The sequence below is a fragment of the Lontra canadensis genome, unplaced genomic scaffold, assembly GCF_010015895.1.
Source record: "Lontra canadensis isolate GAN:19392208 unplaced genomic scaffold, GSC_riverotter_1.0 scaffold122, whole genome shotgun sequence".
Lineage (NCBI taxonomy): Eukaryota > Metazoa > Chordata > Mammalia > Carnivora > Mustelidae > Lontra > Lontra canadensis.
In genome coordinates this window covers 1,568,849-1,634,863 of record NW_022631116.1, presented here as the reverse complement: position 1 = coordinate 1,634,863, position 66,015 = coordinate 1,568,849, and the positions used below count along the sequence as shown (strand labels likewise).

The window sequence follows — 66,015 nt, the reverse complement described above, 5'->3', positions numbered from 1 at the left end:
GGCCTCTTGGGTGTAGGGGAGACATCCAAGGATGTTGGTGATGGGTCTCCCAAATCTGGGGAGGGAGAAACAGAAAAGACATAAAAATTCTTCCTGTGGTGGGAATGCAAGCTGGTGCAGCCACTCTGGAAAACAGCATGGAGTTTCCTCAAAAAGTTGAAAATAGAGTTACCCTACAACCCAGCAATCACACTACTGGGTGTTTACCCTAAAGATAAAAATGTAGTCATCTGAAGGGGCACATGCACCCAAATGTTTATAGCAGCAATGTCCACAATAGCCAAACTATGGAAAGAAGCCAGATATCCATCAACAGATGAGTAGATAAATAAGATGTGATATATATACACAATGGAATACTATGCAGCCTTCAAAAGAAATGAAATCTTGCCATTTGCAATGACATGGATGGAACTAAAGGGTGTTATTTTGAGCAAAGTAAGTCAATCAGAGAAAGACAATTATCATAGGATCTCCCTGATATGAGGAATTTGAGAGGCAAGGTGGGGGACTTAGAGGGAAGGGAAGGAAGAAATGAAACAAGATGGGATCAGGAGGGAGACAAGCCATAAGAGACTCCTAATCTTGCAAAACAAACTGAGGGTTGCTGGGGGGAGGGTGTATGAAGAGGGTGGTTGGGTTACGGACATTGGGGAGGGTATGTGATATGGTGAGTGCTGTGAAATGCATAAGCCTGATGATTCACCGATCTGTACCCTGGGGCAAATAATACATTATATGTTAATAAAAATAATAAAAAAATTCCTCCTAGATACTTAAGAAAAAAATCAAACTTACTTTGAATTAGAAATATAAGTAAATATTTTTAAAAATCCCATTCACAAGCAGGAAAAGCAATAACTTATTTACCATGTAGGTTAAGTTTAGAAATACCTATGTCAAACAAAGGAAATCAAAAGACAGAATGTGTTCTTTGCCTTTAAAAATCCCCTGATTATACCGTACACCCGAAACTAATAAAACACTATACGTTAGTTGTACTTCAATTAAAAAAGATCCCCAAGATTAAAATAAGGGTCATTTAAACAAAATTTTCTTATTGCTCAAATCCAGGCAAACTCCTTTGCAGTAAAGTTTGTATGGATTCCCAGACCCCACCCTAGATTTACTGAATCAGATCCTCTTGGGATGAGACCCTGAAATCTGCATTTTAAAAGCGCTCTGGGCAATTCTGATGTGTCATGCTCAGTACTTGGGAATGTTCTAGCAGAGGAAAGACATCTATGCATTGTGACTCAGATGAGCTAATTATCGGCTTATGATGAGTATTGGTATTTTTATGAGCACTCTAGAGAAGTGTGGGGTGGGGGAGGAGAGATGATGTTGATTCCAGGCAAGCTTGAATTCTGTTGGTTTGCATTTGGTTGCATCTGTAAAATTCTGGCCTTCCATTCTGACGTGAAAGGCTGTAGTGTAGGTACCACTCATCTCCATGTCCTACCTGGCCTGACACCTCAAAGGTCATTCAACTTCCATTTCTGAACAAAGATGTTTGCCCGGTTCATTTCCATGTCCTACCTGGCCTGACACCTCAAAGGTCATTCAACTTCCATTTCTGAACAAAGATGTCTCCCCTGTGCTCCTGTTTCTTTTCTGGGCCCTGGTGAGCTGGGATGGATCAGAAACTCCTTTCAAATCTAGTTATACAGCAAACATGGAGCAAGTCCCAGAGAACACACCTCAGTTTCCATTCTAGTCAGATCCCTTCATCACTGAACCAAAGGCATCCAAAGGCTCAAGAGTTGCCTCTAAACCAAAGGGCTCCACATTCATGGTTTATATGGTTCCCTCCACACTCCTCGTTGGTAGACTTTTGACTCTTTCTTTCCCCTCTCTGTCTCCTCCTGAGCTTAGGAACTTCATCTTGGCTGCTGCAAGGGACAGAAAGAGTTATGCAAGTCTGAAAGGGGTACAGATGCTTTTCTACCTCAAGCATGAGCGGTCGTCTGCCTCCTTTCGGCTTTTCAATATCTCAAACAGATTTCCTTCCAACTTCGTTATTCAACTTATTTGCATACTAATTTGGCTTGTTTCTATTCAAATCATCATAGCCTTCTAGATAATTCTCAGGAAACTTTCCCTGAAGAATTTGGCAGTGAGTGGCCAAAAAATTGGGGCCATCCATGAGGTGATTCCTAGCCTGTGTTTTAGGCTTTTTGGAAAACAGAGATATCCAATTAACTTGAATAATGAGGGCTATGGGAAGGAGAATGTACAAATAAGAAATCTCATGGAAATGGGAAAATATTTTCAAACTGGAGAGTCACTGAGGATGCAATAGGACCTCGATGACAAGGTCTTATTGCTCCCTGGCAGTCCAAATCTATGAATCTAGAATTTTGCACCATCAAATATGCTGACTCAGCTACTCTCAATATGACACAAAATCAAACATTCCAAGAGAGAGGATCTAGTTAGGTTGGCTTTTGTGCTAGGTCCCCTCAGTCTGCTGCCAGACTACAGATTGGCTACCTTTGAGCTAAGTGCCCACCTGTGGTCTAATCAGCTGTAGCTGGGGAGTGCTGGATGGGGGTGAATAAGATATCACAGGAAGTGTGGCCACCGTTATAGGATGGGTTCCCAAGAAACCACCCCTGAGGATTAGTGTGAAAATCATTGATCAGAAAGTGTTCCCCTGGAAAAACTAGTAGGGAAATGAGGAAATGAGATCTGGATATCTAGATGGGAAGTCAAGGGAAGCAGGAGTATCAAATATTGGTATCAAGCCAAATCCCAGGAGGGTAGGTTTGGTTTAACCCCAGAGGGGGAGCTATGGAGACAGGGTGGGTCACTTCTCAGAGTTGTCCCAATGAGGGCAAGGGAACTGGGGTATTTATAACCCTGAACTCATTTATCTTTGGGCAAGGGTTGGCTCAAGGCACAAATCCTAGACACTTCCAGCTTTTCTTAAGTTGGCAAAGTAGATGCTGTTAGCCAAAGGCAGTCCTTCTTCAAGGAGACGTAGAGTCCACTGTTATAGGGGAAAACACACTAACAGGCTGTGCTTAAGAAATGGTCAAAGCAGGAGTGCCTGGGTGACTCAGTCAGTTAAGCATCCACTTTCCACTCAGGTCATGATCTCAGGGTCCTGGGATCGAGTCCCACATTGGGCTCTCTGCTCAGGGGGGAGTCTGCTTCTCCCTCTGCCCCTCCCCACTGCTCATGCTTTCTTTCATGTGCTCTCTTTCTCAAATAAATAAATAAAATCTTAAAAAAAAAAGAAATGGTCAAAGCATGTGAGGGAATGTGGACTGTAGCACTAACAGCATCTGCTACAGCCAGCTCCATTTTTATTTTCACAACCTCTCCTCAGTTTAAAGAGCTACATGATATTCCATGTTATCTATACACTAACCTTTTAGGAATCTCTGGCTGGAAGTCCTCTTTTGGGGACTCTCACCACACTGGAGTCTTCCCCATGGGGCTTTCCCATGTCATAGACAGTAATTTCTTTAAAGATGGGAACAGGGACCCACTTACAGCCATACAAACATTTAACCACTTGCTCTCTAGGAAAAAGGTATTCATATATACATACACAACTTTATTATATGTTTTAATGATATAAAGGATGTAGAGCACACAATTTGTAAATAATAATAAGCTATACAATACTCTGTGTTGTAAGTTCCACATAGCCAACTGATTTTCACAGAGTGCTTTTGTTGATTTTTGCTAAACTCTTCTATCTCTGGCCAACCTATAGTTGCAGTTGATGAACAAGGGGAGTTCCAACCTGAGTGCTGGCTGATACATCCCTTTATGTTAACAGGTAAGACAAAAATGAAGATATGTGTTGGAACTTCACTTAACAGCATGAATGACTTCCAAAATGATTCTTGTGACTAAGGTTGGAGACACATTGTTCCTGTCCTCATAGGACTCATAGTCTCATGGGAGAGAAGACATATAAAGACCTATGACAATGGGATAATGACTCTGATGGAAACACAAGGAAAGGGAGCCCTGTGGGAGCCTATCATTTCCCACTTGATCAGGAGGGCACAGCAAAAATGTAATGCTGGGCATGTCATTTAACCTCTAGAATCACAGTTCTTCACCTGCTAAACAAGGGAGCTAGAAGATGGTATTTAAACTTGGCTGAGTCTATGTACCTTTGGATCTCTGGAGGTACTCCCAACAAGACATGCCCTACAATATCATGCTATGAGAAAGTCTATTCAGTTAAAAAAGCTGACGGTGATACACACCCTACAAATAGCTTACTAACAAAAGCAAAACATAACAGTGACAGCTGATATCACCTTACTAGGGTTGTAAATGATAAAATTCTCAACGGATGCATCACATGCTCAATCAAGTTTCCCAATCAGTCCTCTGTGAAGCACTCTTCTGTAAATATGAGTGTTGTATTCTGTACATTAAGTCAACATGGATCCCATTTCCAGTTCATAGGTTAACATTGCTGCTTCCAAAAGTACTGATAATCAGCACGGCACTCAAGGAAAATACAGCCATTGACATGGATGGCACGAATTTGAATGAAACGATGTGCATCTGTTTATAAGTAATTTCTGAGAACGAATGATAAGGAATACATTTTAAGAATTTACATTATTCTCTAATTTTAGACTGCAATTTAGAGCTTACATTATTCTATAATTTAGAGTCTCACATTTTTACAATGCAATATTTCCAGTTTCCCCATATAAATTGCCATAAAACAGAATTATGGAATTAAAAGGCCTTAGAAAGAGTGGGCAGATTAATCAAAAGAAATGAAATCTTGCCATTTGCGACAATGTGGATGGAACTAGAGGGTATCATGCTTAGCGAAATAAGTCAATCAGAGAAAGACAACTATCATATGATCTCCCTGATATGAGGGAGAGGAGATGCAACATGGGGGGTTAATGTGGTAGGAGAAGAGTAAATGAAACAAGTTGGGATTGGGAGGGAGACAAACCATAAGTGACTCTTAATCTCACAAAACAAACTGAGGGTTGCTGGGCAGAGGGGGGTTGGGAGGGGGGGGTTATGGACATTGGGTAGGGTATGTGCTATGGTGAGTGCTGTGAAGTTTGTAAACGTGGAGATTCACAGACCTGTACCCCTGGGGGGGGGAAATATATATATATGTTTATAAAAAATAAAATTAAAAAAAAAAGAGTGGGCAGATTAGAGACAGCTGACTATAAAGGCAATGCTTTCTATTTTATTTTCCTAAACATTTTCCCTCTACTCCCCCTACACTCATACTCCCGTATCCCTATTTTACCTCTCCTCCTCCGTCCTTCTTTCATCAGTTTTCCAAGAGCTACCCTTTGACTCCTCCTTCCCATTCCCCACACTCCTAGCAGGATACTTAGATGGGGAGCTGTCATTCTCCCTTCTAGGTGGTATCAAAATTATTTTGCCAGCCTTATTAAAGGTGTGATCCTAGAAAAGCTGACTTTAATGCCTCCCAACAGGGATCCTGTGCCCCAGGTAATCCTTCAAAGCTACTTCTTGGTGGTTGGTCTTGTGTTTCTGATACATGACTTACTTTAAGCTTATTTGTTTATCATATAGAGGCGAAGAGCATAGAAATTAAAACCCGACAGACACGGATTCCGAGTGTGGCTCTTCCTCTTGCTGTCTGTGTGGCCTCGGGCAAGCCACCCAACATCTCCAAACCTACATTGCTCCCTCTAGAAAACAGAAATGAAAATAATCTATTCCTTACTGCTAGGAAGAGAAATGAATGAGTTTATGCATGTAAAGCCCTACCTAGCATAAGATAAGGTATATGGCACAGAGTGAGAGGTCATTAAATATTAACTATGATTATTACTGCAGCCTAATAGTGGTGTGTGTGTGTGTGTGTGCAGATACAAGGCATACTGTCCAGGGAGTGAGGCCAAAACATTAGTAAATGAATATAGCATCAAGTGGATTCTACCATACTTGCCACACAAACTAACAAGATAGAGAAGAAAAGATCAGTTCTGATGAGCAAAATGTATAATGTTTTGGAGGTAGCGTTTTCCCTTAGCATCAAACAATGAGTGGCACTTATATAGGCAAAGATGGGAAGAAGGGACCTCTGGATTGAGGGGACAGTCCGAGCACATCATGGATGCAGAAAAATTACAGGCTGTTCTTGGAGGCCCACTTGGAGAAGGGGAAGCTGGGGCAGAGGTTGTGTGCTCACCTGTGTTCGGGGTCATGGAGGGGAGAGGGAGGGTTGGAGAGCTCCCCCATATTCCTTCTTTCCCAACTTGGTGCTGCTTTAGGGCAGAGATCTTGTGTTATTTGTTCCCTGCTATTCAGTGCCTGGCACATGGTAGCAGGCACTTACTAAGTAATGGTTGAATGAATGAATGAGAGATTTCTAGGCTGTGCTGTTATCACAGCTGGAAATGGGGAAGTAGAGGGACAAAGGGGCATCAATATTTTACTTTAAACATTGGGTCCCTGCTTCACATAAAGATATTTTGCTGAAGATTATGGAACATAATTTGGACAGGCAAGGTGCTTGTCAAGTCCAAGAATGTCACCCTGGAAGGTGGTAGCAGCAGGCTGTTCTGCACAGAGCATGTCAAACCAGGCTGGAACACTGGGTCAGAGATGTAGACATGGGAGCTAACAACACAGATATGGAACTTGACTCCTTGGACTTGGCACAAGAAAAATCTATGCAGAAGTCATGGTCATATCCCAGTTATTAGGGACTTGACAGGATAAGGAAGAGAGGTAGAGGTCAATGACTTGACAATGCAGGAAAGCTTAGTGCCTTAATTCAGTAACAACAATGGACAAAGTATGTGGGGAGATGGAGGGGGAAGTTCTCTAGGGAGTAAGAGAAGTGAAAGATGCTGGAGAGTAAAGGAAATATTTTAGTTATCTGAATGGTGGGATGCAATGTGGTTCTGAGTGACCATTAATGGGAAAATCCCCTTTGTCTAAGGATGAAGACATGAGTGAGAGAAGAGATGGGAGGTAGTCAGGTGTGGAGGAGAGACAGTATAGTGAGGGGTAGACGGGGTGGTCAGGTGTGGAGGGGGGATGGGATGGTCAGGTTTGAAGGAGGAGACAAGGTAGTCAGCTATGGAAGGTGATGACTTGGTCTTCATATAGCTGGAGGCTAAGTTTTCCACACACCGCGAGTCTTGGGCATTTAGGTTGAAATGGGAGTCTTAGGAGGGATGGTCTTTTGTGAACTAAGAAGATGCATAGAGCTCAGCAAAGAGATTTCTGAGGAGTATCATCAAAGCTTAGACTTGGTTGCTGAAAGGTTAGACTTAGAATGTGAATGGCATTGCTGTGTCGTGAGCAGCATGGGCTAACCTGCTGATACCACTTATAGTCTGGGAGGAGGCACGGAGGAGGCAGACTGTGTGCATGAGTCCACCCTGTGGATGGAGCTGGAGGGTGGGGGTTGGGGGCCAAAGATGGATAGGGCTACGCTGGTTTCTCATGAGGAAGACAAAGTGGGAAGGGGCTGATAGCATCCTGAATAAGGACTGATGGAAGCCCCAAAGAGATTGGAGAGGAGGTTTGGTGAAATAGGGCAGGGAAGTGAAAATATAGCACATACAAATTATAAAAGAGGCAAACTCTGTTTTTTGGCTTCTGTACTTCCATACACTTGATGATCTTCTATCCCATCAATCATCACAGATTCTCTCCTTTATTTAACAAACATCGATCGTGCCCCTGTCTTGCAGCAGATACAGAGATGGACAGAAACAGACTCATCCCTGAACTCATGAAGCTACTGACAACTGTGAGGTTGATTAGCAGAGTGTACACTGTTTTGCTATATTCTCTTTAGAAAGAGGGACAAATAAGAATTATAGGAGCTCTCCATTGTAAAATAAAGCTGACGGGGGTGGGGGACAACTAACCTCTTCATTCTGTCAAAGACTCGATGATCACATAACAATTTTAGGGGGAGGGCATCTGGATTATTTTTTTAAATCATGAAATTCTTTCTGTGGAGACCAGAGCTGACCAATGTAACCAGAAATTTTGATCAGAAGGTTTTAAAATTTCACTGGCTCTATGGGTCATTCAAAGGACCAAATTGTGCTATAATTTCATCTATTTATTTGTAGATAGGACATTGAATGAATTTGATATTCAGTAAGCAGTGATATTGGGCATTTTGACATGTGCCAAGCACAAAGACACACAAAGTATGTCATCTCTAACAGGCAGTTAAATTTGTTCTAGGACTGTTGAAGACCTTTTGGCTGGTAGCATTTTCAGGTAGGGCTCCCTCCCACCCCAGTCAAAGCATAGCTGACATACAGTATTATGTTAGTTTTAGGTGTATAACATGGCAAATGGACAATTCTATATATTATGCAATGCTCACCATGTGAAGCGTAGATACCATCTGTCATCTCTACCAAGTTACTACGATACAAAGCATATATATTGTCTATGCCGTACTTTACACTCCTGTGACTCATTTATTTTGGATCTGGAAGATTGTACCTCTGAATCCCTTCACATATTTTACCCATTTCCCTACCCCCTCTCCTCTGGTAACCACCAGTCTGTTCTCTGCATTTACGAGTCTGTTTCTGTTTTTGTTGGTTTGGAAATAAGTCAGACGGAGAAAGACAAATGCCATATGATTTCACTTACATGTGAAATCTAAAAACCAAAACAAATGAACCAGTACCATTTTAGACTCATGGTAGCATTTACCAAGTCTACAGCCTACAGCCCCATCCAGAATTCTGAGAATTAATACAAAATATACACTGTGCATGAGAAGAAGGAATTTTAAAAAAGGTATTTGAAGGTAAAATGTTTGCAAGGCCAGAAATAGAGTGCTGGTAAGGAGCATAGGAGAACAGAAGGACAGGGTTGGGGAGCCCTGCTGCCCTGGTGGGGTCTGCGAGCCTAAACTTGGCCTGTTTAGTCCTGTGGCCAGGCTAATGAGCAGCTTCTGATCATCGGATATTGTCTGCGGTTTTCCAGCGTGGGGAAAATATTCTGGGCTTGTCTCCATTGCTGAGGTGCCATGTTGCTTAAAATAAACTCTTGTGGTGGCGCCCCGTCCCTGCTTTTCTAGTTCAGGTTCCTGTGAGTTCAGTTAATGTGAGTTAGCCTCTAATAAAATTGGAAAGGAGACGGAAACACTTTTCTGCATTGACAAAGCTGAGGTCCCTAACCTTTAGTCACATCACTAAGGTCTTCTAGGGGCCAATCTGATGGTGCTTTATCCTGCTATCACCCTTTATCCTGCTATCATCCTTTGGTCTCCCAGACCACCCAAGACTGATCAACTGAGGGCTGTATTTTCTTTAGCACTAAGAGTAACTCCATGGTCTCCCTGTTCACCCATTAAGACTGTTGCCTTGTGGAAAGAGTGCCTTGAAGCAGGACAGATCTAAATTTTAGTAGTGGTTCTGCCACTTACTGTTTGGGTGACCTTGCCTATGACAGTTAACTTATCCAAACTTGCATTTTTTTTCCGTGTAAATAATAAATTCCTACCACACGGTTGTGAGGAAATTGCAAGGGTGAACAGTGATGTATGGGAGACAGGTGACCCAGTCCTCGGATGAACTAGTGGAGGCCTCTGTTTACGGAAATATTTGCCAAAGAAAGAGAGTGAGGGAAACCCCAAATCTTTTCTTTAGAGTGAGGAAGGAGGGGAGGGTCACTAGACAATGCCACCATGGGAGAAGTCCAGCTGGGCAGAAGACAGGTGTAGATGTGGAGGCTTGCCTGCTGTCCTGCACCTAGAATGGGCCACCAAGCCCTCTGCCACTGAAGTTCCCATTCAGGTGCCGCAGGAGAGGCGGGGTATCACCGCGGCCCCTCCCTTGGGTTGCACCCCCACCCCCCACCCGCTCACCTCCGCGACCAAGCAGGTGTCCCCCGGAGCCGTGGTTACTAGACGCGAGGGCGTCCATGGCAACCGCCTGCCGCTGGGTTTCCCTCCGTTCCTCCCACTCCCGCCTCCCGCCTCCCACCGGCCAATGGGCTCCCGGCGAGCCGGCAGGGGCGGTCGTTGAGTGGTCCACGGGCGCTGACGTCACAGGTGGGGAAGGCGGGGCCAGGACCGGACGGGTTGGCGTCCCAGCCACCAAGGGCGGTAGGTGGGGGACTGCCACCCTTCCCGCTCACCGCCCCTTCCCCGCCCCTCGCCCGCAGCCGCTGACAGGTGAGTGGTCTGGTCGGCTCCTGCCTGCCGCTGGGACGACCCCTACAGCGTCCCCTTCCCCAGTGAAGCCCCAACGTCTGACCTCAGAATTCGGGGTGAAGTCGTGGTAACCTGGAATTCCTCTCCCCAATCTCACTTCCCTGCCCCCACCCTTCAAAATAGGAACCACACAGACCCACGGGCACCAGCTACCCCCCCCCCCCCCAATGCCTGATGCTTGTTGTCAAGGACTGAGAAGTTATTTCCAAATGCGGAACCAGGAAAGGGGCGTCCGACCCCTCGACCCGGTGCTCACTCGTGTAATATCTTATACCGGTGAGCGGTGCTGTGCTTTGCCACCGCAGCGCTGGGTCCGGCCTCCTCCGCTGGGTTTTCAAGGGCCGCCCAGGGGAGGGCCGTCCAACCGCCTGGCTGTTCCCGGAGAGTTCCTGAGATTCTGATCAGGGCAGGTGCTCCCTCTTGGCCTGCGGCCAATTCTGTTCTGCTCTGACCCTGAAGCTCTTAACTTGTGTTTGGACCTTTTAGATCAAACCGCTTTATGTTTCCTCCCTGGTTGCTTATGATGGTGTAGATAAATATTTCAGAAATGCATAATATTACTTGTTTGGCCACCGTGAAAACAAGCAAGCAAATTGTTTCACTAATAGACGAAGTGTTCCGAGGTTTCTGATAAAATATTCTACTTTTTTTTTAAATTAAGATTTTATTTACTTATTTGACAGAGCTCACAAGTAGGCAGAGAGGCAGGCAGAGAGACAGGGGGAAGCAGGCTCCCCGCTGAGCCGAGAGCCTGATGTGGGGCTCGATCTCAGGACCCTGAGATCATGACCTGAGCCAAGGTAGAGGCTTAACCCACTGAGCCACCCAGGCTCCCCCCCTCCCCGACTCTTTTCTTTTTAAAGTGAAATATTTTCCGCAATAAATAGTGTTCAAGCATCCATGCCTCACTTAAATAAACAAGCTAACAACTTTACAGTCGTGGATGAGACCTCCCTCCTATGCATCCCTTGGGAATCCCATTTCCCTTCTTTCCCAGCAATACCCACCTACCAGAACTTGCTGTTGACTTACATTCTGTATATTCATAGACCATTTCTACTAACGTATTTGTTGAAAAACGAATATACAGTGTTGTTTTCAAAGTTTATATAATGGTATCGTGCTGTAGGTCATTCATTTTAACTGCTGTGTGATAATGATTGTATGAACTTAATACAAATGATATATGCCTACTCCTCTTGATAGACTTTTAGACTGTTTCCTTTTAAAAACTGTTAGAAACATTCTTGTACATTCTTCTACATTCTTCGGTACGTACTTGAGTTTCTCTAGGTATATCAAAAGGTTGCATTGCTGAGTCATAGGGAATGTGCTTTTTCAGCTTTTTTTGTTAGATGCTGCCACATAGATCTCCAATGTATGTTAATTTATATTTCCAGTATCAGTGAAGACGGTTCTGTATTATACATTTTTTTTGGAAGAAAGGGATTAACTTAATGACCCAAAATATAAGATGTTGCCATGCTATTGTCTTCTAATCAGTCTTTCTGAATGACTTATAAGATGGCTGGCTGGAGCTTCTTATTTATTTATTTACTTATTTATTCATATTTAGTATATGCATAAAGATAAATTGCTTAAATGTTGAAATCTGATATAATTTTTTAAAAAGTCAGCTGCTCGTTAATGTAGTGGGGGCAGTGTTTCATTTTTGCCCCAGTTTGGAACTGTGAGTAATTAGATGGATACAACCAAAGCAGCTAAGGGGGTTTGTATGTGATCTGTTAAGCCTATCCTGGTCACTTATCTGAGGCAGAATGTGGAGAAATTCATGGAAATCTGTTCTTGTCATGTCTTCTGTACAAAATAATCCACAGGTTTTTATGCCTTAAAATATTTATGATTTTAAAGTCTTGACTAAATATGCTAATAAAATATGTTTATCCTACTTGAGGTCATCTTCTGGATTATAAGTGAGGCTTCCCAGTACCTATAGTCTTTGTGTTATTGATTATATTTTTAGCATGTTAATATTTATAGAAGACAATTATAGCATTTTTTTTCCAGTAGGTAAGTAACTATTGACTCCACATTAAATAAATACACTGTATTTGACTTCATTTCTTAAAATGTTTTTTGGTTCATGCCAAAAGCATAATAGAAAAACAATTGCATAATTTAGGGTATGAATTTTTCCACAGCTATTTTCAGTCATTTTCCAAAGAATTTGTTCAGTTTGCTTGCAAATAGGAGACATTTATAGCATCAGTTAATGATCTTAGTATGTGCTTCATGAGCCCTGTTAAGATGTGACTGAGTTAGAATTTAGAGAATGATTTAAATGTTGTAAAAGTCACATCATCAAAGTAAGCCATAGGCTTTTAAAAAAACTCCTCCTTAAAACTTTGGTAGAATTCGTGAACAAACCCATTTAGGCCTGAAGTTTTCTTTGAGGGAAGATTTTAAGCTAGAGACTCAGCTCCTTTAAGTACTACAGGGTTATTCAAGTGATCAATTTCTTCTTTAGTCAGTTTTGGGTGTTTGTCATTTTAAAGCATTTTGTACATTTCATCTCTGTTGTCAAATTTCTTGGAGTAAAGTTGTTAGTAACATTGTTTTATTAACTGTTTAATGTTTGCCGGGGTTCTGTGTCAATATCTCTTTTTCTTTCCTGATATTAGTAATTTATCTCCTCTCTTTTTATCTTGATCAATCTGGCAAGAGGTCTATCAATTTTATTGTTAGAGTCTCACTGCTTTTTTCCCCCGTTTGTCCATTTTCTATTTCATTGACTTTTCTCTTTTTATTATTTATTTCCTTCTACTTCGGCCTTACTTTGCTGCCCCCACCCCCCGCCCCACACCTTGCCATCAAGAATAAAGTGGAGGACATTGATTTTATTTTATTTTAAAAAATTTTATTTATTTATTTGAGAGAGAGAGAGTAGAATGACACAGAGAGCATGAGCAGAGTTGGAAGGGCAGAGAGAGATGGAGAATCGGGCTCCTTGCTGAGCAATGATGTGGGACTAGATCCCAGGACTCTGGGATCATGACCTTAGCTGAAGGCAGATGCTTAACCAACTGAGCCTCCCAGGTGTCCCAAGATCATTGATTTTAGCTAACTTTCTAGTGTAAGCATTGAAAGCTATACACTTCTGCCTAAACACTATTTTAGCTGCATCTCACAATTTTGATATGCTCTGTTTTTATTCTCATTCAGTTCCAAATGTTTTCTAATTTTTCTTCATTGACCTAGAGGATATTTAGAAGTGTGTTGTTTAGGGGTGCATGGGTGGCTCAGTCAGTTGAGCATTCTACTTTTTTTTTTTTTTTTAAGATTTTACTTATTTATTTGACAGCGAGAGAGAGAGAGAACACAAACAGGTGGAATGAGAGAGGGAGAAGCAGGCTTCCCATTGAGCAGGGAGCTCCATCCCAGGACCCTGAGATCATGACCTGAGCTGAAGGCAGATGCTTACCGCTGAACCACCCCGGCACCCCTAGCATTCTACTGATGTCGGCTCAGATTTTGATCTCAGGATTATGAGTTCAAGCCCCGCATTGGGATCCATGCTGGGTGTGGAGCCTACTTAGAAAAAAGTGTGTTGTTTAATTTCTTGCTATTTGAGAGTTTTCCAAATATCTTTCTATTTTTGATTTCTAATTTAGTTTGATATAGTCAGTGAACATATTCTGTATCATTTCAGTATTTTATGTTTGTTGAGAACTTGTTTAAGAGTCAGTATATGGTTTACCTTGTTAAATATTCTCTGTGTAGTTGGAAATTGTATGTAATTGCTGTTTAAAAATATTTTTCTTTCAGTTTTATTGAGATAAATTGACATATAACGTGTATGAGTTTAAGATGTACAGCATATCTTACATATATTGTGAAATGGCTACCGCAATCAGTTTAGTTAACATCTGTCATCTCAAATAGGTACAAAAGAATCTGCTGTTTTGAGTGGTGTGTAGATATAAATTAGGTCCAGTTAGTTGTATTTTTCAAATAGCCTATTTATTACCAATTTTGTATTTGTTCTAACAATCACTGACAGAGGTGTGTTGAAATATCTGCTGCAGCTGTGGGTCTATTTCTCATTTTAGTTCTCCCAGTTTTTGCTTTATGTGTTTAATATTCTATTGGTGATTCCCTAGGCATTGAATATCGTTAAAGCTCCTTGATTAAACCTTTTATCCCTATTTCCCTCTTTATTTGTGATGGTATTTATTGTCCTGAAATCTGTTTGGTTTGTTATTAATATAGCCACTTCAATATTCTTTTGATTTGTATTTACATGGTGTGCCTTTTTCCATTCTTTTATTTTTAACTTATCTATGTTTTACATTATAAAATGGATTTTTTGAGATGGCATATTGTTCAATATTGCTTTTTAAAAACCAGCTTAAAAATCTGTGCCTTTTAATTTGACTGTTTAAACCATTTATTATAAATATAATTATCAGTGTGATTTGGTTTGTGTCTACCATCTTGCTACTTGATTCTGTCTTACTTTTGTCTCTTTTCTCTTGGATTATGTATCTTTGTCAGTCTTCTATTTTTCCCTTCCCCTCTTAGCTGATTAGCTTTAATTCTGTTTTGAATCTTTTTGGTCTCAGGACCCCTTTGTACTCAAACAACCTCATGTTGAGTATCTCAAAGAACTTTATGTGGATTGCATCCACTGATATTTATTATATTAGAAATTAAAATCGAACAGTTAGAATACCAATTCTTTTAAAAATAAGCATTACAACCCATTATATAGTAACATAAAATGTTTTATGAAAAGCTATGTTTTTGAAAAAAAGAATATCTAGTGTATTTTTGCTCTGACTTTAAGTTTTTCTCTTTATTGCTGATTTTCAGCAATTTGATTATGATGATCCTTGAGGTGATGGTGGTGATGGTGATGATAGTGGTAGTAGTGTGAGCACACATGTGTGTTTGGGTGTGTGTTTATCTTCTTGGAGTGTTTGGAGCTTCTAAGACCTAGAGATTTGTAGTTTTCATCAAATTTGGAAACTATGCAGCCATTATTTCTTCAAATATTTTTGTCTCCCTCCCCTTTCTATATGACTGATACCCCAAAGAGTTGATATTAGTTTATTTGATATTGTGCCTATATTACTGAGGATTTTCTCTCTCTCTCTCTCTCTCTCTTTTTCATTTGGAGAAAGTCTATACTTTGGTTTAGTTAGATTTAAACTCACTAATCTTTATTTCTCTGGTGTCTATCCTGCAGTTAATCTCATATAGTAAAATTGTTCTAGTATATACTGTATAAGTATATGTTGTATGTTTTATTCCTAAAGTTACATTGGTTCTTTTTAAAAGATCTTCATTATGTTCTTGTTTTCCTTTAAATACTTGTACATTGTTTGCTTGTTCTATCAAATCTTTGTTCTATCAAATCTTTCCTGTTGCAGTCAACAATTTTTCCTAATTATGTGTCAGAATTTTTTCTGCTACTTGGCATGTCTGGTGATATTGATTGAATGCTGGACATTGTGATATTACATATTTGAATGTCTTGATGTTGTCAGGCAATTAAATTACTTGTGGATTAATTTGATCTCTTTGAGGCCTCTTTTTAAGCTTTGATGGGATGAATCTTTAGTACTTTCACTCTGGAGATAGGTCAGCCTTATCTCTAATGTGTGACTCCTCTGGGGTCTCCATGGGATGCTCTAGGTAATCACCAACAACTTTCCACTCTGACTGGTCTGAGTTCAAAATGTCTCTCCACCAACTCTAGAAATAGAACCCTGCCATCATTCTTTGCCAAAGTTCACGTAGTGTCCCTTGATCTACGTGCAGCCTATTGCACAGCAAAGATGCAAGTGGACCCCTATATGGATTTAGGGAGCTATTTTTCTACATAGTTTGCTTTATTCTGGAATCCTGCTTCACAACTTCCAACTGTCCCAGCTTCCTAAAATTCTGATCTCCTCCTCAACTCACAAAGTTGCCATGATCTGTTCAGTTTTCACCTGTTTTTCCCATAATCTGGAAATTGCCTCCAGACAGAATGCCAGGACAATCAGACGGCTTGCCTAATTTGTTTCTCTTTTCTCAGAGATCAGAGTCTTGTCCTGCTTATTGTCCAAGACAGGTGTTTCATATATATTTTCTAGTGTTTTAGATGTAAGAGGCTAAGTCTAGTTTTTACTACTGTATCATGGTTGGAGTCAGAAGTCTATTTTGATTTTTTAAGTATTTCTTAGGCCATGATACCCTCGGTTTCCTTGAACAATAATGACCCAAAATATAAGATGTTGCTGTGCTATTGTCTTCTAATCAGCCTTCCTGAATGACTTATAAGATGGCTGGCTGCAGCTAGAACTTCCATTGTGCAACCATATAGAACATTGTGTCTTGTGTAGAATATTGTCTCCATGTGAAACTTATGGCCACACACCAGGAGCTCTACATCTGAGAGATGTATCTGGAGTTTTATGCTTCAGATTCCAGATTTTAAATTATATCCCATCCCTAATTAAAAGATATATCACTGGAAACTTTTCTAAGCTATATTGAATTTCTCAATCCATCTGTCTCCTCTGGCTTATGAACTTCTGCGTTTCATAAATCACCCCTCATAGTAGATGACTCATGATTTGATAAACATGGGTTTAGATGCCTCAAGACTTCAACATAATAGGTGTTGGGTAAACATATGTGGTAACTCTACACTTAGAATTCCTTGGTTGAAGGACCAAATGATTCGCTAGCTTTTACTGTCAAGAATTAAGAAAATCCAAGTAAGAGTGGCCCAAAGCCCACTTGAAGTTTCTTGCCGAAAGAAAACTGACAAGATTATTTCCAGATTTGACTGGAGAAGTAGTTAGAACTGAAAGTAGCCATGAAGATCCTAAGGTCTCAAGTTGCTTTGAATTTACTTTTTCGAAAAACAGTGTTTAACTTTCAAACTGAGGGGAAGAACTGCAAGTGATTATTAAGGTTTCTCTTTTACCACCATACTCCTAAGCTTGGCCAGTACAAGGTATCTGGGGACTGAGGTAGGGAAGAATTAGGAAGAGGTGAGGAGCTAGGGTTGTGTGGGCCACCACCAAGGCGTGGGCAGCTGTCCCACCGCATGTGAAATGAGTGTGTTTCAATCTAACCACAGTTCTACAAATAGATTATTTTGTGGTTTGGGGACCAAAGGCCTCAAGACATAGCTATTTAAATAATCATCAAATGATTTTTTTTCCTGAGGTGGTTATAGAATTGGATCTGATTTATTTTTCCTTTTCAGTAAATGGATCCATAGACATTAACAACCAAACAGAATGATGTTTACATGCTGAAAAGTATGTCATAGGCTGTGGCATCTTGACTTTCTGGGCTAATAATAACCAAAAGTTCCAGACAATAGAATACCTTTCAACTGGTAAAAAAGATGAAGTGGATCTGTATGTTCTAACAGGGGGAGAGATCAGAAATATATATTTAAAAAATGCATGTTCTAAATAATACCTATAATATTAAGATAATTCAATATTTGTATTTAAAAATCTCTGTTCATACATATAAATGGTATATAAGTAGCATTTTTAAGATAGCCTTAAAAATGATACATATGTTGGTATATAATAGGAAATATCTGGACAGAAACAACTACTAATGAATAGTTCAGTGTTCAAAGGGCTCACTTTTTGGGAGATGAATATTTATCTTTTATTTTGTATATGCTTTTGGCCTAGTAATTTATTTATTATTACTTTTTAAAGATTTTATTTATTTGACAGAGAGAGATCAGGCAGAGAGAGAGGGGGAAGAGAGAGAGAGGGGGAAGCAGGCTTCCCACTGAGCAGAGAGCCCAACCAGGACCCTGGGATCATGACCTGGGTGGAAGTCAGAGGTTTAACCCACTGAGCCACCCAGGGGCCCCTGGCTTAGTAGTTTAAAAAGCTCACATTTATTGAACATTTATTTTGAGCCCAAAACTATGATAAGCATTCCAAATATGTAGCATTGTCTTACTTAGCCCTCCTAACTACCCTAGAGTGTCTGTACTGGAGGTGCCTAGAGGTGGCAAGTTGCCAAGAGAAGGGAGCCAAGTATTTGCCTTGAGGTATGTTTGCATACCAAGCACACTGTTGTTATACCAGTTTTGTGCTCATTTAGGATGACTTGGTAGGGGAAATGCTGCCAAGTAACATCTTGCTATTACTACCTCTCATAATAATCCAGAGAAGTAAGTACTGCTATTATTCCCAATTTAGAGATGAGAAAATTGAGGCACAAATAGGTTAAGTAATTTGCCCAATGCCTCACAGCTAGTAAATAGCAGAGGCAAGATTTGTATCCCTGTTAAAATGCATACTTGAGGCTCTTAATTTAGATTTGTTACAAGATAATAATAACTTGAATTTAAGTAATGATTTTTAAAAAATTCAGAAATTCAAGTGGCCAATTTTAAAAAAATGTAATTTTTAGTATATTCTGGAAACAGAGATGGGAAAAAATATTTTTGGAACATATTATCACTGGTAAAGGTGGATATCAAATTAGAACAAATTCCTAATATGTTAGGGAGTACTGTTACTAGAAGTCAAATGTGGCTTTCATTTGTACATTTTTACCAAAGATTAATTTATGTGACTGTTTGTTTTTATACACCCCCCCCAACAGGAGAGATTTACAAATAGTGTTTGAGCATCATGGAGCCTTTAGGTTCTACATTAACGGCAACTTATGCCCACCCTAGACCAACACCAACCAACTTTCTACCAGCCATCAGTACTATGGCATCAAGCTATAGGGACCGCTTCCCCCACTACAATTTAACCCATACCTTGAGCCTTCCTTGGAGACCAAGCACATACTACAAAGTAGCCTCCAACTTGCCGACCTTGGGTCCGTACTGCACCAGATCTCAGAAGGTGTGCGAGAGTGCCATGCTTCCCTTTGTTTCCAATAGAACCACTCTCTTCACAAGGTATACTCCTGATGATTGGTACAGGTCCAACTTGACCAACTATCTAGAATCCAACACTTCCCGACATAATTCAGAGAGACTAAGGGTAGATACATCTCGCCTGATTCAAGACAAATATCAGCAAACAAGAAAAACTCAAGCAGACTCCACCCAAAATTTGGGAGAACGAGTCAATGACATAGGATTTTGGAAATCTGAAATCACTCATGAGTTGGATGCAATGATTGGAGAGACAAATGAACTCACTGATGTTAAGAAAAAATTGGAGAGGGCTTTGATGGAGACAGAAGCCCCTCTTCAGGTAAATATAAGACCTTATGATAAAAGACACTGGATATTTATATGATTATAATCCACTGGCTGAATTACTGTGGTTATTATCTGTCGAATTATGTTTCACTTCACCTATAGAAGCCAACCTCCTATCAGTATATCTGTAACTACTTCCAGGAGTTGGTAAAACCATGACGAGCTTTATACATCCTACAGAACAACCATTTAAGTAGAATGAATTCTGAGTGCAAAGCAAAAAAGGTTGAACAGAGAGACACCCTTATAGTGAGAATGGCATCATTCCATTTATTTAAAAGGCTGCTTGGGCATTGCTGTTCCTGGATTATTGTATATAGTATTTGAGGGGAAAAAAGTGTTAGTTGTTTAATCTTTTAATCTGTGTCATGAAATGCCTCCTGTGTATATGTTATGATATCTTTTTAGAGCACAGTGAAATGATCAAGGAGACTACCTTAGGAGGAGGGGTGAGTTTGATTGAATAGAGTAATGGGCCTGAGGTTAAGCCAGATGTTGCAGTCATGGAGGTAGCATGTTAGTTTGTTGCTGGCCTCTGGCCACCTCTCACCCCACTGAGTGTGTGATGCCTGGGGGGAGCTCCAACACCACTCTACCCACCACCATTGAAAGAAGACATTCTGTAGTTGAAGATACACAAATTACAGAAATTATTTCAGAAGGTATATATATATTGATGAGGCAAACGCCATTTTTCTTCATGTTTGTATGATATTTTCCATGTGATAAGCATTTGCAGTAGGTCCTCATTATGACATCTGTAGCAGAAGAGTTTAGAGAATTAAGCAGCTAGAAGTCTAGCGGGTTGAAGAGTTTGTTGGAGACCCTGCACATTGTTACTTCTTATTGTGCACACCCACCCCTTCCCCCCACAAAACACAAGCACACACACAACCACCAGAAATTCCAAGAAAGGACTTCTCAAATGATGTCCTTTTAAATTAACTCATCATGAGATGTTTTTCAGGATCAGAAACCCTTCCATACTTTCTTCATGCTCTGGCTTATTTTGAGGAATCCTGGGCTGATCTGCACCCACCTTACCCAGCCCACTTTAGCGTATCCTAAAATGATACCCACTTACCCTCTGAATTTTGGGGGAACATCCTGTTTCTTCCTTTCATTATTCCTTTCAGTGAGACGGGTCTAATTTGTATTTTTTTCTGCAATTTTTGTCCAAATATTCTTCTGTGTTCAAATATTTACTATCAACACAGTGTAGGAAGGTCCTGATTAAAATTAGAATTAGTCACATAAACAGATATATCTCAAGAGGGAAAATCCAGGTGATCAACTAATATAAGAAAAAAAGTGTTAAAATTCCCTAATAAAAATGAGAAATCAATGAAATATCCATCTTTGGCCTATCATATTTGCAACGGTGGAAACTGATGACATCTAGAGTGGCCAAAGTGAAGAAGATGGATGCCTTTCTATGTTGCTGGTAAGATGAGTAGAATCTTACTAGACCTTGGGTTAGTAGGAATTTGCAAAAAGCAGTTTAGGAATATACATGAAAATAATCAGAGTTCCTGTCAACCTATTAATTCATTTTCTTGTAAATGTGAATTTTTACTATTAAAAAATATACATTCATTCAAAAAATATACATTTGTTCAATAATATGATGTCCAGATTACAGTGTATGTACTATTACATTTTAGGCTGAAAACATTAACATTATCTGGTCACTCCAAGTCATGAAATAGTCTTTGAAAAAAGTATTTTAACTTTTGCATCATGTTCTTTCATAATCGATTGTTAGCCATCCAAGCTGTTTTCCACTTGAGTCATTAGCATATTTTGTCTCAGGGAATATTTTACGACTGGAGCCTACTATTTAATGTCAATCCTAAAAAACATAATATAAAATTGTAAAGGACATTATAACCTCTGTTTTGTTATAAACGACAAACAAAACAGTGATAGGACTATGGTTAAATCATTTTCTACTTTTCTATGTTTTTTTTCTTTTTAATGGATAAAGCACATTATTTTTGTAATTAGGAAAATAATAAATGGTACTTAAAAGTAATCACTCGGATTTTTGGCTACACTAATATTTTGGCTTCTTTAAGGATAATAATTTGTTTCTTCCTCACTCTTCTCAGTAGAAAATGTTTGAAAATAATATCCTGGAGACTGTGTTTCAGGATATTATTTCTGTAGCAGAAATTAATGCTAAGTAATTTTCTCAGAAGTTAATTTGTAGGAATTAAGTCGTTGCCAAATGCCTGATTTTGTCATCTTTCCAAATTAGATTTTTTCCCAAACCACTTTGAAGGGTGAACTCTACCTCTTAACTAGCAATTAGGATTTACTTAGTTGTTATGGTGGATCTCATGCTGGATTTTGGACAAAATGGCTTGAAAAGTTGGTAAGTTGGTATTGGGACTATCTATTGACTTGTTTTAGGAACAGATCCTTAGAACTGCTCATCACTGATTTTAGTTACTTTGTATTAGTGCTTTCCATTATTTGTGTATCTGTAGGTAGCCCGAGAATGTCTATTTCATCGAGAGAAGAGAATGGGGATCGATCTAGTTCACGATGAAGTAGAAACTGAATTGTTGACGGTAAGTACGCTCAGCAACAAGACATGTAGTTTGCAAACATGTGCTTAATGTATAGAAACAAACGAAATTTGTGTTAGATGAAGCCATTTATAAGTAAGAAGTTTCAGTATAGTATCAATATGTTTATATTCATACAATATAGTATCAAATGTTTATAGCATTTAGAAAAGATTTTTTTTTGGGTTATAAAAGTAATAGATGTTCATTGAGAGAATTCAAAAGATACAGACTAGGATGAAGAAAGATAAAAATCACCTGAATTTCGGTTGGACAGAAATCACTGTTAACTTTGGAGAATTTCAGTTTATTCAGAGAATTTCAGAGAATTTCTTTTTATTAATCATACTTAGACACCACCCAACTTAAAGACACACAAATATGTCTTCAAGATTAGAATTATACTGTATACATAATTTGAGTGGTGCTTTTTTTGATGGGTAAATGCTCAATGAGGTTTATTCTTAAATACAGTTGTAGGGAAGACAGCCCCATCCCTTTTTAAAGAATTAATTTTTTTAGAGCAGTTTTAGAATCACAACAAAATTGAGGGTAAGGCATAGAGATTTCCCATATAGCCCCTACTATAGGGGAACATATAGCCTCCCCCATGACCAACACCCCCCATCATTGATGAATCTACGTTGGTACGTCATTGTCATCAAATCTGGAATGGGGATTAGGTATTGGTATTAAAAATATTCCCCAGATAATTTTAGTGAACAACTGGAGTTCAGAACCACTATAAAATATTGTTGGTAGGTATTAATGAAGACATAAATGAAAGGACAAATCATGTGTGTATATTTGAAGGCTTACATAGTGTTATGGTAGCAGTACTTCTCAACATGGACCATATATTCAACAGAATCCTTGTCAAACTCCCAGCTGACTTCTTTGTAAAAATTGACAAGCTGATCCTGAAATTGGTGTGGAAATACAAGGGGTTCAGAATAGCCAAAATAATACTGAAAAAGAAGAAATTCAGAGGACCCACACTTCTTGATTTAAAAACTTACTACAAAGCTACAATACATGAGACAGTAGTACTGGCAATAAAGATAGGCATATAGATCAATGGAATAGAATTTGAGAATCCAGAAATAAACCCTCCCTTTTACAATCAATTCGTCTTCAACAAGGGTGCCGAGATGAGTCAATGGGAAAGAAATGCTTTCATGAACAAACGGTGATGGGACAGTTGCATGTCTGTGTGCAAGAGATTGAAGTTGGACTCCGACATCCCACCATATCTAAAAAATTGAATAAAAGTGGATCAAGGATTTAAATGTAAGAGCTACAATTGTAAGACTCTTAGAAGAAAACATAGGCATAAATACTGGTGACATTGGAGTCGGCAATCATTTCTTAAATCTGACACCAAAACACACAACGTAAGAAAAAAGAGATCAATTGATCATCATCAAAAGGACAAACTTTGATGCTTTAAAGAATGTCATCAACAAAGTGAAAAGACAGTCCATAGAATAGAAGAAAAATCTCAAATTATATATCTGATAAGGTTATCTATAATATATAAATAACTCTAAAAATTAAAGATAAAAAACCCCAAATAACCCAACAAAAACTAGGCAAAGGATCTGAACAGAGAGTTCTCCAAAGTGAATATGCACATGGCTGATAAACACATTAAAAACTGCTCATCATTAGTTCATCAGGGAGATGCAAATAAAACCACAATGGAATACTACCTCACACCCCCCCCCCCACCCAGGATGTCTATACTCAGAAACACAAATAATAACAGGTGTTGGTGAGGATGTGCTGGTGTAGAGGTAAAATGATACACCTGTTTTGGAAAATCGTTAAAGATAGAGTGGCGATATGATTCAGTAGTTCTACTCCTATGTATCTGCCCAAGAGAAAAAAAAAAAAGGACATGCCTGCACAAAAACTTATACATGAATGTCCATAGCATTATCCATAACAGCCATTTAGAAACAACGCAAATGTCTGTCAGCTGCTGAGTGATACATAAAATGTGGTATAGCCATACAATAGAATGTTATTTAACCATAAAAAGATGCTAAAACATTCTACTACATGGATGATCCTTGAAAATTTATGCTAAGTGAAGAAGTCAGCCACAAAGGACTGCACATTGCAGGATTCCATGTCTATGAAATGTCTGTATTGGGGAAGTCTATAGAGACTGAGAATAGATTCGTGGTAGCCTAGGAGAAACAGGCTCCGGAGATTGGAAACTGGTTAACAGTGTAGGGGTATGTTGTTTCTTTGGGGTGTAATGAGGATGTTCTACCATTGGTTCTGGTGATGGTTTTATATACTAAAAAACCATTGAATTGTACAGTCAAATACATGAGCTCTATCATATATGAATTATATCTTAATAAATCTATTTTTTTTTATTTTTTTATTTATTTATTTTTTTTTTTTAAAGATTTTATTTATTTATTTGTCAGAGACAGAGGGAGAGAGAGCGAGCGAGCACAGGCAGACAGAGAGGCAGGCAGAGGCAGAGGGAGAAGCAGGCTCCCTGCCGAGCAAGGAGCCCGATGTGGGACTCGATCCCAGGACGCCGGGATCATGACCTGAGCCGAAGGCAGCCGCTTAACCAACTGAGCCACCCAGGCGTCCCAGTAAATCTATTTTTTAAACAACCACCACCACCACTGCTTTAGAGGTTTAATATTTTTCTAGACCAGTAGCAGAGGTTACTTTATCTCAAAATAACTAAATCTACAGTTAAAGTAATAGTTTGTCAATTGGAAGGTACCTTGATCATTGCCAATTAATTCAAGTAATAAGTGTATCATTAGCTTACTCAAAGTAGTGATATTAGCATATCTTTTTATTTAAACAATACTTGTCTAATTTTTTGGAATAACTAAATAAACATTGGCAAAGAAAGGAAGTAGCCTTAAAAGGCCTATTGTTGAAGAAGGTGGCCGCATTGAAATATTTTCTCACGAATTCTGTTGGCTTTCACATTCAATCAGTGATATTCCACCAAATTCTCACAGAATGGCTTCTCTTGGGGAATTGATCAGGGTACCCTCTCTTTCGGTCCTCCTAGACCAGGCTAACTCCTTGAACTTTTTAAAGCCAAATGAATCTTGCATACAGATTAATAGATAAATTATTGCTAGAGAAAATTCCAAAGGTCTTTGGTTGTAGGCATTCCCTATTTCCATGAACCCTTCCGCCCCCAACCATCTGACATTTATTCCATGGCATCATTTAAATTCAAATAGAGTAATCATTGGTCAATATTTTTAATCAGTATTTTTTATAGCAAGAGTTTCATTAAATGCATTTTTCCCCCTTAAAGTCCCAGAAATTCCCACTACATGCATCGTGTATATGTAGTATAAAAGCTCACTAGGATTTTGGGTGTTAAGTAGTTTCCAAGCAGCATTCCACTCATCCTTTGGCAACACCTTAGTGAACTAGGTACACACACACCCCCCAAGCCGTAAAGAAAGATGAAGACTGAACAACACTAAAACAAAGACTGATTGCACAGCTCACTATGAAAATGTGCAAAAAACCTTTGCTACCTGTAAGGACAGGTGGAGCCTTGATGACAACACGAGGTGGGAATGTGGTTTTTCACTTCATTAATTCAGAAGATCAAAGAATGAGTCAGTAGAGTTATCACTGAAATGAATTCCATTTAATATTTTTATGTGAAGCAATAAAAGAATAAGAAGACTATATAGTTGAGCAGTAATTGATATTGGAGTGGAGAAGACCTTTATAATCAAATTAGCAAAAGTGGAGACCAAAAGGGGATACTTAGTAAAGTTGACAGCATAGAGATTTTGGCTGTCTAAATATCAAACTCATGATGCAAAAATATAAAGGCAAGGTAGAAACTGGTTGAAAATGTACATATATTTTTATATTGTATATATTTATATCTACATTGATGACATCCATGATGGAAAAGATTGAATTTTAAATATAAGAATCCTTATAAAGTAGTAAGAAAAAAACAACAGAAAAAGCGAAGCAGGTAATTCACAAAAGAAGAAAGTCAAATGAGGAGCCAATACACAGTTAAAATATTAACCTGCAAATTTCAGGAGGTTTGTTGTTTGGGGAGGGGTTCTATCACACTGGCAAAAATGGAGAGGATTTGGTAGTGATCACTTAGTAGGTGAGGAGAGGAAGTGTACTCTTATTTATTGTTGTAAATGGGTACAACTTCTCTGAAGGACATTTGGCCGTATTTGTCAAAACCTTGAAAAAAAACCATGCCTTTGGGTGGCATCTAAACATTTACTGAGGTGGTTCATCATGGTGTGTTTTAATGTCATGGGAAAATGTTCAGGTTTAAAATGAAAAGGCGGGGGCCCCTGGACACCTCAGTTGGTTAAACATCCCACTCTTGATCTCAGCTCCGGTCATGATCTCAGGGTCGGGAGATGGAGCCCGGATGGCCTTGCACTCAGCAGGGAGTCTGCTTGAGGTTCTCTTTCTCCCTTTCCTTTGGCCCCTTCCCCTGCACTCTCTAAATAAATAAATAAATAAATAAATAAATAAATAAAATCTTAAAATAAATAAAAATAAACAAGATGAAAAGGCAGGCCACAGAACAGTATGCATAGTGTGATCGCTCTGTGTTTGAAAAGTGAAAACAGTGACCATGTGCACTTTCTAAACATCAGAGGGAAGTGAAGAGTGTTTACTTAAAACATCTCTGACACAACACATGCTATGTAATAGTATATATCCTGGAGGCATCAGAATGCCCCGTGTGTGGTCGAGTAGAGGAGTACACAGCGGGGTTTGTGAGGGTAGGAGCTGAGCTGTCAGGCACAGGCGACAGAGGGAGGGCTGGCCTCCCAGTGCGGAAGTCAAGTTTCCATTTGGACCAGTCCCTTTTTGGCAGCCCTCTTTCCTCCCCAGGGAAACTTTGTCTTGGAAGAATCGTTATTATAAAAGAAGCTTGCATCAAGTTCAGCCTTGCACATCACCAGAATTTATTTATTACCTTATTGTTATACTGTTTTTGTTAAGGGTCAGAGATCAAAACAAATCCTACAGTTTTACTCCTGCCCCAACTTGTTCCATAATATAATTTTCCTATAGCCCTAGAAAGGGGTGAACCTCAGTCTAATGTTTAGATTGCAGGACCATGAGGCATAGAGGTAAGTAAGTGGGTGTAAAAATTGTTTTATTGTCTTACTTGACTTTTTTTCCAGAAACAGTTTTCCTTTGCTGATGTTTTGTTACATTGTTGGCTTTGGATGTTATACCCAATGATGAAAACATTAATGTGTGTGTGTGTGTTGTTTTTTTTTTTTCAATCGAGTAGGAGGTTGATATTATTCTGTGTTGTCAAGAAAGGATGAAGCTGCATTTGGATAAGGCCATTGCTCAACTTGCGTAAGACCTTTCAATGTTTATACAACTTAAAATCTGTCTCAAAATTGTGTTTTTGTGCCTCCCACTCAAATTTCTCTTAGCTTCCTAGGTAAGGATTTCTTATATATAGATACATATACACACTCACACACACACACGTGCACATACACATTTTTATTTGGAGGTTAAGATGAGTACTTGGAGTGCTTGCTTTAACTTTTTAGCTAGAGAAGTAGTTTTGAGGGGTGCCTGGGTGGCTCAGTCGGTTAAGCATCAGACTCTTGGTTTCAGCTCAGGTCGCAATCTCAGTGTCGTAAGATCGAGCCCCAACGGAGGCTTCGTGCTCAGCATGGAGTCTGCTTGTGATTCCCTTGCCCTCTGCCTCGCCCCTGAATTGCGTGTGCACACATGTGTGCACACACTCTTTCTCAAATCAATCAGTAAATAAAATTTTAAAAAATAATTTTGAGCTGCTACAGAATTTCTGCCCTAACTTGCAGTACAGCTAAGATTAATTTCTTTTCTTTCTTTTTTTTTTTAAAGATTTTAATTTGAGAACAAGAGTGAGAGGGAGAGAGAGAGTGAGCATGCATGGGGGGAAGGAGTAGAGGGAGCGGGGGAGAGACATACTCTCTGCTGAGCAAGGAGCCCAACACAGGACTCCATCCCAAGACCCTGGGATCATGACCCAAGCCGAAGGCAGATGCTTAACCAAATGAACCACCCAGGTGCCCTGGCTAAGATTTCTTTTAAACTCAAAAGACTTTCATTCTTTGAGGAGAGATTGACTTGTGTATATTCAGCCCAATAGCTGGAAAAGTAATGAGTTGTGGCTCACTTTTATGATTATTTCCATAACTCCTTAAAGACTCAGCCTTCTCTGATTTCCTAGGGACCCTGGTACCAGCTCCCTGGTGCTTTAGTTACACCAGTGCAGTACTGTAACTCTTCACCCATCCTACTCTCTCCCAGAATACAGATCCTTCTTTCCTTGGCAATAGTAGATAGTAGGTACTTAATATTTATGGTGGGGATTGGGGTGGGGAAGAATAATAATCAAAGGAAGGTCTTAGGCAATGATAACAGCTGTCAGCATCAAAAACACATTGGTCGACCCTCTTTCCCAACATGACTGGAAAGGTGAATGTTCATCTGGTTATGGCCATGGGAAGCAGCATGAAAATGTCACTGGAAGGAAAGGATGCTTGTGCTCATACTGACGCTGTCAAGGATAAGTTGTGAGAGAGACCCTGAAAGGAATAAATGTTACAGAGGTATCAGTTCTGCTTGCTTTGCCCACTGTGCCCATTGGATTGATGCTCTGCAAGTTGGTGAGGTTTAGCTGGCTGGGACCTCTCCCTTACTGTGATTAGAAGGGCTCTTTACTCTAGAAATGTTGAGGATAGGTAGAAGATTAGTTAAGGAAGACCAACTACACATGGTTTGGTTAACTACGATTTACCTGAACTATAAATACAAGGCAGTGTTGTTCTGGTATTACTTTTTGGCTTCTGCTCCCTAGAAATCACAGAACCACAGTTTAGCGTGGTTCACAGAATGGTGTCTGTTCTATTTTCTTTGGGTCCAGTTCCCAATCTTACTTTCTTGTGTAACTTAAAATCTGCAGCTCATCCTCCACGTTCTTCACTCTTCTTGCCCAGATTGTTCCACTGTGGAATAGCCACATCCTCATATCAGTCTCTGCTACAAACTGCCTCATTTTCTGCCCTATTTAGGTCTTTGCAGAAAGTTCTCACTCCACGTATGCACTTGTGTGGAACCTTTGTTGGTGAGCCTTTAAAGACCTGGGTTTTCATTTAATACACAGTGGATAAAATGCCTACCTCATTTCCTGGGGTGGTTTCTCCAGAATTTATGGGATCCTTAACATGGTCATTGAGCTTGGTCCAATGAAGGTGATGGGAGGAGGTTGTTCAATGCTATTTGCTTTGGAACACACAACGAAGGCCTCAGTTTGGACCTCAGCTGAAAATAGAATGTCATTAGGCACCAACATGGTAGCCAAGATTTTTCCCATTTTGGGCTTTAAGACAGGCAGGTGGGGTACTGCCTCAAGCACCTTCTTTAAGGAAGTTCTGAGGTTAGGTCAGAGGACGTCTTGTGTCAGCCCAAGAGAGGAAGGGTAGGGGGCATCTTGGTCCTAGACCAGAAGTGAGAAAGGCCTTTAATCCCAGAGTTTCAACACAATAACCTGAGATGGGAGACTGAACACAGAATGGCAAGGGGAGGCAGCTTTCTCATCTTTCATCTCTTGCATGTGTTTTAGAATTCACAAAAATTGTTTTTCAGGATTCACAAAACACAGGCTACTGGCATGCTGCTACCCTCATTTCTATTTCACACAAAAAGATGAGCTCTGATAGGTCAAGTACTTACCTAAATGTATGAGCTAAGCTAAGGGGAAGCTGCAGCTAGAATTAATCTATTCAATTCAACACAGGCTTTACCAAGTGGCTCCTGTATGCCAAGACCATTTTGGGTGCCAGGAACACTGAAATGATGATCATCTGGTTGTTCTGATTTTTCAAATACTATCTATATGCTAATGATCCCCCAGTTTTTATTTCCATCCCAGACCTGTCTCCCAAATTCCAGCAACCTCCTTGGTATCTGCACTTGGATGTTTAATGAATGCTCAAGCTCAGTGTGTTGGCTGCACTTCTGTCTTCTCCCCGGCCTACTTGCTCACCTCTGTTGATGGAATTCTGTTATTTCAATTACTCAGCTTCACCTCTCCTCCACCCATTCATGTTTAATCTCCTAGAGATGCCTCTTGGATCTCTTAAAACTTACTGGATCTGAACACTTGCTACCTCCTTCATTGTTACCCTCTCCGTCCAAGCCACTATTATCTCTCACCTGGGTAACTGTACCCATCTGCTAATGGGTCTCCCTGTCCCCTGCAATCTGTTCTAAACCCAGCACCAAATGATCTTTTAAAACTGTAAATCAGTGGTCTCTCACTTCACTCGGAGGAAAACTTGACTCCTTCCAATGTCCTCCAATGAGGCCCAGCATGATCTGCTACTTCCTCCTGCAAGTCTTGGCTCAAACATTTCCTCCTTAAGGAGTCCTATTCTGACCATCTCATTTAAATCATCACTCACAGTCTTGCTTCCTTTTCTGCTTTGTTTTTGCATTGTTCTGCTAACCACACAATTTGCTTATTTGTTAGGGGTATTGCCTGTCTCCTCCCTCTAGAATGTAAACTTCTTTAGAGAAGAGATTCTTGCTTTGTCCATTGATGCATTGGGGTTGAACAGTGCCCGACAGGTAGTAGATACTCAGTAATTATTTGTTGAATCAACCACCACATGAGGAAAGATATGGGTCACCTGTCACCCATGCCCACCCCATGGGCCTATCTTTTTGGTAGTGAGGTGCCAGGTCTCCTCTCTGTTTGGCAGGGGAGGGAACACCATGCATCTCAGAGCCCCTTCCTTCCCAGGAGAGTGGTTACTGGAGGAGATGAGCCCGGGGGCCCCAATTCCTCATGTCCTTTCAGGCACTCTGTCTCTGGCCCCAGAGCTCAATATTGACACTTGGTTTCTATCTCCCAGAAAACTTCTTAGGCCTCACCTGACCACAAACTGAGGTCAGCTATGGAAGGAAGGAGTCTGGATATAAATGTCTCAGAACTTCTTGGGGGAACTGCACTCAAAGAATGGAGGAATTAGGGTACAGAAGTAGAAAAAGAAAAAGGAAAGAGAGGCACCGATGTGGATAGATCACTTTAAACCAGGGTCCAGCATGGAACAGTACTTGTGTTAGGAAGACAGATCTCAGCCTTGGGGCTCCAGATACCTGTCCTCTGTTTATCTACACCTCTTCTCCCCCAAATCCCACTACACACGATGGGAGGCGCAGTGTGGACAGGGTTCTAATTAATCACATATATGGACATCTCCAGGGAAGGCTCCTTTTAATTAGGAAGCTGGACATTGTGTGAAAAGAGGAGAGACCCAGACAGCAGTAGTAGGTTGGTCCCAGCACAGAAGGGCCAATTACTCTTCCTCATATCAAATTATTTCCTAAACCTGAAGTTCCATTTCCCCATTCTCTGTTACAGAGCTAACAGAGCTTCCCAGCACGAGCTGGAGAAGGACCTGAGTGATAAGCAGGCAGCTTTCAGAATCGATGATAAATGCCACCATCTGCGAAACACATCGGATGGTGTCAGCTACTTTCGCGGTGTGGAGAGGGTTGATGCGACGTAAGTTGGGCTCCAACTACCTCTATGATTTCGATGTCATTTAATTCATTCTCTCTCCCTTCAAAATGACACAGCTTACATGTTAAAATGGAAAATATGGGAAGATGTGGGGAAGATGAAAGACATACCCTACTTTGGATCAGTCTTCAGTAAGCATGTGTATTCCTCAGCCAGGCCTTGGCACTTGCCTTATCTATTGTTTTGTAGAAGAATATTTGCTGTTTACACTTATTGTGGGGAGCACTGAGTAATGTATAGAATTGTGGGATCATTGTGTACAAAGTAATAGGACGTTGTAAGTCAAACTTACCCCCAAAATAAATATTTTAAAAAGCTCAAAAAAAAAAAAGGTGAAAATTTGTTGTTTGTATTTCTAACTATGAAGATAACAGCTACTTGAAACAGAAAAGCCTAGAAAACACAAATAAATGTAAAGAAAAGAACGCGTTGCCAATGGGCTGGATGCCCTGGATTCCATGGGGTAAAAGTTGAAAAACAACTTCATGTTTTATTACCACTGCTTGTTAAACCAGTGGTTTCTTTGCTAGGCTCCTGGATGCAGTCTTGAGTTAATGGTCTTTTTCCAGCCATTCCCTTAAAAAAGTCAACTTGCTTGATGGAGGTGAAATTCACATACACACTAAAATGCATTTGGTCCAAACATACATTTTGGTGAGTTTTGACAAATTTCTGTGCCCACATAACCATGACCAGGTCAAGATAAAGAATACTTTTGTCACCTCAAAGAGTTCCCTTGTTCTCCTTCCCAAGCTGACACCCCCTCCCCCTTTTCAAGTGACCCCCACATGGATTCCCCGTTGTGGGGCTGGTCACCCCCAAAGCAGCCCCATCTCTTAGTGCTCCTGTACTAGGAGCAGCATGTGTCAACTTTGATTTTTAGATTCTTCAAGTGTGAATCAGATTCAAACCCTATGTCCTAAGCGGTCTGCTTGAAATGCCCCTTTCTTGGGTTGAGGTGAGCAGGAATCATCTTCTTCTCCTTCTGGGGAAGGAGATGTGCTGAAATCAAACCAGACACTCTGAGCACCTTGCCCTCCATCAAGGGCCTTCTCTATTTCCAGCATGAATTTTTAGCCATTCTTCATGGAATGTCAAGGTATGGAGCATGTAGTGTGTTATTTTGGATCATTGTAACCTGAACTAACACCTTTAGTCAACAGTAAGATTCTTCTTCGATATTCCATCATGTCAACAAAGAAATGCCACCTGTAAACCCATGCCCAATGTTAACTATTAGTCCTTCCAATATGGTTCTACACACATAGAGATTTTTATTTTTATTTATTTTTATTTTTTAAAGATTTTATTTATTTATTTGACAGAGATCATAAGTAGGCAGAGAGGCAGGCAGAGAGGGAGGAGGAAGCAAGTTCTTTGCTGAGCAGAGAGCCTGACGTGGGGCTTGATCCCAGGACCCTGGGATCATGCCCTGAGCTGAAGGAAGAGGCCTTAACCCACTGAGCCACCCAGGTGCCTGAGATTTGTATTTTTAAAGAGTGGCATTACAGACATACTGTTTGTATAGTCTGTGTGGCTTTTCGTTTCCTGTATATTCCTATATCAAAAACACTGTGAAAATACTCTACAACACAAGTTTGCATGCTATATGAATTACCTTCACTTCTCAGTCTTTTGGCTAAGATCAAGTGACATGTACCATAATCTACTCAACTTTTTCTTTACTATTGGACACTTAGACTGTTTTAAGTTTTTTAATGATAGTCCTAAATATTGCTGAAAATTAATATCCTCATGTATACATTTTTGGCAGCATTAATTCCTTATGATAAATTTCTATATTACTTGCTTTGGCAGCTCCATATACTAACATCAAAATGATGCAGAGAAGATGAGCATGGGTCTTGGGCAAGGATGTCACACAAATTCACAAAGCACTCCTTATTTTTAGTCCTAGAGATGTAGAGTAGAACTTCGTGACAATAGTTAACGATACCATGTTGTAAATTCAAAAGTTATTAAGAGAGTAGAACGTAACAGTTTTCATCTGAAGAAAAAATAACTAACTCTGTATGGTGATGGATATTAATGAAATTTATTGTGATAATCAATTCGCAATGTAGACACGTATCAAATTATTACATTGTGCACCTACCTGAAATTAATGCAATGTTATATGTCAATTACATTTCAGTAAACAATTTCCGTAAATGGAATTTCTGGGTTATACACATGTATTAGCGTCTTGGTGTATGTTGTCCTCCAGCATGGTTCTACCAGTCCCACATTCCTGCCTGCAGGAGAGAAACCTTTTAAAAATATGCTCACCAGAAAATGATCATTCTCGACAGTCTTTGCTATTCCGATGAAGGGTCCTTAGTATGTTGCTGTTTTTGTCAGTACTCCTTTGATTACTCCTGAGTTTGGATATTTTCTCATATGCTTCTCAGGCCAGTGAGACACATTTCTTATGAGCCACAATACCCATATCCTTCACCCATTGTCCCCCACCCTTGCTTCCCTCCCTACCAATTGAGCAGGGGACTTAGTGTGTGCCCTGGATTTACAGAAACTAAGCAGAAATATAAGGAACAATTAAGAAAAGTTTTAAATAAGCTTTCCTCTGATGTTTACATTTTATTCAATAAACTAGGATTCAGTGATAGGGGGTTTCCCCTTTCACAAAATGAATGATCACCTGGAGACTGTCTAGGCTGATTCATCATTGTCACCATTGTATGGTTCTACTTTTTCTTCTCAGGGTCTCAGTGCCCGAGTCCTGGGCCAGATTTACAGATGACAATATTCTCCGTTCCCAAAGTGAACGAGCAGCCTCTGCCAAGCTAAGAGACGACATTCAAAACCTCTTGGTTGTGACTGCCAATGAGATGTGGAATCAATTCAACAAAGTGAACTTGTCTTTCACCAATCGCATTGCTGAGACCGCAGATGCTAAAAATAAGATTCAGATTCACTTAGCGAAGGTAAACCAAGTGCCGGTGGTACCCCTTAGCTGACCCAGAGAGATAGAGCAGGGGGCTCTGGGACCACAAATCTCTCACCACTCCCAGAGAGACGCCATAAGATGTATGGCCTCCTGACCATACAGACTAAGAAAAATTAAAAAAAGTACAAAGCACACCATTTATTTTAGCCAGGTAGCCAGGTGTCAAAATGAAATTGGAATCCACTGGTTTTTGGAATACAAAGAATGCACTATGCACTGAAAGGTTCCTAGAATTTAATAGAAACAAAAATATTATGATTAAAGTTTAATGAACCACTGTATGTAGCTAGGAAGTGAATTTATTATTAGAACATATGGTAGGAATGTTTTCTGTTAAATTATGTCAGGCCCTTTCTCTGGAATACAAAACCAAATACAGGAAACTATTAGGTGGTTCAAAGGGTTTCTGATATTGAACTTTTTAAAGTCCTCTATGCATAAACATTTTACAATGACAATAAAATGAAGGATTTAAGCAGGATTTGAGTGTTTCAAGATAAACAAGGAGCTCTTTCTTTATTGAGCACTGGTCTTAGAGCTTTTATTATTTCTGTGGATTTATGTACCTATAGGTTTTCACTTCTTATTTTAAGAACCTGACACAGTCGGCCATGTGTGCTGGAAGGCACCATTATTATCCAATTGAGGGAAACCTTATTTTCTCAGACTGCAGCAATTTAAGTTCCCTTCTCATGGTGTCTTCTTTGGGCAGCAAATATTTATTGGGCCAGACAGTGTGCCACCCTCTGTGAAGGGCAGAGAGAAGTATAATATGAAGTTTGGGTCCCAGGAAGCTTATATTCGTGATCTGCATATATAGGAAAAGCTCATGAACAATTAATAACAATAGAAAATTACAAATTGCGATTGCCAGATAACAGATGCAGAAAGTGTTGTTGGGGTTTGGAGAAAGAGGGGAACATTCAGGTGGGGTGATATCTCGAACAAAGCCTTGGGAGGTAGCCAGTCAGAGGCTGAGTTGGGATCTGTTGTGTGGCTTGGCAGAGAAGCTTGTGAGGGGAGCCTGGAGCCACACTGTACAGGACATTGGTGGGAAGGTAATCATTGGGCAGTATGAGGCAATTTTGAAGGCCTCTAGAAGGATAACCTGATGGAGTCCCTTTGTTCAACAAATTTTTATTTAATTCTGCATCAGTTCCCTGGGGCTATCCCAACAAAGCACTGCAGACTGGGTGGCATAAACAATAAAATTCATAAAAAACAGAATTCTGGAGGCTAGAATTCCCAAGATCAAGGTGTCAGCAGGGTTGGTCTCTTCTGAGGTCTATCTCCTTGACTTGAGATGGCCATCTTCTCCTGTTGTCTTCACTTGTTCTTCCCTCCATGCATGTCTGTGTCCTAATCTCCCCTTCTTATAAGGACAACCGTCCTTTTGCACTAGGACCTACTCCAATGACCTCATTTTAGCATAATTACCTCTTTCAAAGGCTCCACCTCCAAATGCAATCACATCCTAAGATACTGGGGGTTAGGACTTCAACACAGGAACTTACTTGGGGGTGGGGAAGAAGATAGCATTCAGGCCAGAACTGCTACATTTGAAGTACGGTGCTGGGTGGCTCTGGGGTAAGCACACGGAACAACACACTGGCCTTGCCATCTTGCATCTTAGAGCCAGACGGGACATGAAAGTAGAAAAGACCAGAAAGGTGCAGAAAGAACTCCACAGATAAAACATTAAATGTAGCAGAAGGAAGCGTTATGTCCACTGATGAGAGACAGGGATGGCTTCACGGGACAGGAAACCCTGAGGGCAGCTTTGGTGAAAGGAACAGTGCAATGATCTTCAACAGGCTGTTGAACACTTGGGAGGGAGGTCAAAGTTTAAGCGACAGATTTCAGGGCTCCTGGATTGCACAAGTGCCGAATCTGTGAGGTTCCATGAGAGCTCTGCAGGGGAGAAAGGACAGAGCAAAGAAGTGGCTCAAGACAGAGCCTTGCACTGGGAAGTGATGAGGGGCAGCTATAGGGAGATGCAAGGAATTAGGACAGTGGTTGGCCAGAGAAGACAAACAGGGCAAGGGTTTCAAGGAGAGGGAGACATTGGGAGGGTTATTGGCAACTTAGTACAGTTTCACGAGGGCCACTGGGTCTTGGAGTACAGGGGTCACCTCAAGGTGAGCTGGTCAAAGTGGAGGGAGTGAGCAGGACCACTGTGCAATGTACATAGCTGGGCCTGTGAGCCGGGGGTAGGAGGGTACCAAGGTCGTAGAAGAAACAAGAGTTGTCCGAGCATAGGCAAGGAGACCAGGGAGGGATCCGGGTTTATGCAGTTTGGGGGACCCTCCTTTAAGAAAAAAGAACATAAAAGGAGGACTCCAAATCTGCCTGTGGTCTTTCCTTGAAAGTGAGACCCTCAGAAACTTGAGCTTGATTTGCTTCAAGGCAAGTCCTCCACTAGCAGGAAAACATCTCTGTGACACTTGTAAGAAGATGAAGAGGCAGGACATACCGACGTGAGGAGGGATGCAAGGGCCACTCGAATCTCAGGGCCTCCCCCTTTTTCAGAGTTACGCACACATGTGTGCTGGTAAATATTTAATAATCAGCGATCTGGGGGTTGTGGGTGGGAAGAAGACTCCAATTTGTTGAATTTGCTCATTTCTGTGGTGTGACTACTCTCTGCCTGGCAGATTTCACCTGGAGTTAGGAAGAGACACACACAGTCAGCTCTCCAGAGATTCCCGGGGACAGGGCTGGGAGGGAGCAAGGCCCTCAGAGAATCCACCTCCCCCCAGGAGAGGGCAAGGCAGGCCTCAGTCCTCAAATTGCAAGAGGCCTCAAGCATTTGCTTCTCTTCCTACAGACCCTGCAGGAGATCTTCCAGACTGAAATGACCATAGAATCCATCAAGAAGGCCATCAAGGACAAGTCTGCCTTCCTGAAGGTGGCTCAGACCAGATTGGACGAGCGCACAAGGAGACCCAACATAGAGCTCTGCCGGGACATGGCTCAGCTACGGTGAGACGGCAGTGGGCCCTGGGCAGGAGGGGCAAGCTTGGGGCACTCCTTGGGGCCACCCACCAGCCCCATGGTGGCTCCATGCTCTTTATGAAGGTCCTTCTTTCTGCTTTCACAACGGTCAATGGAAGAACCCAGTAACAGTCATTGTGTAGGATCTTTCTTCGAAGTGTTTATTAATAACGGGCATGGACTTTCGACTGGGGAGGACAGTTAAGTTCTGGAGATGGATGCTGGTGATAGGTGCACCACACTTCGAAGGTTCTTAATGTCACTGAACTGCACACTTAAAAACAGTTGAGGTGGTAAATTTTTTGTGTTATGTACATTTTACCACAATGAAAAAAAAAGGAAATGATATCAATACTAGATACAAAAAAAAGTGATAATGAACGTGAAGCTTCACTCAGGGGGGCCACTCACAATCTGTGCTTCCTTGGGGTCTGGAGTTTCCAGAATGTCTCTTAAAAGCAGCAGCGTGCATTGCTTGCTCTGTGGTTTTCAAGGCCTGGGACTCAGTCTCAGAAAAGGGACTCCTGGTACTAGTTCCACAGGCCCCTTTCTATTTGTTCTCACCCATTGGTTCCCATTGGCCTTTTTTGGCATTTAGTATTACTCTCCCCATTAAGACCACCCTCGTGGTTCTCTAGTCACTTCAGTTTGTCCTGTTCTCAGTATAAGTAGAAAAGAACTGGGCTTCATCAAGCACATCCCCCATATACAAGGCTGGCAAAACTCTCATGCCACCATTTATCTACCCAACACTAGGCGTCTTTTCTTATGATAATGATTTAAACTTTGAGCATTCCTTTTAGGATGGGCTTATCAGGAACCGGGCAAAGCTCTTTTCCCCCTCCTACGTTCTGGTTTCATTTCCAATTTCCCAATACCTACCAGCTTGCCTTTTCCTTGTGGAGTTCTCCCTGGCTTTTCTCAGGTCATGAAATGGTCTCTGCAGAATCAAATCAAATTTATAGCAACTGGAGGAACAAAGGGGCCGCAATCGAACTCCAAATTCTTTTCTGGTGCTGTGGGGAGATGCCACTAGTCTCATCTCCTGCCTGGTTCCTTGATGGGACTCTATAATCACAAGGCGTTGATCCTGGGGATTAAATGGCTTTGAGCCCTGCCAAGGAAGCAAGTGTGGATTTCTTGGAGGGTAAGGAAGAGGTTGTGAGGCCAACAATGATGAAGACAAGAAAGGCAGTGAAATGGCAAAAGAAGACTAGGTGATTATGTATGGCTCTCATTCTGGGCTGAGCCCTGTCCTCAGCCCCTTACACTACCTCATTCAGTATCTGCATTTCACAAATAAGGAAATGGAGGCAGAAGCGGGTTGCATGATGTGGTAAGTAAAGGCACCATTTGAGCCCTTGCCTGCCTCACTGCAGAGCCCTATTCAACCAATCAGCTTCTGTGTGGGAAGTTTCTGCTTCCCCATCTTTATACACATATGGTCCTTTTATCATCCCCCCCCCATCGGGCGGCCAATCTCATCCCACTTCCTCAATGCCCTAACGGAGCGAGTTAGCAAAGCAGGTACTGTATCCCCAATCTCTCTCTCATAGAGGATGAAACTGAGGGTCACAGAGGTGATCTTTACAGCAAACCCCCCCACCTGTACCCATGCATGTTCTCTGTGTTGCATGCTAAGAAGCATGTTTGAGCATATATGCCAATGGATTAGCTGCCTTTCTCCTGGTAGATCTGCTGTCTGGGCCATAGCCATATGCGTGTGCACCCAGGCTGGCCACACATTTCCCCAAGTGGGTTCCACAGCAGTCCTCTTCCTACCCAGTCCGTTCATTATTTAGGATTACCTCTCCTCCCCTCCAGAGGACACCGCAGATGGGGTGTCCACGTGCTTCTGAAGATTGTGGCAGTGAGTACCCGGCCATCTGGCCAGTTAGGATTAGATCACAAATTGTGGCTTTCTGCAAATCTTACGAGGGGTAGCTGAGCAAAGCTGCATTCTCTGAAAGTTTCCAAGGAATCACCAGAAGTAGGGACGGAAATCTATCAATTGTTCAGCCTGGCATCAGACAAGCCCAGGGCTGCTTTTTAAAAGGGTTTTGAAAGTGGTCTAATTTGACGTTGGAGTTATCAGACAACGAGGCATTGAAGGTTGCTGCACAGAAACTGAATGATTTTTACTTTTCTCCCCCCTTCAGAGCTACACAGAATTTACTTTCCCTTTGCTTCCCATAGAATCCATACTATGTCCATTTCCTCTGCTCCTTTATTGACTTTAGCACAAAAACCTCCTTTTGTTTCCGTAAGGATTTCTCATCCAAGTATCGTTGCCAAAAAGACCATAGACTCAGGGGAGCGAGGACAGAGAAAAATGGCAGTTTTCATTTTGAGACTTTTATTTTCATTTACAGTGTTCTGAACGGGTTCTTTCAAAAGTAACTCTAAACTTTTTTGGCTCTTGGTGGCAGGCCAGACCAGGTTCTGCTTTGCTTCAATAATCTTGGTGCATTTAGAAAAACAAAAAAATGACGGTAGCTTTATTTGTATTTGAATGCAAAATGTTTTTTCAGTTCTGTAATTTCCCCCCAAAATGAGCGGTTTCAGCAGAACTGCTCTCTGTGATCTGCCAAGAACAAGGAAGCCGAGGCAGAGGGGTGGCCTTAAAAGATGGGTGAGAGTGTGTTTCTAAAGGCACAAACGGAGGGAAGTCCAGGACCTCCCAGGCCTATTCACGCAGCAACGGGAGGCAAGGGAACTAGCTGCCTGAATTTTCTGGATCTTGAATTCCCTTTCCAAAAAAAAAAAAAAAAAACACCAAAAAAAATTAAATTAAATTAAAAATAATCATTGATCTTTCAACATCTGTATTTTCAGAAGTTCCCTCCCAGATAAATTTTCCACTAGGCTAGTGTTTGTCAGCTAGGAGTAAGGACTCATAGATCATTGTGCTCTGTTTCCTGTCTCTGGATTTGGGGCTCCTTCTGAAGCCTTCTGACCAATGCAGGGGAAAGTGAGAGGGGGGCGGGGTGCGATAATACACCCCCTCCCCCTACCCTTGGTCAACACTATCCCCCACACGGTTGCCACAACCTCCCCACTATTTTATACCCTGGGATCTTTCCAAGAGACTTTTCTTTTTCATCCACCTTGAAGGAAGCAACAACAGAATGGAGCTTTTAGATCGGTTCTCAGATTTTGTGTTTACCCATCAGAGACCAAAGGGAGCTTCGGGCACAGTAGGTTTTAGTTCCTTCCCCCACCCCATGGAAAGCCTTTGTATTTTCCTCGCAGTACAGGTTCTAAGATGAAGGGAGATGCGCTGTGTGTTGCTGCTTCTGTGAGTCTTTTGTGAGCACCTTGCCCCTTGGGGGCTGCGTGCCGGTGTCTTGAGCGAGGACCCCTCCAGCAGGTGTATCTCCTGAGGAGGGCACTCCCAGAGGTGGGGTCCGTAGAGCAGTCCACGGGCATTTCTAGACCATCGTAGTCTGATCTCTGCGTTGTCCAAGCCAGATACTTTGGCCCTGTTGCCCAGTTACGGTGTTGGTCACTAAAGGTCAAAGGGAGCTTAAGTCCCTCCGAACTGTGTTTCCTTTTTGTAAAATATTTACCTCATTCTCCCTGATTTTAAAAGTAGCATCTGTTCATGATAGGAAAAAACAAAGCAAAACAAAACAGGAAAAATAAAAAAATAAAACCCATCTTCGATTTGTTGTGCCATGGAGGGATAACGGAGGTTAGCATTTTGTTGTACTTGACACCAGGCATGTTAACAAAATTGTGATCACACTGCCTTTGGGATTTTCTAACCTCACTTTGCCTTCCTGTCTTCCTTCCCCACCTTCTCCTTCCCTCCCGCCTTTCCTTCCTTCCTTTCTCTCTCTCTTCCTTCCTCTCCTTCTCTATTTCTTTCTTTTTAAAAAATTATTTATTTATTTGAGAAAGAGAGAGTGAGAGAGCATGGGCGCATGAGCAGGGGAGGGGAGTGGTGGGGAGGACAGGGGAGGTGTAGTGGGACAAGCAGATCCCTGTTGAGCAGGAAGCCCTACTGGGGCTCACTCCCAGGACCCTGAGATCATGAGCTGAGATGAAGTCAGACACTCAGCTGGCTGAGGTACACAGGCGCCCCTATCTTGACGTTTTCAGTCAACATCATATTGTGAGTTTCTTCCCCCACCTCAAGTACAAATTCTCTTTTTTCCAAAGTGTTGCTTGCCTGGTTTCCATCATGTGGCTAGAGCATACATTATCATTGGGTATGAATGCTGTTTCCTCTTGTTTTCTCATACTATGACTCAACACAAGGTAACACTGTGAAGAAATTATTCCTTTATTCTTTGGTGTCAAACTTTTCACCGTATTTTCCCCTGCAAGTTGTCTTGTTCAGTTTCACAAGATCGAGATGCAGTCTGATGTTAAAATGAATTCAAGGAATATATAGATCTCTATGGAGTCCAAAATGAGAACCCCCTTCTCTACCCTCTAGTCTCCACTCCACTCAGCCTAAACTGCAGCTTGTGAATTGGTGCATCTCCTTAAAATTGTGTCTTTAGGGGGCGCCTGGGTGGCTCAGCGGTTAGATCCTCTGCCTTCAGCTCAGGTCATGATCTCGGGGTCCTGGGATCGAGTCCCGCATCGGGCTCTCTGCTCAGCGGGGAGCCTGCCTCCGCCTCCTCTCTCTCTCTGACTGCCTCTCTGCCTACTTGTGATCTGTCTGTCTGTCAAAAAAAAAAAAAATCTTTAAAAAAAAATTGTGTCTTTAGGAAGAAGAAAGCACGGAGGGTTTGGGGTAGAAAAATTTCTCTTTGGTGCCACTTTAATATTGCGTGAGAGCCCACTTTGTGCTGGGCACTACACGGGCCTTGTGGTGGGGTTGCCCGATTTTGCAACCCGGGGATGTCCAGTAAAATTTGAGTTTCAGGTAAACAGTGAATGGTTTTCAATACAGATATATCCCAAATATCCAGAGAGACGGAGAGTAGAATGGTTATTGCCGGGGGCAATGGGGTATTAGTTTTTCATGAGGACTGAGTTTCAGTTTTGCAGGATAAGTTTTGTGGATGGATGGTGGTGGTGATCGCACAACAGTGTGAACGGAGGGAAGGCTGTGGGGACTGTTTGCCCAAAAATGTTTAAGACAGTAAATTCTCTGTTGTCTGTCTTTGATCACAATTAAAAAATACTTATACTAAAACAATTGCACATGGATCTGAAATTCAAATTTAACTGGGCTTCCTGTGTATTAATCTGGCCTCCTTACACGGTGGGGATTACAATTAGAAATGGTCTTACCCAAGGGGGTCCTGGATGCTGACGCCGACATGCCAGGTCTCTGCTTCTACCCTTTGCTTGCAGGGAGCTGACATGGTAGGGGCAGGAAATGGGACCCAGATCCTTATTACGGCCAGTGAGACTCCTTATTTCCTTCTTAGCTTCCTGGATAACCATGCGAAGCTTATAAACACATGTGGGCTGCGTGCCTGTGGAGAGGGCAGGCAGCTCATGGGTCTCTTGGCTCAGTTTCCTTGTCTGTGAAACAAGGAAGCTGGGCCTGATGACCTCTCACATTTATTTTCCAGCTGCAGAGTTCTGTGAAGCCAGACAGTTGCCTGGGTATAATAATGATTTTAACATGACTTGGAAATTTTTCTATAATGGTGAAATCCCTTTCTATCCTTAGGGACCCACATATCTTTATGTGGTCATCGTTGCTATTCTCTTTACATTACTGTATGCTTTATTTATTTATTTTTATTTTAATTTTTTTTTAAGTAGGCTCCACGCCCAATGTGGGGCTTGAACTCATGACCCTCAGATTCAGAGTTTCATGCTCTACTGAATGAGCTGGCTTTCTAGATATAAACACAATGGAAGAAATCACAAAGAAAAAGAAAGATTTGGCTTACTGTAAAAAATTGAAATCTTACATATAATAAAAACATGATAATTATAATTAAAAAGGCAAAAAACAAATTAGGGAAAACATTTGCCAGAAGCAAAACAGAGGCCCCCCCAATCAATATGCCTAATATGGAAAGAGCTCTTTGCAAATGAGTCAGATAAATAGTAATAAATCGGTAGAAAGGGAGCAAAGGAGAGAAGCAGTTCACAGAAGAAATGACGCAAGCAACAAGACCAATAGACACTTAGGAAAGGTTTGCTAATAATCAGAGAAATGAAAATTGAAACCATATTGACTAATATAATTGGAGGAGATGCTATACGTTTTTTCATGAAATGAATTTTTTCTTTTGTCTTCATGAAAAAATGTGCCATTTTTTTAAAAAAAATCATCACAAGGTAATTAGAACTACAACCCGTTACACCCTCTATGGAGCTGATTTCAAGCCTTATCCTGTTTTATTACATTTTCGACAATTACAAATATATTCAGTCTGGGAACTTGAGGCATTGCCTTAGGAGGTTCCTGGGGGATAGGGGCATTAAAATTTCAGGAATGCCCCATTCGATAACCCTTCCCACTGCCATTGTGCTGAATTCTAGCCCCTGAGTAAACTTGGGTGTCCCCTTCTTCCTAACAATGAAAACAGTTTTGATGATAAAAAAATGTAAGGAAATCCAGCAAAACTTTGATTTTTCTGATTTGTACTATTTTTTAAAAAGTCACATTCATAAGTTTTTCCTTTTTATTTTTATTTTTTAATTATTTTTATTTTTTTTAAAGATTTTATTTATTTATTTGACAGAAAGAGGTCACAAGTAGGCAGAGAGGCAGGCAGAGAGAGAGGAGGAAGCAGGCTCCCCGCTGAGCAGAGAGCCCGATGCGGGGCTCAATCCCAGGGCCCTGGGATCATGACCTGAGCCAAAAGCAGAGGCTTTAACCCACTGAGCCACCCAGGCGCCCAAGTTTTCCCTTTTAAAAAAAAAAAATATAATAATTTAAGTGTGTGTGTGTGTGTGTGTGTGTGTGTGTATGACAACTTGGTGGTAAATTTGATGGTGTCCCTAAAACATGCTTAATTTGCCTTTTGGATTCTGGGTGTTGTCATTGGGAGTGGAGCTGGCCTGAGTCTAGAACACCAAGGAAGCCCAAGTATTGCTTCCTCTGCTCATTTGTTCTGACACTGGGATGACCCCTGTGCCGCTGGGGGCTCCCTGTGCGCTCAGCCCAGCAGCCACCTTCAGGCAGGAATTCAGTAACCCTGCAGGCCCTTAATTCAGCCCATAACCAGCCTCCAAGTGTGATTTCCACTAACCTAACCTGGTGCTTCTTTCCCCACGCAGCCTTGTTAATGAGGTTTACGAGGTAGACGACACCATCCAGACCTTGCAGCAGCGTCTGAGGGACGCGGAGGACACCCTGCAGTCGCTGGTCCACACCAAGGCCACCCTGGAGCATGACCTGGCGGTCAAAGCCAACTCCCTCTACATTGACCAGGAAAAATGCATGAGCATGCGCAAGACCTTCCCCAACACCCTCCGGCTGGTGGGCTTCTGTTAGGGGCCCCGCCAGGAGCCAGCAATGTGGAGCCACAGCCCTGTTGCAGTTAATTTAAACAGAGTGCTAATATAGTCACTTATTAAAGGATCGTGTTGATAGAAATGTACCGGTGTGCTGTCTCAGAGAATCTGTTGTTTACATCCAAACCTTCATTTTCTACTATGTACTAGACTTCTGAGCTGTGGGAAGAATATAAAGAAATATAATCAATCTAATAGAGAAGGTAAAAAAAAAAGATTATTTGTATTATTCTTGTTGTCGCCTGTGTAACATGAATGGGCTGGAAAGGAGAAATGTATTTCCTCTAGGTAGGTGGTGGGGGCAGGCATCACGAATAAGGTGGATTTTTAGCTCTGTCTGTAAGGAAACCCAGAGGAAAGGAGAAAGGCCCTTGGGTATGTGGTGGTTGGGGTAGTCTGAGCAAAAACAAGGGTGGAAAAGTGCACAGGGGATTTGGAACGATAGTAAGGAGACCGGTTTGACTGGGATTCATAATTCCAAGGGTATAATGTGGGGAGGTCTTTATCTCCAGGTCAAGGAGTTGAGGGGAGCTGACAGACCTTTCTGAGCATGGAAATGGCTGTATGAAATTGTGATCGAGCAATGATATTAGAGTGATAGCAGTAGAAACAAAGAAAGGAGAAATGCAAAACATATTCTAACCGATCAACAGGGCTTGGTAACTCTTTCCAAGGGAACCGAGTGCAAAGGGGTCCAGGATGGCAGAGGCGTTGACCCTAGATGAGTTGCAAAATGGGGCATTGCTTAAATTCCAGGAGGTCCTGTGGTATCCCAGGCGTTTTTGTTTAAAATAACTTTTTCTTTATTATAAATGAAAAACATTTGCATGACATATTTTGGAAATGAAAACACACACACACCAACTCCTAAGATGCACATGTTATCACAACACCCAGAAATGATCACTGAGGTCTGTCAACATTTTCTTTTCTGTGCTCTCAATTCCTTTGCTTTGACTCTCTGTGTATACGTATAATATTTATCTACACATGTGGGTAATAGGTAATGTTTATGGTTCTTTCCATATATAAATATGTCACTGGCTGTTTATCCACAGCATCATTTTTGAAAATCTTTCCTTTCCACCTCCAAAACCCAGTATGTTTTGCTTGTGGGAGCTTGAGAAAATACAGACCAAAAAAAAAAAAAAAAAAGAAGAAAATAAATGTCTTCTATTTTTCTAAACTAGGTACTTTGATATGTATAGATTTTTATTTCTGTACTTATACACTGGTGTTCCTCTCAAAAATCGGAATCATTCCAAATAAAGTAGCTAATACTTATAAAACACCTACTATGTGTCTGATACTGTTTTCAGTACCTTATTCATCTCAGCCCATTTATGCTTCTGTGCTGTATCCTCTTTACACTTTTCATGTCATTAAATATCTTTTCACAACTTCATTTTAATGGCTTTTTGATGTACCATTGTAAGGAAGTTCTAGAATGTTCTATAACATTCCCAATTTTTTTGGGAAAAAAGCCTTTATGGAGTGTTGTCATTTTGCCCTCTTGAGAGTTGTGTTACTCTGCACTCCTACCAATAGTCTATGAGAGGGTGAGTCTTTCTGCATTTTTGATAACTTGTGGGGTTTTTTTTTTAACCATTTAATAGTATAAAAATGGTCTTAATTGCTTTAACATCTTGTTCTTTGGACACCAGTGATGTAGAGCACTGTTCCCTGGGTCCTTGAATTTTTTCTGCTAATTGCTTGTTTTTGTTATTTTCCTATTTTCCCCAAACAGGAAGGGGAATTTTCTTTTTTTTTTTAATCTTTTTTTTTCCATTTATTTGTGAGAGTTCTCCATATATCAATCATAGGACACTTTCGCCATAGGTACTGAACATGGGTTCTTTATACGGCACTCACTTTTACATTTTGTTTATGGTTTTTAATGTACAGAGGGTGAAGTGTACAAATGTTTCCATTATGATTTATTTATGCCTTTGGAGTTACGCCGGGAAAGCTCTTCCTCATCTCAAGATTATTTACTTGTAATTTCTTCTAATTCCTCTAGTGTTTTCTGAACCATCTGGAATTCAACCTGATAGGATGTCGACAGCATTTTGACTTTGAATCCTTTGATGCAGAAATCCTGAGATGGGAAGTTGGGATTACCGGAGGGAAAGGCTTTCTGCCTGTCTCCTACTTGTCACTTAGGTGCAGCCCCCTCTCGCCCATTAGCTAGTTCCCATCTCTCTGTCTGTCCTCTTTACTTCCATCTAACTGCTGTTGATTAACCTCAAACCCCATCTCTCTCTCTCTCTCTTTCTGTTTCTTAAAAGTTTCTCAGATCTTGATTAGTCAACTTCATGAAACATCTCAAAATGCTAGAAAAGTTGACTTAAACATGGTGAGCTTGGACTGGAGATAGTTTTTCCGTCTCAATATATCATTTTAGAAATCAAATTGTAGGTTTTTGTCCTCCTGTCGCTTCTAATGGAAACAAAGATCTTTAAGTGCCACTCGAGCACTTAGGCAATGGGGGCAATTAAGCGTTGATGGTCATCACTTTTAGACGACAGTAAGAATAAACATAAATTCCACACGTCTCTAAGTTGTTATATGTTTCGGGGAAAATCTTGCCGACTTTTTCCATGAAGTGTTACTTTTTTTAAAGACTGTATGCCTGCGGAGTTTATTCCCTTAAACATATGTTGCTGGCATTGCAAGAATGTGATGGGAAGAAAACGCAGTTCAGACACAGAAAAAGCCAGTTTTCTTGTTATTTCGGTAACCCGTGGGCAAGACTAAGTTCCACAAATAAACATTTGGTTGCTCGTCTTAAATGTTGTGGCCGCTTCACGAGGGTAAATATTCTAATGCTGAAATCCACGAACAGCTAAGAGACACAAAGCGCGATCTTGTTTGAGAATCACACGACTGCGAATATCAACATGGGATGTGGCTTTATATACTCAATCCCCAAGTATCTTTAATAGTATGTGGCTTTAAGAAGGGCTGCTGGACCGTCAAAGGCTTCCACCTCCCCAAGCATCATTCAGATTTAGAAATGCGCGTAACTGCCCCAAATAGCCAAGTCACCTATAATTTTAGTAATGTCCATTTATGCTTCCGGGGAAGTGTTTTCATAAACACCTCACCTGGCACTTTTGAGTCTTGAGTTCATGCTGTAAATAGCTGAGGTGGGGTCTGGTTTTAGGTTATAATTTTTGCTTTGCTCCGAAAGCAGGGATGGAGTCCTTCCCTTTGTACGTCAGGGCTGGTTCAAGGCACATAGGAGGGGGCGGGGTGGCTGGTCATTGTCAGCGTCCACTCTGCTAGCCCTGACCTTTCAACTGTTCCCAGCAACGCTGGGTTCGCCCTTGGCGTGATTGCCAAGACCAGCCTTCTGTGCAGAGTGCTCTGATGGTATTTTTGGAACCCTATATATTCATGCATTCGTGGTGAAAAGAGACAATATTTAATTTCTTCACCAGAGCTGGACAATAGATTTCACTTTGCAGACCAGCTCTAGACCTTGGTAGTGTGTATTTATTGAGTGTTGAGTTGAGAAGGATTTGAGGCCCCGAGTGAGCTTGGACAGGTAAGAATCTAGAGGTGCCCTAGAAGACTGTTGTCTGCAAGGGGTCCAGGGCAGAGAAGAGGCAGCACGAATACAGTTAGCTTTTCTCTAAGTTGTTCTGAATCCTGTTCAGCTCAAATCTTTCTCTGTCAACATCTAGAAGTTTCTGCTTTGTGATCCATAGCTCATTCCCTCCGGATCCTGTTATTGCTAATTTTGCTGGGAGTTAATAGAAGTCCCTTTCTTCGCCAACTTTTTCCTTTTAGAAAAAGGACCTTCTAAAGAGCTCCCCAGGACCAAAATGCAACTCTGGTGTCTTCATGGCACAGTCAGGAGGGAGCTTGTTGGGGAAGAGGGAGCCTTTTACTGCTGCTATGAATGCTATCTCATTGTGTATGGATGGACAGAGCTGTGGGAACCAAACAAATTCTTTCTTTTTCTCAGTTACTTTTTCCTCCTCCCTGTAAGGTAAAGTGATAACTTTGAACTAAGTTTTAAGGCTCTCGTCTTGGGTATTTTAGGTCTTCAGTCACTCAGACATAAGGAATGCTTTTCCTACTCCCCTGACCCCCATCAAACGGTCCTCTGCTTGCCTGAGAACCTGCTCTTTATGGAAACCTATGCCTTCACTGATAACAAAAATTGTTATACGTTTTAGGGGGTATCCAATTTATTTGCAATAAGCTGATCCTTTCCACCTTTCAACCCCAGGCCACTTGATGTGTGTCACAAAGATGGAGGCTCTTTAAGAGAGATGAGGTCAGGCAACCTGAAGGGAAAATAATAAGCCAGGGCCACAGACAAGACTTAAAAGCACCATTTATATCACAGAATGAAAGATTAAAGCATTGACATATTTATTTATTTATTTATCTATCTATTTATTTATTTATTTATTTATTATTTATAAAGATTTATTTGTTTATTTGAGAGAGAGAGAACATGTGCATGAGGAGAGGGAGAGACAGAGAGAGAAGGAGAGAGAAATCCTCAAACAGACTCCCCTCTCTGAGTGCAGAGCCCGACTCGGGACTCAACCCCAGGACCCTGAGATCATGGATCATGACCTGAGCTGAAACCAAGAGTCAGATGCTCAACTGACTGTGTCACCTAGGCACCCCAAAGCATTGACACTTTAAAATAATGATGGTAGGGGCAACCAACTTTCTCATTTTCCTAAAAAGTAGATGTAGTAGATATTTCTCAGGATCTTGGGAGAAAAGAACCATACCTCCAAGTAGTCATGACATTGCAAAGTCCTCTCATTTCCTTGACTATGGGCTGACTTTCTGATCACTGCAGTGTAAAACTGTGCCAATTCTTGGCCAAGCCTTGGGAAGGCCTGGAAGCTTCTGCTTTTACGCTCCTGAGACCTAGTTGCCATATAAGAAGTGTGACTGCCCTGAGATCACCATGCTGTGAAGGAGCCCAAACAGCCACATGGGGAGGCTCCTGTGGAAAAGGACTTCAGCAAATAGCTGCAGATGGGCTCCTGGGGAGGCCACACCAGCTGCCAGTCATATGAATGAGACCATTTGGAATCTTCCTGCCTTCCCAGTGCCTCTGCTGACCCCAGGGGAGGCAGGACTGCCCAACCAACCTACAGAATCATAAGAAATAATAAACTGTTGTCTTGAACTACTAAGTTCTTGGGTAATTTTAATGACTCAAGTTTCTTGAGTTGCTCATTACTATGTTCTCATCATAATCGCAACAATCTCATGAGACAGTTGTTATTGCAGGTGGGGAAACTGAGACTCAGAGAGGTTGCATAACTCCACAGTTGTTAAGCAACTAGTCAGAGGTTACTCAGATAGAAATGCTGGATTGAGTGTTCAATCTCCTTATCTGACACTGGGATATGAGCTCTTAACCACTATTTTATACTGTTAGAGGGTCCCCAGATTGTTCTTCTCAGCAATAACAACAACAACAACAAAATGTTTAAAATGATGGCACTATTGGATTTAGAATTGAGGACAGAGGCATTGAAGAAGCTTTAATTTTGGAAAGTTTGCTTAAAAGTAAAGCATGAGTGACATCTGGCCTCTGGGCTGATGATCATCTCTTATTGACACATGTAATGATAATGGTGATAATCAACTCATGCTGTGTAGAAGAACTTTATAAATATTATTTCACAATCACAGCTGTTCTCTAAGGTGCACACATTTAACTATCCACAATAAAAAAATGAGGAAATTGAGACTGAGGCAAGTAGAATAATCCAGAGTCAAGCCACTCGTAAGTTTGAGAGTCAAGATTTGAACTCAGATAGGTTCTCTTCTAAATATCACTAGGCATCAGGGAAATACAAATCAAAACCACAATAAGATACCACTTCACACCAGTCAGAATGGCTAAAATAACTCAGGAAACAACAGATGTTGGTGAGAATGGGGAGAAAGGAGAGCCCTCTTACACTGTTAGTGGGAATGCAGACTGGTGCAGCCACTCTGGAAAACAGTATGGAGTTTCCTCAAAAAGTGAAAAATAGAACTACCCTATGACCCAGCAATTGCACTATTAGGTAATTATCCAAAGGATACCAACAGTGATTTGAAGGGGCACCTGCACCCCAATGTTTATAGCAGCAATGTCCACAATAGCCAAACTGTGGAAAGAGCTCAGATGTGCATTGACAAAGAAATGGATAAAGAAGATGTGGCGCCATATATATATATGGCGCCACATCTTCTTTATGTATGTGTGTGTATATATATATATATATATATATGACATAAAATACATAATTGTATATAACAAATGGAATATTACTCAACCATCAAAAAGAATTAAATCTTTCCTACAGATGTAGTGAAAAGAAGGGCCATATGTATCCCAATGTTTATAGCAGCAATGGCCACGGTCGCCAAACTGTGGAAAGAACCAAGATGCCCTTCAACGGACGAATAGATAGGAAGATGTGGTCCATATACACTATGGAGTATTATGCCTCCATCAGAAAGGATGAATACCCAACTTTTGTAGCAACATGGACGCGACTGGAAGAGATTATGCTGAGTGAAATAAGTCAAGCAGAAAGAGTCAATTATCATATGGTTTCACTTATTTGTGGAGCATAACAAATAGCATGGAGGACAAGGGGAGTTAGAGAGGAGAAGGGAGTTGGGGGGAATTGGAAGGGGAGGGGAACCATGAGAGACTATGGACTCTGAAAAACAATCTGAGGGGTTTGAAGCGGCAGGTGGTGGGAGGTTGGGGGAACCAGGTGGTGGGTATTAGAGAGGGCACGGATTGCATGGAGCACTGGGTGTGGTGCAAAAATAATGAATACTGTTATGCTGAAAATAAAAAAAACGAAAGAAAGTATAAAAAAAGAATTAAATCTTTCCATTCACAATTGACATGGATGGAATTAGAGGGTATTATGCTTGGTGAAATCAGGCAATCAGAGAAAGACAAATATGATTTCACTCATATGTGGAATTTAAGAAACAAAACAGATGAACATAGGGTAAGGGAAGGAAAAATAAAATAAGACGAAAACAGAGAGGTAGACAAATCATAAAAGACTCTTAACTATTGGAAAGAAACTGAGGGCTGGAGGGAGGTGGGTAGGGAGATGGGGTAACTGGGTGATGGGCATTAAGGAGGGTACTTGATGTAATGAGTACTGAGTGTTATATGAAACTGATGAATTACTGAATTTTTACCCCTGAAACTAATAATACAGATATGTTAACTAAATTGAATTTAAATAAAAATTGAACAAAAAATCACTGATACATTACTACATTGCCTCTTCCTAAACGCTTTAGAATGAATAAGATGTTCTCAAAGTTGTGGGTTTTTTTAAAAAAATATTTTACAACCAATATGCTATTTTTCCCCAAAGATGTTCATGGGGATATATTTTGAGCAGTCTCATAAACACCATAGATTAATTTTACCATAGTCTTTCAAAGTCTTAGCTCTAAACTTCCTTGATTCTATCTTTAAGTAGAATTTAAGGATGATAACTGGGTGTATACTCTGTTTTTTCAGATAGAAGGAAAAAAATATCCGACAGTTCAATAGAAGGTACTCAGTTTTAGAAATCAAATTCTCCTTCACTCAACCTCTCTTGGAACTCTGTCAGCAATAACCATAGACCCTGATGGGTTGTAGGATTGTCTTCTACATGCTGGGTCTTGCCAGCATATTTTTCTTAAAGAACATTCAGTCCCAGATGGGAATTGATTGTGTTTAGTGACCATATACACCAGCATTTTGGTGCTAGTTAACTAAAATAAGTTCTTTCCCATATGTGTGCATTTTATGTTTTCATCTGAGGTTGAGTTATAGCTACAAAAATAGTTCCCTAACTTCCTCTAGAGAGAAAAGAGAGTTCAGGACTAGATCTCTTCTGTTGTTAAGTTGGTTTGGACTCTCTTCATCCCACCATAGTTCTCAACATATTTGTTTGCTCATATGGGGCTCAGGAGATACAGGAACATATTAATAAGATGAGTAGTAAGTATTGCGGTGTGATAATGTTAGGTAATGTAGAAAGGAGTCTAATTATGACATATAGAGAGTAATTGATGAAAACTCTCAATCTAGAAACACAGAGATATCTAGTGATATTTTCAGAATCATCCTTGTTCTGGTTAATTGGTACTCAGGATGATTAACTACCAACATATCGGGTAGAAGTTCTGAGGTGTTTATTGTTCATGCTTCAAGAAGAGAAGGATAATGTTTATCTCTTGAGGAGGAGAATGCTCAAGGGCTCTGGGATGAGAGAGACCTATCAAAGTAAAATAATGACTATCCCTATTAGACAGTTTCATGAGAGGATGATCTCCTCCAGCTACATTAGACAGAAAGAAACACAGAACCTTCTCAACTTATGATGGGTTTACATCCTGATAACCCATCATAAGTTGAAAATATTGTCAGAAAAGGCATACACCTAACCTACCATACACCATAGCTTAGCCTATCCTACCTTAAATGTGTTTAGAACATTTACATTAACTTACAGTTGGGCAGAATCATCTAATGCAAAGCCTGTTTTGTAATAAAATGTTGAATATCTCATGTAATTAATTGAATACTCTACTGAAAGTGAAACACAGAATGGATACATGGGTACAGAATGGTTGTAAGAATGGTTGCCTGACTGGGACCTTTGGGTTGTCACTGCTCAGCATCACGAGAGAGGATTGTACCACATATCACTAGCTTGGGAAAAGATCCAAATTCAAAATTTGAAATATGATTTCTCCCAAATGCTTATTGCACCATCATAAAGTTGAAAAATCGTAAGTCAAACCGTCTTAAGTAGGAGACCATCTGTATAGGATATTTAAAGTTTTCTAGGGTCACTGGTAAAGCTAAAGAAACAGATTCTTGGCTGATTTTCTGAATTACTCCCAAACCACGTCACTAAACTAGGCCACCAAAGAAGATGTCTTTTATGGGTTGGGAAATCTCTCATTGAGTTGAGAAGCCACCACTAACTGCTACTATATCCAGCACTATTTCTGTTGGGATCAGAAAGGCATCTCTGCTAAATCAGGAAGTGGTAAACACAGATACCAACTCCAAAAACATGACATCTGTCATCCACAGGAAAAAATCTCGTGCCTTGAGTCCTTCCTCTCTTCCTATGGAGCTGAATTCCAAAGGCCAGTCTCATACTACAGCCCGTTCAACATGACCCCAATCACATCCAGAGCCTGAGCAGCAAGATGGTCTGGGATATGGAGTTTTTTGTTGTTTGTTTTGTTTCTTTCAAAAAAGACTTTGGCCTCTACAGTATGGTAGGGAATATTTTCAGAAGGTTTGCGTAGGTATCGAGGGAGTCAAACCCACCATCGGAACTAAAATTGTGCAAGGATGGCAAGAGATTGTTTGACCTGTAACGACTGACTCTGATTAGGAGTTTGGACTTGGTTTTGAAGAGAGCTCACATTCAAATATTAAAAATCGTAAATTCATTCAAATGTATAGTGGTTTTGAATGAATGCAATTGTTAAAGAAGAAGAGAAAGGGAGCCACTTGCTGAAGGTATGGCTAGACATACAGGAGAGTTCCCTTTGATTTGCTTTTTGCTTAAAACTTGCATATTACATTCATTTGAGGTTCTTCACATTATAAAGTGATTACTGGTAGGAGTTTTTCCCCTTCTTTACAGAAGAAAATACTGAGGACCAGTCACCCACCCGGGGCATGCTTCTGAGCTAATGTCAAATAGCTATCTGACTTGTTTTATCATCTACTTACGTGAAGAGTGTTTTGAAGATAGAGAAATCATTAGTTTCCATAAGAAAGTATTTTAGCAAGAATTAGGCTAAGATAGAGCTTCTGTATTCGGGAAACAACAGAGAACTAGCTTGGAACTCGAGAGTTAGCCTGCAGTAAACTGCAGAGTGCGCGCTCAGTCTAAAAGGGGGAGCCACTGTCCTGTTCTGCCTCATTATTGCCATGCAGGAAGGTGGCCTCATGGAGCTGGAGATTCTGCACCTCTCTGTTGCAGTGATTCAAACCCTAGCAAGAGTTGGGAGTATTTCTTTTGGAGAGATGAGAGAGGGCAAGCCTACAATAATACTATACCTTCCGACGCTTATTTACAAAACAACCTAACAATAAGGTGTGGGGTGGGGTGGGAACTCTGATTTAGAACTGGAGCTTAGGTTTATTATTCATACTATAAATTATAGTGCTGATGATCACAGTGAGATGAACCAAAGCCTTGAAATGCGAGAATGGGCCAGTGGGGACAGGCAACCTCAAGTAGTTTTAGTTTATCATACCAGTATACAGTCCAGTAGAAAAATAGGAGATTGTGTTGAAGACCATTTAGGGGAACCAAGACCTAGAAAGTAACTTTAAGCGTACGGAGCTATCATAAATCAAGAGACAGGACCTAACTTAGAGTGCAATATGCAAATACACATATTTCCATGTTTGCACAAGCAGTATAATGGTATATAGTTTAATTCCATTTATGAAAAATAAAAGGAGCTTGACATTCTCTAATGTTAAGTTTGAGATGGCAACAGGGCAAGCAGAGGGAGAGGCACATATGGGCTACACATAGTCGAAGGACTTTGTACACGTTCCAGCCTGATCACTTTGAAGGATCTGGTAGCAAATATTCTTGCATGACCTTAGGAATTAAACTAGTCAACGAAATCAATCCAGTGATGAAAAGCTAGGTAAAGTCAGTTATGACTGATATAATGAAGGCAGCTGGTTATTTTTAACACTTAAACTATATATATATAACAATTTATATTTATATAACTACATATGTATTTAGATATAGATTTTTTAAAGATTTTATTTATTTATTTGACAGAGAGACATCACAAGCAGGCAGAGAGGCAGGCGGGGCGGGGGGGGGGTGGAGCAGGCTCCCCGCCGAGCAGAGAGCCCGATGTGAGACTCGATCCCAGGACCCTGAGACCATGACCTGAGCTGAAGGCAGAGGATTTAACCCACTGAGCCACCCAGGCACCCCTAGATATAGTTTTATAGATATACTTATATTATATATTTAAATTATATATATGTGTTTATTTGTTTTTGGCTAGGACATTCTAATCTTTAAGGATTTAAGTTCTAAATTTTGTATAGCCAGGGCAACGCAGCCCAGGATTTATATTTTATATTTTAATATTCACAAAATTATATGATAACATAGAAATATGTTATCTTTTTAAAATAATGAAACATTACTAGTGAGGCTAAATTCTCCTTTGACCACTGTGTCTAGTCCCAGCCTCTCTCTCCTTAGAGGCAAATACTGTGATTGGTTTGGTAAGATAGTGTCATGTTTTTAACTGTAAAGACGATGTAGTTTGGCTCTTTGGAAACCATTACTATGTTCCTTCGGTGCAGAGGTTAAAACCCATTGGGACTCTTCTTTAAAACCCCATAGGACCTTAAGAAATATGCTAATTAATTCTCCCGCTGAAACGAATAATACACTATATATTAATTAATTGAATTTAAATTTAAAAAGAAATATGCTAATTATGTATTTTATGTAATCAATTAAGTCCCTAAACAAGCTATAAGTCCAATTTAGTGTGAAGTGAGAAGACGCTGAGACCCAAGATGGTTCAATAATGAGTAATTGGAGCCGGGGCCTTTCTCTAGGTCCCCTGCTCGCTGGCTGGTTGATTCCTCAGCAGAGAGCAGAGCAAGGCATATGGAAGGAAGCTAATCTAGGAACTGGAAAATAGACCGGGAACTCTGATATGCTCTCCTGCGGAGTCCTCTTCCTCTTATCCTCACTGACCAAATCTCTGAAGAAATGGTATGTGGAAAATTGCAATGGTATGTGGAAAATTGCAAACTGTTCATTCACTTAATACATGGACTTTTGCTGAGTACATTCCAGGTGCTAGGGCCTTACCTGACTCTGGAGAGAATTGGATGAACAAGATAGACATGGTCTCTGAGGTCATGGAGCTTATGGACCGATGGATTAGACTGACGATCAGATACTCATACACAGAACTAAGTTAGTTATGAGAATTTATGAGAGGACTTAGACCTTGGTAGGTTTTCTTGAAGTTGTGACGTTTAAGCAACTATCTGGAAGGTAAGAAATCAATATGCAAAGTGGTGGGGATGAAAGAACACCCCCCCCCCACGGGCGTTTTCTAGGTAGAAAGAATCACCATTTATTTATTTTTAACATCTTAATTTAATTTTATTTTTTTCAGTGTTCCAAGATTCATTGTATTAAGGAGGGCACGTATTGCATGGACCACACCCAGTGTGGTCCCACTGGGTGTGGTCCATGCAATACGTGCCCTCCTTAATACTCACCACCAGGTTCACCCATCCCTCCACCCCCTCCCCTCTAAAACTCTCAGTTTGTTTCTCAGAGTCCACAGTCTCTCGTGCTTCATATCCCTCTCTGATTTACCCCAATTCACTTTTCCTTTCCTTCTCCGTGTTATTTCTTATGCTCCACAAGTAAGTGAAACCATATGATAATTGACTCTCTCTGCTTGACTTATTTCACTCAGCATAATCTCTTTCAGTCCCATCCATGTTGATACAAAAGTTGGGTATTCATCCTTTCAGATGGAGGCATAATACTCCATTGCATATATGGACCATATCTTCTTCATCCCTTTGTCTGTTGAAGGGCATGTTGGCTCTTTCCACAGTTTGGTGATTGTGGCCATTGCTGCTATGAACACTGGAGTACATATGGCCCTTCTTTTCACTACATCTCACCTTTTAAAAACCTGGAAGGTTGAGGAGGTTATATACAGTGTTAGATACCAAAAGGACTGGCTTCATGGGCAAGATACCTGTCAGCCACTCAGGGCCCTAGGTTCAGGAAGGACTCATGCTTGGTTTATGCTATCCCATCAATATTCTGAAATTCTTAAAAAGTTTTGAATGGGGAGCCCTGCATTTTCATTTTTCACCAAGACCCATAAAGTATGTAGGTAGCTGGCTGTGGGAGTTTGATCTTGATTTCACTTGTCGTATGTAGCCATGGAAGGGTTTTATGTGAGAAGAGACACATCTTGATTTTTGAAAGACCACTCTGGTTGTGATATGAAGAATGGAAGAATGGACACTATCATCGCCCTTTAGGAACTTATAGTATGGCTGGTAAAACCAAATATGGCCAAGGGTTATTATTAAAGATAATATATTATAGAAATATATTGAAGAGGATCCTGGGAAGGTCATTTCCTTGGGAGGAAGGTCATTTAATAAAGTCTCTATGTTGGGAAAAGTTATAATCTCCTACATGGCTCCTCCCAATCTTCTCTGAGCTAAACACCACCCAGTACTTTTTTGGCTCTTCACCTTGAGGCTCAATTTCTTAGTAAAGAAGCTTAACGATCTGAAAAATCACCATTTCCTATTGGGGGCCTCACAGTAGCTTTTGGAATTGTCTTGTATCTTCAGCTTAATACTAAAGGCTCCCATAGAAGGTGGGGCTTCTTTCCCTTCTTCCTTCCTATCATCCAGTGAGTCCAGATTAACTCCCAGAGGATTATGATGAGGTTTTTCAGTTGTTTATCTGAATCTCCACTAATCTAATTCTTCAGATGCATGGGAGTCAATCCCAGAGACACTTGGCTATCTCTTCCACTTAATGCAGCTGTGTTTCTGTTGTCAGTGAAGCTTCTGTCCTAGGCATTTCCCATAAATACTATTTTGTGACCTTATTGCCAGCCACACCAACTCTCTTGTGATGTTTTATCTATCAGCCCTGTGCAATAACACTTTTGACAATGATGGAAATATTCTATATCTTCTCTGTCCAAAATGGTAGCAACCAACCACATATGGCTATTGAACACTGATTAGAGTTCTACATGAAAATTTAGGCCACCAAAGCTCAGGAATGCTATTTAGTAGTGCAACTCCAGATATAAACCTGGGTCTTCTGTTTCTTGGAGATCTTTTCCATATACCACGATGGGTGGTCTCAACAAGCACTTATTTGCAAAGTTTTATAGACCATCTGTTGAGTGTGTTAAGTATTGGGAAGACACAAATAAATAAGAGCTCCATTCGTCAAAAGGGGGTTAGCAATAAGAAGAGAGAATCACTTTGTTGACCTCTAAGAGCAAAGAAGAAGGGGGAGAGGCCCTGTGTTCATCTTCAGGAGTCCAGAGATGTTACCATGACTGTTGCACAAGATGGGTCGAGTTCTGTCTCTGTGCTGGATACACAAGTCTCTTGATCACTGAAGGTTCTTTAGTGCTTGGCACACACAAGATACAGGAGGTCAATTTCATCTGCTAAGCCATTCCAAGGTCTTTGGGTTTGGTGACAGTGAGTCTTAGTAATTTACTTAAGCCCACACAGCTACTAAGAGGCTGAGTCTGGATTGAAATCTAAATCCTTTTGACCCCAGTATAAGTCATGATAGCAGGGCGTACCAATGTTGCAAACACAGTTTGTGCACTGATTCTGGTGGTCTTGAGTGCCAGGCTAATAAATTCGGATTTGATCCATTGGCAGCAGTCATCCAGAGAATCTTTTAATGAACTTCTCAGTGGAAGCTACTGAAGAAATAGGAAGTAAGAAGAACAAGCCAGTAGCAGTGTTAGAGGGGAAAAATAGGAGGGCTTCAAGAAAAACCGTGTGTCAAGGTTTTGTGCCTTAGGGGCTGCTTTCTCTCACATCCAGATGTTTTAGAGGTGCCGAGGACAGTGATAGCATGGGAATGTCAAGGACCAGAGCTGTTCTGGAAGTCCACTGGAAGGTCAGCAGCTCATTTTTAGGTCCAGATATTGTTGACAGAAAGATCACGGACTGAGCTGCTGAAAGGTCCAGGTTGTTCCTGATGAACACAGAGCAAACCACAGCATGATCTTTGGAATCGAGGGAGAGTGAAGTTAAGTAACTTGAGCAAGGCCAGTCAGCCAGTCTTGGAAGAGAAGTGTGTAGGGGAAATACAAGAAGAACAAAGAGACAGGGAAGTCACCTCAGAAAAGACAGAAGAGGTCCAGAATGTGGCAGTGGCAAGAGAGGAGAAAGGAGTCCAGGTTGTGTGTTGATTGGTGTAACGTTATGTAAGGGGTTGTGGGAGGTTGATGATCAGAAATAGATCTGAAGGACATGAGGGAGGTCGCTGATAACTTTTAATAGTTCTCTTTGGGGAGCACAGTGTGGCCAGATAACACAGGAATTTAAGGGAAAGAGGATTATGTTCTATGGGTAGCAGGGGTTGACCGGCAGTGAAAGGAAGGACAGAAAAACAACTGGAAAAACACAAGGAAGTCAACGCAAGTCTTTTCAAGATAGAAGAAAGCCATGTTCACATTTGGGAGCAAAGGGAAAGAAACCAGCAGAGAGAATAAGAAATTAAAGATATTGGAAGAGTCATACTGCATGTAGATCTCTCAACATGGTTTAAAAAAAAAATCTTTCAGCCGTTCTTACTTTTTTATTACTCCTGAAGCAGTATTTTCTTCAAGATTTAATTATTTATTTTAAGAGAGAGAGCGTGAGTGAGCATGGGGTGGGGTGCAGGGGAAGGGAGAGAATCTTGAGAATCTCAAGCCAATTCCACCCTAAGTGTAGAGCCTATTGTGGGGCTCTATCTCATGACCTTGAGATCATGACCTGAGCCAAAATCAAGAGTCAGATGTTTAACCTACTAAGCCACCAGGTATCCCATCTTGAAGCAATATTTTTTAGCAATAGTGATTGGAAGTGGGATAAGCAGACAGATCAATGAAATAGAAAGTCCAAAATAGCCATATATACATATGGATCTAACAAAATCAATACTTCATAATAGTAGGAGAAAAAATGGATTATTCAAGAACTGGTTATCTGCAAAATTTTTTTTTAGGTTGTAATTTCATGTGATGTACTGACATAAGTTCTAGCTGGTTATGGAGTTTTAAAAACCATGAAAACACAGGGGCACCAGGGTGGCCCAACTGCTTAAGCGTCTGACTCTTGATTTCTGCTCAGGTCATAATCCCAGAGTTGTGAGATTGAGCCCTGCATTGGGCTCTGTGCTCAGCACAGAATCTGCTTGTCCCTCTCCCTCTGCTTCCCCACCCACCTGCTTTCACTCTCTCTCTCTCTCAAATAAATAAATAAAATCTTTAAAAAATAAAATTTTAAAAAATAAAGATCATGAAAGTACAAAAAGAAAATGTACATAAATTTAATAGTAATCTAAGCATATCAAAAGCATAAAATTCTAACTCACAGCTATTAGGCCAATGAAACTAGAAGCAAATTCTAGGTGGTTCTGTTAGAAAGAATCTGAGGTAGAGCTAACTCTTTTGTCCTCTCTGAACCTATTCAAACATCCAGAAGTATAAGAGTATATTAAACTCGGAAGCTGGGAGGTAGCAGTGAGTGGTCCCTATGGCATTTTTTAGTGGACTTGGGATTTTTCAAATTGGAATTTTTCAAATTCTGTGGCATCATTTGGTTACAGTTTTTTAAAATATCATCTACTCAATAACGTCATGTATTTCTTCCTCTGGTAATTGGAGAAAATCATCAAATATCAGGAAGGAGTCAAATTCTTTCCAATTAAGTTATTTGCACCAAGTGTCCATAGCTTTAAGAATCCTCAAGACTGCCGCGTATGTAGGTAAGTTATACCACATGTCACATAGGCAAATCACTTGACGTCACTGAAATGGCCTTAATTGACATTAGCAGTGTCGTGAAATAAGGCTTAAAACAAAACAAAACAAAACAAAACAAAACCCAAAACCACACAACTTAGTCCTAATTTCAAATTCTCACTTGAGTCCCTTTAATCCAATACAATCTGTGTAGAAAATTTAAAAAAAAATCTTATAATCCCTGCCAACACCTTCAGACCACGTGCTGAAATAAGCACCATTCAATTTCAGTGTCCAATGTGAGTGCATTTCCTGTGTTATTGCGTGGTGTTTAGTAAACATAATACCGAGAAGACTGACCTTTAGGAACAACTTCTCTGACTTTGGTGGCAACTCCCTTCCTCGATGCCTACTTAGCCAGTGTTCCATGTACCTGGCCCCTACGCACATTTTCCAATCCTCACCATGACTCACAAAATAATTGTTAACTAAAATAAACACCTCTTCCCCTGTACCATAGTTTCCAACAGAAGAACGTCACCAGCTAAACACCTCTTCTCCTGTACCATAGTTTCCAACAGAGAAACGTCACCAGTCTCTGCTTCCCTGAACACGTCACTCATATTTCAAGAGTGAGTTCAAGTGTTGGTACATCGATGGTTTAATCCAACCACAAACTAAAACAAACACAGGCCTTCCTACCACTCTTCATGACGTTGTTCTTCCATACTACATGCTGTTAATACTTGACTTCCCTCAACTATGTCCACTGCTTAAAGATTTCCAACACTATGTATCACTTCAAATGAGCTCAGCTATGCTGCAGGGACAAATGAGCCCCAAATCTCACCCAGCAAAGTTCATGTCTGGCGCGTGTCCACTGAAGGCAGTGTTGCATGTCTTCCTCACTCTGCGATCCAGGATGGTGGGACAGCCACTCCTGGAACATGGACGATGCCTCATGGTGATAGGGAGAGAGAGAACATGGCGAATCGCACACTGACTTTTAAAGTTATTATTCCACTCTCGTTTCTCTGACTAAAGCAGGTCTCATGGCCATGCCTCTCTTCAAAGGCAGCAGGGAGATGTGGTGCTTTCATGCACACAGAAGACGAAGACCTGGAAATAGGTAGTGAACGGTACTAATGACTTCCACATGCTTATTTGACTTCCTTGCCAAGCATAAATGTGTCAAAAGCTATGAAACTGGTTTCCCAAACTTTGGGAAAATATTTTGACTCAAACTTGTTTATGCTTTGGAGAAGGCTTTGAATGTTAGCTTTGAAGTTTTAAGTTCTTAGATAAAAAAAATTCAATTTACAACTGGAAAGTGATATCTTGCACTTGTTCTAGAAAAAAAAATTTCTCAACAGGTTTGTGAAAAAGGTCACTGTTGGAAAATGACGCAAAATCTTAGTCCCCTGTTCAACAGAATTCCTAAGCAGACAAATCATTGCAGAGTAGAAACAAGTAAGTTCCTCGGTCAAGTGTAATCTTTAATTTATTGTTTTATATTTCTAAGTAATCTCTACACCCAATGTGGGGTTCAAACTCATGACCTGAATATGAAGAGTCACATATTCTACCGACTGAGTCAGCCAGGCGCCTCCAGTGAAATCCGATTTTAAAATTCATTGTCAGGTTTCCCCTTTAAGTCTTTAGTTGGGGGTTGTTTGTGAGAGATCTGCTAGCCTATCTCTTGTTCTAGCACATGCAGCTTCACAGTCTATATTTAAGTTAGGCTGGAATCCTCTTTCCTGTTTATATTTATGATTTTATTTTGAGCTGTAGTATTTATATCACTGTTTTCATGACACTCTTATTAACAAGCCACTTTTAAGTCATTGATTCTTTTTTGTGAACTGGGGATTTAAAACAGAAGGCAGGCAATAACAACAACAAAAAGATTAAAAAAAAAAAAACCCAAAGGGTCATGTGTAAAGAAAATAAAATGAAGTGCTTACATGAATTAGGTAGACCTCATTTTATGGGATGCACATATTTAGTACAAGTTGACTTTAAAACATATCTCATTTTCTGCAGTCTTTAGCAGGAAATGTTTTCCCATCGGGTGTGTGGGTCAGGAAGATAATTTTCCAGCAAATTAAGTTTAGAGTATTTCTGTGTAAGGTATTTAGATGAGGGGTAACTCATGTGCCCTGGAGAGACTGTATTTGGGTGACTTGTGAAAACAATATAAGCAGAACTGTGTATCCTCAGAGACAGATAAAAGTAGAAAATCCTACCTCTTTGATTTTCAGAAAATGGAAAACAATCTGAGAAGTTCAAAGCTTGTGATCTCAGAGAATATGATTCCCCCCTCTCCATTCTATTCAACAATGTCCTTTTAATACTCCCAACTGGTTTTGGGGTATTTTTGGCCTTTATTGTAAGAGACACTCCAACTTTTTAATTGATCCCCCTTTAACTTTATAACTAATAACATGATGAATCATGATGAATCCATGATTGCCATTCTTCCCTTAAGGACCCTCGAAGGGTTAGAAAAAGGTCAGCTGTGTTCTTTTTCAATATTCTTCCATAGGGAGGAGAAAGCAAGGTCCATCTTCTATGAACCAAAATAAGAAAAGTAGAGAAAAATGTTCCGTCAGGCACTAGTGTTTATTGTCTGCTCTGGTTTGAATGTTTGTCTCTCTCCCAAATTCATATGTTGAAACCTAATGTCCCAGGTGGTGATATTAGGAGGTGGGGCCTTTGGGAGGTGGAACTCTCCTAAGTGGGATCAATGTGGTTCTTAAAAGTGGCCCTAGAATGCTCCATTGTCCCTTCCAGCGTGTGAGGACACAGCAAGACGATGGCTATCTACAAACAGGAAAGTAGGTTCTTACCAGACACCAAATCTGCTGGAACCTTGGTCTTGGCCCTCCAACCTCTGGAACTTGAGAAATAAGTTTCTGTTGTTCATTAGCTACCAGTCTGTGATATTTTATATAAGACATTGTCTCCGGTAATAGCAGTAGTAATAAAGAACTTGAACGTGTTGGGTAGGGCTCATGTAGAAGGGACAGCAACTCTATGCAATTGAACTTGTATTGGATCCTTATGGGCTAAGTCCTATACTGGGCACTTCATAGTAATGTGAAGAGGAAATGGGGCTGACCTCATCCTCAAGGGGTCATGGGAGGTACTTCCTACAGAGGTATCCTATGAAGTAGGATAAGTGCCATTCAAGAGAGACAAAGTAAGTTGTGTTAGGAGGTAAAGATGGAAGTGGGGGAGCTCTTGCTTTTTGGATCAGGAAAAGCTTAATACAGGAGGTGGGATTTAAAGGTGGAGATGGATTAATAGGATGAATTGTGACAGATCAAATTGTCAACAGAATAGTATGGATGAAGGTATAGAAAGAAGGTATGCTTTCTAGTTGACTGGAGGGGAATTCTAGTTTTGCGAGGGGAGTAGTGGAGGACATGCCTGGGAAGATATATTGGGGCCTTTCAGGAGACTGATTTGAACTTTATGGGTCCATGAGGAGACATTAGAGTTTGAGCCATGCTTTGGGAAGATGCATTGGCCATAGTTGTGGGATCTGTGGAAGAAGGGAGGCTTGCACAGTTGTAGAGTTAGTGTGGGTAGGATAAGGTTTGGCCAAAAGTGAGTTTCCCTAAGAGATGGACTACAAAGCAATATATTTTCATTTTTAGAAAATATTTTCTGTATTTCCATTGAAAGGAATAAAGAAACCCAGAAACTCCAAGATTGCTCTGGAAGGAGAATCTCTTTTGGAGAAGGGTTGGCTGGACTTGAAGCCACTCTTCTCTCCTCTCAAACTTTTCTCCCCTTTCAAGATCCCTCATTAATTGACAAGGGCCCACCACACTGTTCTGTATCAGGATGTGTTATGGGTTGAACTGTGTCCTCCTAAAATTCATATGTTCAAGTCCTAAACCCCAATACCTCAGAATGTGATGTGCTCAGAGAAAGGTCCCAAAAGAGAAAATTAGGTTAAGATGTGGTCTTGAGGGTGGGCCCCCATTCAATATGACCAGTGTCCTTATAAAAGGAAGAGATTAAGATGGCAGACTTGCACAGAAGGAAGACCATATAGAAGACGAGGAAGAAAATGGTCATCCACAAGCCAAGGAGAAGTCTCAGAAGAGGCACCTTGATTTCAGATTTCCAGCCTCCAGGACCATCAGAAAAGTAACTTCTGTTGTTAAAGCCAACCAACTGTAGGTACTTTGTTATGGCATCCCTAGCAAACTCATCCAATGAGTACAGAAAGTGACTTCCCTTGATGATTTATAGGACAGCTGAGAGAAGACATCTATTTTTTTTAAGATTTTATTTATTCATTTGACAGATAGAGATCACAAGTAGGCAGAGAGGCAGGCAGAGAGAGAGGAGGAAGCAGGCTCCCGGCGGAGCAGAGAGCCCGATGCGGGGCTCAATCCCTGGACCCCGGGACCATGATCTGAGCCTAAGACAGAGGCT

The 66,015-nt window shown here is 40.8% G+C and overlaps 1 protein-coding gene and 1 non-coding gene across 2 annotated transcripts; both read left to right on the top strand.

Moving 5' to 3' along the window:
• Positions 1 to 10,020: 10,020 nt before the first annotated feature.
• TEKT3 (tektin 3) lies at positions 10,021 to 44,992 on the top strand. Its single transcript, XM_032841320.1, has 8 exons — positions 10,021 to 10,150; positions 18,794 to 19,401; positions 21,902 to 21,985; positions 27,288 to 27,358; positions 31,428 to 31,571; positions 34,312 to 34,534; positions 37,385 to 37,539; positions 44,755 to 44,992. The coding sequence occupies exons 2-8, from the start codon at positions 18,823 to 18,825 to the stop codon at positions 44,969 to 44,971; spliced, it is 1,473 nt and encodes a 490-aa protein (XP_032697211.1). The 5' UTR covers positions 10,021 to 10,150; positions 18,794 to 18,822; the 3' UTR covers positions 44,972 to 44,992.
• On the top strand, positions 33,394 to 33,499 carry LOC116857366. Its single transcript, XR_004380743.1, has one exon. It is a non-coding gene; the product is annotated as a U6 spliceosomal RNA (small nuclear RNA).
• Positions 44,993 to 66,015: the final 21,023 nt, after the last annotated feature.

Excerpts from the sequence above, each read along its gene's own strand:
- TEKT3 (XM_032841320.1), top strand. The coding sequence starts at position 18,823 with ATGGAGCCTTTAGGTTCTACATTAACGGCAACTTATGCCCACCCTAGA. Across the intron at positions 19,402-21,901 it reads AGACAGAAGCCCCTCTTCAG|GTAGCCCGAGAATGTCTATT; the intron begins GTAAATATAAGA and ends GTGTATCTGTAG. Across the intron at positions 31,572-34,311 it reads GTGGAGAGGGTTGATGCGAC|GGTCTCAGTGCCCGAGTCCT; the intron begins GTAAGTTGGGCT and ends TTTTCTTCTCAG.